Raw genomic sequence first — 60,948 nt, forward strand, 5'->3', positions numbered from 1 at the left:
TGTCTTAAATAGTCTTTATAGAAAAGCCTTTTTATAATTATTTTATTTCACTCTCCTGTTGTTGTTTTTTTGCTATTATTTCTTTTCTGCTGTTTTTGACTGTTATTTGGCTTTCTTCTTCTTCTTATGTTGACTGACTTATTGGCTTTGGTTGAATTCTTTTTTGTTACTTTTTCTATATTTCTATTACATGCTTTTGCCTGGTTTTGTTACCTCTGCTTTACTTCCTTGTCTCTGTAGAGCATTTTTTAACTTTGTTTTGAAAAGTGCTATATAAATAAAGTTATCATTATTATTATTACGAATTGGCTTAAAAAAAGGTTGGAACATGTTTTGCCAAATCAGGTTGCTTTGCTGAAACTTACCATTGTATTTAGAATACTTTAGAACATTGCTTGATTCCTGTGTGTGTGTAACTCCCCCAGGCCATACCTGACACGCTGTCTATCAGTCAGACTAGTTCAAATTAGTAGTGTATCAGTTAGAATGGGTCCAATTTGCAAGCTTGTCAGTTAGCTGGCGCTGGCTACATTGGACTAATTAGATAGTTGCATAACCTCTCCAGTGATAATGTTATTTAAATCAATCCTCTGACAGGATGGATTCAATGCTAAGCTCAGCGTGGGTGATATGTGCAAGTAAATGATATAAGCCTTGCATTGCTAAAGTTGTATGATAGTAGAGCATCCATTCTCCATTTTTTCAGTATTTGAATTAACCCTTAATTGTTCCTGTTTGAATTGAAACCAGTCTGAGGATTGATTTTTTTATTTATTGATTTCAATAATATGACAGAAGACTTTTGTTTGTTTGCTTTTCTGTTTTTCATTGAGGTGAAATGTTTTCATAGGTCTGTTGTTTTTTTTAATCACACCTGCACATTTGTTTTCTCTTTATAGTTTATTCCCATTTATTTATCATTTCCCATTATTTACTCTAAACTCTTCGTAAAAACAGAAAGGTTTGGCACAAGAAAAATTCAGAAAAAGGGCCAGATGTTCAAGGCACTCATAGGCTCTGTGTAATAAGCACTATGGCTGCTGTGGTATCACAGACTTTGTTGAATACTCAATTCTGATTGGTCAATACTCAATTCTGATTGGTCAATGAACATATTCTTAAGTCTGTTATTTCTAAATACCAGACCTGGGTCCCAATTCATGTACGTGGCTTAAACAATCCAGGATAATTGAACACGTGCCGTATCGAATTATCTTATCAATTGAGCTCAGGCTTAATCCGTTTCACGAACGTGGATTCAGATTTGATTAGTCAATCCTGCATTAAATCATCTTGGATAGCTGCGCGCTCCCACTCTGCTACAAAGGGGAGATGAATCACACACCAAAAACAGGATCACACTCCTTATATGGACACGAGGCGAGGATACCTTTGCAGGATGACATAACATATTGAAATTGACCAAAGCGACACCTTTTTTTAATTATCATAATGTAACCTTTTTGTGGTTTCAGTTTACATTTTTGTCACCGGAAGAAAAAACAATATTATCCAGAAAATCCAACATGGCAGAGCGGCTAAAATGAGGGAGGAAGCCTGGCAGAGAACATAAAAAAAACTTTTCACTCTTTAGTGAATAAAAAAACTTTTATTCACTAAATAGTGTGGCTAATTTAATTCTGGTCAATTTTAAAGTGGTCATAAGCCCATAATATTTGGACTCTTGCGCTTTCTAATACAGTAATGTCACCAAATATTAAATAAATATTAAATGAAATGAAATATTAAATAGTAGGCTATATTATTTTTAATTACTTCCCAGGGCGTCTGGCAGTGGCAAGAAAAGGACCTGACAAGTGAAAATCAAATATAAAAATATATTTTAAACAGGTAACCTCTTTATTGTAGTTCTACACTTTCAACCAGGTAATGTGCAAGTAAGTGGAGATTATTCTTTGCATCAGAATTGTTACTATTGCTCTCAATATTGTCTGAACGTTATGAGACACTGTACATTTATGCTGTGGATATAAATTAATTAATTTATTAATTGCTATCTATTCATTTCTGCAGGTAAATAATTCACTCACGACTAAATTGATAGCATTTATGAAGATGATTATTTGCGTGCGCTAAAGGATCAATCTGTACAAACACGTTTCCTTCCAAATGCTCCTTATAATGATCACTCCTTCATCAACAAGAACCTCTCTTATAAACGGTGCATCAATTTCTGCTGTTGGGTGTGTGTGATTTCTGGCTTATATGTGTTCATACTATCCAGCTAACTTAAACTTAAACCCGGGTTTTTGCAGGTTTGGGCTTAAGGCTCTGTTGCCCTGGTAACAAGTCTGGCTAAATTGTTATCTCGCTTCGTAAAACGGAAAATCCTGGGCTTATGCCAAATTGTCAACAAACTTATCTGGTTAACTGAGTTAGCCACGTACGTGAAACGGGACCCTGTTATTGAACTATTTCACATAACAGCTGTTTCACATCTCCTGGCACCACCTTGTGCCAAAAAATGTTACTACAGACAAACACTGGGCTAACGTGATCTCATAAAAATTTGAAATGAGCACAAAGTCTGAAACGCAGATGTACATGCTGCGGACACGAATTATGTGAAAATTACGTTCCTCCACTATGAATTGGATTCTGTGACAATTACACAGATTGGATTCTGTGGCAACAGCACAAATTGGACACAGCATGTTAAAAGGTAACAGGGTTTCTTTACCTTTCGCTTGATCCGGTCTGTGTGTAACCAAGTCTCGCGAGAGTTGAGTTGTTGCAGGAAGTTACACACAGACAGGATCAAGCGAAAGGTAAAGAAAAACGTTTCATTTCTCTGTAGGGTCCTTTCCATAATGTTGTCAGACACTTATAATAACAATCTGAGCCTGTCAGTGGCAAAAACAAGCACTTTTAGTGGACGTACATTGACGGTGCGATTTGCCCCGTCGGATTACATTGCAGCCCGTTTTGCGGCTGCCGGCTGAAGCGATCTCGCTCAATACTGGACCAATTTCAAAAATTGTTGTCCCCTTTAGTCACAGACACAAAAAGATGGGAAAATAGGGTCCAGGTTGAAAAATACCGAAGTTACCCTTTAAGCTAAAGGTTGGCTAATGGTTAAGTTTAGGCAACTAAAACAACTTTGGTTAAGGTTTGGGTTAAGGTTATGGTTAGGCAACTAAAACAATTTGGTTAAGGTTAGGAAAAGTCTTTGGTCATGTTAAATAAGAAAAACTTTTAAAACTTTTGACCGGTTGCCAGGATTGGAAAATGAAGGAAAATGTATACGCCCATCACAGCACCCTTACTTTCCAGCGTGCTACTTCAATGTGAGACTACTTGCTGTTTATAGATGTGCCTCCTTACGTAACTGTTTTGTGCTGGGAACACAGAATTTTAAACATTTTACATGGCACCAACGCGAAATTTGGTGTTAACTACCAACGCTACCAACGTTTCTGTGGTTACAGCTCTGCTACAGTGTAGCTCATGGATGCTAGCTACAGATGTTTCTATAGTTACAGTTCTGTTACAGTGTAGCCATGGATGCTACCTACAGACGTTTCAGTGGTTACAGTTCTAGTACAGTGTAGCTCATGGATATAACTATGTATTTCCCTTCTGCTACAGCGTAGCCTGACATTGACATTACATTTCAATGATTGCAGTCCTACCAAACAATTTTTGTCAGAAGCTTGTAAATTACATATCAATATTTTATATCAAATGATTAATGTCTTTAGTAAGTAGCCATGTAATAAGCAGGATATTGTACAGCAAGCCTGTACTTCGCATGGGGTTCTTGATTCAGCCTTTCAGGAATTATTCTGTGATAATGACTGGCCTGCTGTACATTAAAGGTAAGGGCAGTGTCTATCTCTGTGTTATAGGCACCTTGGCTGCTGCCAGGGGCGCCTAACCTTAATTGAAAGTGTGGGGGCAAAAAATCTGATTTTGAAAACCAAAATAAGCCCATTTCCTGCAATCCTGTGACTTTTAATGGGTGAAAAATGTTTAATTTCTGACCTTTAAAGTTGATTATGATGATGATGATAATGATGATAATACTTTATTGTCAGATCCAGTCTGAAATTTTTCTTGCATCACAGCAGCTCCATTTGCAACATCACAGAAAAGACAAAAATTAAGACAGGACACAAAGATACATACATTCAACATATCATTACAATCACAAAAGACAATATTCAAGGCCCTTCAACGTACATTTGATCTAGGATTAAGCTCTATATTTAATTTTAGGATTGACTGGTGTACAAAAGAGTGCTTCAGTCTAACCCTATTAAATCGTGGAACCCTATATCTCCGATTTGATGGTAACAGTTTGTATTCACTGTTTAGGACGTGGTTGGGGTCAGAGACGATGTTGTTGGCCAGCCTTAATATGTTATTATGGTAGGCTGATTCATAGAGTTTCTCAAGTGATTGACTCACACAACCCTGGGGGGCCCCAACATTGGTCGTGATGGCAGATGAAAGGGTTTTGTTCACCTTTACAATCTGTACTCTGTTAGTGAGAAAAGAGGCATACCAATGAACCAAATAGGGATTCAGTTCCCGCTGGACCATTTTTGACACCAAAATGTCTGCTTGTATTGTATGTAAATCTTGCATAGGTGTTGGGTTTGTCTAAATGTTTAGAAATGATATGAACCAAAGTGGCAACAACTTCTGTACCACAACCCTGCACAGAAACAAATATACCCCAACACTGTCCAAAAGTAAATGGACAATGGCACGTATTTTTGTTTCTGTGCTCCAACACTTTGAAATGATGACTACAAATATGGATGAAAATACCCTCAAATGAAAACTCACACATAGTATTTAAACCTCTCAGTCACAGTGCATCATTTCAAATGCAAAGTGCTAGAGCACAGGCCTGCCCAAATACAGAAAAAGTCACTGTCCATATCTCAAAACTCATATTATTTTTTGTTGCACAAGTACTTTCTTCAAATGCAGCTTACAGTTTCAGTTTACATAAAAAAAAAAAAAAAAGACAAAGTTTGTGGATAACACAATACAACATTTTTATTTTGTATTGTGTTATCCACAAACTAAATACCCCAAAGGTATCCTTCATAGCAGTGGAGTGAACTGTGAAGTCTTGAGCTATTTCACATAGGTTAAGATGGTCAGTTCTCTTTTGCTGTATGTGAAGCAGAGCAGCCTTTTTGACCATTTATTCTTGACTCACTTGACTCACTGAATCTTGAGTCACTGTGCTCCGCAGGTAAATTTTGTCTTCTTAATGCTGAAAAATTCCTCTCAGCTTTTTGTGCTCAGTTTTTTTTTTGATTTCATGATCTCATAATTTCAAATAACTATTGATATTCTCATACACCATTTAGTTTAGCCCAGCTAGATTCAATGCCTCCATCTTCTTCGTTTATCTTGGCGAAAAAACCCAGAACAATGCGTGCAGCACACTCACACATAGCCTATAGACAAAGACAAACACACACATACACTGTGACAGTTTGACTTTCTGTGTTCTCTTTTTTTATTTTTTATTATTTTGTTAGGGGTGCCAGCCAGGTCTCTCTCCTGGCATTTAAGATTGGTCAGTCGGGTTTTGTTTCCTTTGTAGTTTTTCTCTTAGGGTTTTTAAATCAAACCTCACAAAGGATGAACACCAATCAAAATGTACACCCTACACATTGAATGACCATACTCAACCCAACAAGAACAACGCAAACACAAAATCTTAGTGCAGAACCAAAATATTCATATATTTAAAGACTTTCACAGAAAATGCCCAAAATCCCACAGTCCCAAAGTTCACAAACAAAAAATAATCCAACTCAAAATTCCACTACAGGTTTTCTTTCACAGTTTGTTTTAGTCCAGGTAAATCTTGTTGCCCAAAGAAAAAAGAAAATTAAGTTCAGTTCAGTTCGAGACAAAGTTAGATTCAGTTCAGTTTGTAAGTAGCAACCAAACAAGCAACCAAAAAAAACCTTCAAGTAAAAATAAATAGTTTTGTTGACTTACGGAGTCAGTCAGTTCAGTCCAGTCAGTCAAGGGTCCAGTCCGGGTTTTTGCTGCTGGGTTGTGGGTGAATGACCGGCTTCCGTAAACAACTGAGCAGAGTATATGGAGGATATGGAGCGATCCGGGAGAATGCAGATTAGTGTTGATCGGAGGACGTCTGTCAGTGGCGGATGAATGAAACGGTTCACAAGGGTTTAAACAACCTTACTGTAAGTTTAACCGCGCAATCGAACGTGTTGCTCTGGCCGATGCTCTCTTCTGCTCCCCTGCTCTCTTACTCTCCTGCTCTCCTCACGAAAACTGAATGAGATAAACGAAAGGGAATTGAATTGTGGCGCGAACCGGGAACGAATCGGTGAGTAGATTATGAAAATGGATGTTTCCGGGGGGTGTACACAGGTGGTGAAATCTAGTGATGAAATCCAGATTGTCACAACACATAGACACACACCCTCACATTCACCCATGTTAATACACAAACATGCCTGTGCATATAGTTTGTGTTTATTTGTGTTAAATTTTAATACTCTTATTCAATAAATGGTGTGTCTTGTGTCTGTATTACATAATGCATGAATGAACCAACTTCTGCTGTTAAAGACCTCACCATATCCTTCAACCCTTAGTTAAATAATATTATTAATTTAGTGTTAACTAAAGGTATAATGTTGAGATTAATTAATATCGCAATTTCAATAATAATTATTTAATAATTAGTTGAGATCCCAAAATGATAGTTAACATGAGACTGTTAACAGACTGATTTTTAAATATTGTATAAGTATTTATCTTATCACTTGTGCTTCCTTATAAAAAAATATAATTCTTCATTATCAGTGCCACTGTGTGTAAAGACCCCATATTCCTTACATTACAGTAACATTACCCACGTGGGAGAACATCCCCTACATTCATAATGTCCATGAGTAAGAGGAGTCTTAGTGACTTTAGTATCTTTAACAAGCAAATATGGGCTGTTTGCATATCCGCCAGTGCTTCTGATTTGAGAGTACTCACAAATGTGTTTGTTGTGATGTAGCTCCTGAATTTCATGGTTGCCTCTTTGTGTGTTGGACCTTTCATGCGTTTCAAATGTGCTTGTGGCATTTCTCCAATTGTTGAAGCCATCGGAGACAAATGCTTTCTCTGTACGTTTTGAGAAGTTCTTCAGCGGGACTCTTTCTGCCATTCTGCAGGGGTGACAGAAGGCTTTTTCGTGCTCTGCATCCCACTCTAGCCATGGGTATTTTGCAAACTAGGCAAATCTAAATGGCCGTCCACTGGCCCCAAATTTTTGTCTTTCATACATACAGGCAAAATAAGAGAGGTGGGGTGTGGCTTTTCTGTATGCAGACAAATACAATACAGATACAATAAAAAATACAATAAAGCTAGCTGTAGTATCAACCCTGATCACCTCCTTTCACCTAGGTTTACTCGAGGGGATGGAAACTTTTAAAATAACTGACTCCTCTGAGCTTCTTGAAGTTGTGGGGCAGCTTAAATCTGACTTTAGGATGAGCACTGATGCAAGAATGCTATCTGTGCTTGTATTACTGGATTTAAGTGCAGCCTTTGTCAACCACAACATTCCCATGGAAAGAAACTGGGTTGGTTTGGTTTGGACCTGAGTGGAAAAATTATTATATTATAAGTCTGAGAATGTTGATATTTTATATTCAGGCAGGCAAGGTACTCTCGGTGAGGAAGAGTTTGTGGAAGCAGCTTTTAGTGCAGATCTAGGACAAGCCACATCGCACACTAGCGTGATTTGAGCTGCTTTTGGCAATCCACAGATTTAAGTAACACTGGCCACTCTGTGGAGTTTGTTTGATTTGGTTGCTAGGCAACTGTAGCATGTGGAGGGGCGAGTTAACAGTCACAACTCGCAGCTTTGACAGAGTGCTTTGCCTCTCTGGATCTGTCTGATTCTTTGTCGATGTCTATGTCACGCAGTTCCAGTCAGTCAACATGGTACAAATGTGAAGAACATTCTTAAAAGACGAAAGCGGTAGAAGACCACAACAATAGATTGGCCAAACCAGTTATACTGTTGGTCTGAGATTATTTTCTCCTTTTTTCTTTCCCTTCATGCTTGTTTATCTTGTATATTGTTTGATATGGTCTAACCACCCAGTGTAAAAAAAAAAGGGATTCATAAAAATTTGGTCACAAAAAAAACAACTTTTGGTCTGCGAGGGGATGGCGACCAGGGGGCGTTTACCCCTTTTGGGGCTAAGGTTACACCTCTATCATTAGATGATCTCCTTAGTGAATTCGGACATATTTTGAGACTAGTTTCCCTAAAACCGTCATAATTTATACTATCAAATGACACCAAGAATGGTATACTTATGGAGTGGGTCCATTCAGGAATGCTTCACCTTGTGGTATTTAACTAACATTAGTGGAATTATTTAACCGATAACTGTGTTGCAGTCATAGAGATATAACACTAGAGAGGACATTACGTCATAGACTGTGGGAACCGTCCGCCATCTTATATATATATAGTAGTATATATAGAGTAGCGGCACCGCTACTGAAAATGCGGCAATTTTTTAAAAATTAATTGCAGGCTATTTCTTCCAAGACGCACCTTAATGATGGAAGTGACACATAGTGGCGTGTGGTGGCAGACAGAGAGGACATTCATTTGCATATCTGTATAGGCTACTGTGGATTTTAAGTCGATTCAAGTGTAGAGCTGTTTGTTTTTACTGTAATAGCCTACTTGTTTACATGATGGCATCTATATAAATTATTTCTTTATGGATTGTAATCTTAATTGTAGGCTAAGATGTCATGCCAATAAAGTAAAAAAAAAATGTGAGGGCCTATTACCTGCTTAAATTGGCTTAAAGCTGTCACACTAACCACTTAATGGCATTACATTTGCCTTTTATTGTATATTTTATCTGGGTGTATTGTTAGGTGTGTTTCAGTGATGTTGATATTTAATTGCTGCCAACATCTGTCTATTGTTACAACAACAGATCATTTGGGGGTTTTACATTAAAAATAAGCAGATTTTCATATATACTCTTAATACAACTACTTAGTACCAAAGAGTACAAAAGAAATCTGAGAATTATAAAGTCTTCTTGAAAATAGGATTCATAGTTTCTGTAAAGTAAATACACTATTAAAATACTTCTAGAAGATAATCTTTATGATTTAAAACATAATTATTTAACATAGTTTAGCTATTTTTATCTACAGACTACAAAAAATGCTCATGTTTGGTACCATTTTAGAGTCTTGCATACAGTGAGCTAAATAAAAAGTAGTAGTGATGTCTCAATCAAAAAATATTAGCATTATAATGGCAGCATAAGCCACTTTCACCATTGATTCCAATGACAGTCAGCTGAGAAGTGTACCCAGGTAAGATGGCTGCCATATGGTCCCATTCCAGAATAGGAATTCTCTATGACATGTCCCCTCTACTGTTATATCTCTATGGTTGCAGTGCTTCAGTGCATTGTATTGAATTGAACTGAACTGAACACATACGCCGTGGATCTGTACAGGATCTGTGCTTGTTTATTGTGTGGAGGTGGGAGAACGAGAGAGAAGTGAGGGGGTCAGGGTGTTTGAAGCAGGAGAAAGAGGAGCCAAGCCTCTTTATGCTACAGTGTTTATACGTTTTCATCATTGGAGTTTGATCAGTCCGCCTAGTATTTGTTCACTAAATTAAGTAAATTAGGAAAGAGATGTCTTTAGATTATTGTGTGACCCTGCCTGAACTTGAGTGTACCCGATATATGGAAAAATTAAGGTTAATTGGTTAGCCTTCATGCCCCTTCATTCCCCACCCCCAAAGTGGATCAATAACCCAACTCAGTGGCCAGACATTACATATCCCCATATATACACCTACTTGATCGAACCAGGTTAGTAAAAGTAAATGCTTCATTATTTTGGTTTTGATGGCATCATCCTGTTTACCTATGCTGCTAACTTGAATGAGTGACTCCATTGTCCAAGCAGCCCCACTCAATAGCTAGATGGCAAGCTAGCAGTAAATTGCTAATGTTTCTGAGAACCGGAGATTGGGATTTTTACACTTGTTGGAGGTGCGATCCATAACACAGCAACTTTGTTTTTGAATCTGTTTAAACAATGTGGTATGGTCTCAAAGCTCACTAACTCACATACTATACTCTTCAACTCTTCAACTATACTCTTCAATTCGGACGATTGTCTTCTGTCCCCCAAAAGGGCGCGCGGCCTTGTGCAACCATGCATGACATATTGCTTGAACGTACAGCAGCTAGCTAGAATCTGAAACAAATTATGCCTGGCCAGCTGACTCACAGCGTCTCGTAAGGCTTTATTGCTACGCCCACTTGCAAAGCTATATCAAATTTCCGGAAAATTATCATATCTAAACCCATCCTTGAGTTTGACTATAGAGAGGTACCTCAAGCATCCACTGGCTTCTCCCCTTTCCAGCTCCTATGGCCATCCATATGCAGGTCATTGGACATTCTATAGGAGGTCTGGGAGGAACTGAAGCAGCAGCAGTATTGTAGTGTCCTCTCGAATGTCTTGAAAATGCGAGACAAGCTTGACCACTAGCAAGAGCTAGCCAACAGTCACCTAGCCTGTGCCCCAGCAGCATCAGAAGCTATGAGCTTCTCAGGGGAGGTCTCTCCGACACAGCCAGAAAGTTCTCCTACTGCTGCCAACGTCAGAGTCTGGTCTCTTGGCCAAGTCACAGTGCATCATTTCACTAATGAAATGAAACATAATACTTCCATGGTGTGTTCAAGTGGTGTCTGATGGTTTCCAATAGGACGTCAATAACCATCACACATTGGCTGATGGGGTCCTGATGGTCATCTAGTGATCTCTGATGGTTTGTAAGAGAACACAACATGCTGTAATGGATTCCATCAGATATACCAATACAAACCATTCCATACCATCAGAGACCATTACAATTCCCAACAAAACCATTAAAGCTATTAGAAAATGTAATGGTTTCTATTGTGTGTGTTTTTTAGCATGGTATTCACTTTATCTGAGTGCAGTGTTACTGATGTTAGTCTTGTTGAGCAATTTTTTATCAAAGTTTCGTGGTAGCTAAAAAGTGGAGGGGCAAAAAGATAATTTTGCCCCCCGTAATTTCAAAGTGGGATGACAGTTGCCTGAGTTGCCTGATTTTTAGGCACCATGACTGCTGTGGTAAGGCCAATGTTTAACTCTGTGTTATAGGAACCATGTGGTAAGGCCAATGTTTAACTCTGTGTTATAGGCACCATGGTTGCTATGGTAAGGCCAGTGTTCTCGCTGCTGTTGCTGCTGTGTTGTTGGGATTTGACCGGAGCCAAAGAGGGAAAATCCACGAAGAAAGGAAAGAAGGGCAAGCAAGTCGTCTGTCCATCGTAAGTCACATAACTATATTTTCCAAATCTATATAATATATAATAGTTTTTTTGTTAACATCTAATTAGGAATAGTTCATATGTTGTTGGTCATTAACAGTACAATAACTAAAGGGTAAGTTAGTCCAGTTAACAAAAAATTCATTACACAGTAATGTGGCAGCGTTATTTGATCGTAAATGATGTTATTGTCTAACTTATAATTAGGAATAGTTCATAGTTGTTAGGGACCTGTAACATGAAGGGTTACCTTGTATTTCATACAAATGTGCAAGCATATACACAGGGCTCCAACTGGTCATGGAATTTCTGGAATTCGACAGATGTATTCCAGACAGAGGAATACATCAGTCATGGAGTCATGGAATTTGATTAATAGTCTTTTAAAGTCATATGTTTTTTACAAATATACCAGAACGTGTTTGATTTGTTTGTTTTTAACATCTAGTTTCACAGAGATTCATTGGACTAACAATTATTGTTGTCCACAGCAGTAATTTCTCCTCAGCAGTTTATACTGCTATACTGCTATCATTCTGAAGTGTTGGCTAAATGTTATAATTGCTGTTGTTTGTGTTTGTGGCCAATCTCTGTACATTATCACCACACATTGTGACGTTCCTCTGAGCTCAACTCAAGGAAGAACTCATAATGTCGGTGGCTATGGCGAGAAGTTTCATTCCTGTAAATATGACCCTTTCGGGTACACAGAGGTTGGTTCCTATGTTCCAAGGTGGTGATTGATAAGTCGTATAGGCATAGAAGGTCATTCCTATGCTGGAATGCAGTAAATAGATATAGAGGTTCAAACCTATACTGGAGTACAATTAAATAATATTTACATTTTTTATTATTATCCTTACCTGTTTTCTTTCTTTCTTTCTTTCTTTTCATTTTACTTGACAAATTATTTATTTTTTGTGTTTTATGTAAAGCACCTTGAATTTGCCTTGTGTGTATTCGCCTTCTGTGTACTGTGGCTGTGTTGTCCGGCTGAATACTTAACTGTGCTAAAATACAATAAAATGTGTGGTCATCATTAAGGGTGCTCCGATCAGGATTTTTGGGGCCGATCACAGATCACCGATCGCTGGAAGCAGTATCGGCTGATACCGATCACCGATCACGGGGTCTATTTGAAGCCTTCTATTCATCGTGTAGCATTACTTATTTATTTAACTATTCTTAACAACATTGTATATTAAGTATTAAAATTCAGAGATGAGAAAGTATCATGAATTGACAACTTTTTATTGGCAGGCAACATGTGCATGGCCTACTGAGGCAACAAAAATCAATTCCAATAGACGGAAAACACAGGGCCTTTATCGATTTACTCCAACTTTAGAGACTATAAAAACTGCAACATAACAAAATATTTTTCAATATTAATCTGGATTGAGGGAGCAAACATTCAGAGTCAGAGTTAAAAAGTAAATATTAACGTTTTCAGTCCACTCAGTGGATACTGACTAGCACCTACAGTAGCCTATATACAGCTAATCTGCTAGTCTCGGAAACCCAGCTGTATTCCGAATAACGTTAATAACCCTTAGTTCTTCTTTTTGGGAATTCAGCCGGTCATCTTCTTGGCATGGAAAAAAAAATATCCCTCACGCCCGCGTGTGCAATGGGAGGCGAACAGACGGGTCTGGCGAGAGAGAGAGTGAGCGAGCGAGACAGAGCGAGAGAGAGAGAGTGAGCGAGACAGAGAGCGAGAGAGAGCGCAACACACACACACACAGAGAGAGAGAGAGAGCGAGAGACAGACCGCACAAAGAGACTACTTCTGTTTGGATCTCTTCCCAACTCGTCTCTCCCAACATTTTTGCAAATGTATTGTCTTTTTCAGACACCTGGTAGAACTGCCAGACCGGTGAAGCCATTTTAGCGGCGCGTAGAGAAGTTGTCTTGCGTGTTTTGCGTCATCTGATCGGCGCTTCTGATCGGTTTTTATAGAGACCACCGATCAAACTATTTAGAACGAATATCGGCCGATAACGATCGGAGCACCTTTAGTCATCATGTCTTCTAAATTTATATATCAGTTGTTTGTATTGAAAATGTCCACAAGCTAAATAAAGTAGCACAGTTGGACTAAGCCCACCCACTGCATGCCATGTTTAACCAACCCTTCAGGCAGAGATGAGAATCCAGCAAAAGAAAGCCTGTAGTTTCCATTAGTTTGAACTCGCTGCCGGTGAATTTGGAACTTCCCCCAGCCCACCCCTGAGCGAGTAGACAGACATGGTGCCGCCTAATAGCATGTATTAGTAAGGACTGATCTATGGAGATAAGGTTAAAAAATGGCAAAGTGTCCCTTTAAACTCAATACATTCCTACTTTACACAGGCATCGCATCCAGCAATGTCATTCTAAAAATTTTCCAATGTTATTTGAATGTTAATTATTCTCATGTATTTCCATAACTGCGTATCTGAGCGAACAAAAATGGCACATGGAGTTCCCCAGGGGTCGATTCTTGGGCCACTTCTGTTCAAATTATGCAAAACAACACTATTTCCTAGCATAATTATGCAGACGACACTCAGATCTACATAGCTTTATCAACAGATGACTATGGTCCAATAGATTCACTAAATAAGTGCATTGAACAAATCAATGACTGGATGTGCCATAATTTTCAGAATAATTGTTTTTGGTGCCAAAGAGGAGAGACTTAAAGTCACTGCTCACCTTAAATCCCTCTCACTGAAGACTAAAAACCAAGTCAGAAATCTTGGTGTAGTTATAGACTCTGACCTAAACTTTAATAGCCACATCAAGACAATTACAAAATATGCCTACTATCACCTTAAAAATATCGCAAGAATTAAAGAATTTGTGTCCAAACAGGACATTGAAAAACTTATTCATGCATTTATTTTTAGTAGGCTTGACTATTGTAACAGTGTTTCTGGTCTCTCTAAAAAAAAAAAAGCTATTAGAGAACTGCAGGTCATCCAGAATGCTGCTGCCAGGGTTCTAACCAGGACTAAGAATATGGACCACATCAGTCCAGTGCTGAGATCACTGCATTGGCTTCCTGTGTGCCAAAGAATTGAGTTTAAAATTCTGTTATCTTTTTAATCTTCTTGCACTGTCTTTTTTAAATGTGATTTTAATGCTTTCACCTATATCTTTATTTTTCTTTTATTTATGCAAAGCACTTTAAATTGCCGTTGTGTATGAAATGTGCTATATAAATAAACTTGCCTTGCCTTGCCTAATAACATCTTTTAACAGCCAGCTATCCCCAGAAGATTTGGCCCAGGTTCCTGCTAACTCCACCTCCAACATCTTGAACCGTCTGATGGTCAGTTATGACCCAAGAATAAGGCCTAACTTCAAAGGTAAGAATACAAAAAAACTATGAAAAACTAAGAAAACTATGATATAATTTATGACAAAAAGGGTGGTGTCCACATCCAACCTATATTTAGGCCAGGTGCTGGATAAAAGTGTCATGAAAAGTGGTTCAAAAAAGTATTGTTGCAGTAGCTGCATATCAATTTTACTTTTTGACCCTAAGCTCTTTCAAGTCAAGTCAAGTCAAGTTTATTTATTTATATAGCCCTTTATCACAAGCATGTCTCAGAGGGCTTTACAGAGAATGTGTCTAGCTAGGTCTAACTAAACACAATCAGTGGTAAACAAAATTTTGTAGGACAGCATAATGAAAAACACAAGGTAGGTAGGAGCAGATTTAGCGAGACAAACAATCTACCTATTCTATATAGCCTAACCTACCCGGCACCCCAGCCTTAGACCCTAATGCACACAAGGAAAAACTCCCAGGAAAAAACTTGGAAGAAACCTTGGGCGGGCTGAGGCAGATAGGGATCCCCCCCCGGGACGGCTTAGCGTGCAATAGGTGCCGGGCAAAACATTGACAGAGTCATGGGCAACAATGATGACAAGAGAAAACAGAGAGAGACAAAAGAAGGGGAGGAGCATGCGGCGGTGAGGGGGGGCTGAGGCCAGCAGTAAAGGAGCGAGGGCAGCAGTCGTAAATCAGCGTCCAGGAGGGAGCAGCGGAAAGGAAGAGCAAGGCAGCACTGACGACGAAGAGCCAGGGCAGCACCCGTCACTGCCAGGTAGAACACTGACCTGGAGTCAGAAAGGAGGAGAGAGAGGAAGCCGCGTACACACACACAACACACCCAGACACACACACACGTAAAGAAGAAGGGGGGAAACAGCTACAAACAGAACACACAGGGTCAGAGACACAAAAGGGGGCAGCAGCATCAGGGATGTGGGAAGGGACCGAGGCCGGCGCTGACGACCACTGGACTGCACCGGAGTCTGAAAGGGGGAGAGAGTAAGGGGAGAAGCAGCAGCAGCAGAACACAAGACAGACACGTTGGGTGGGAGCAGGACCAGGCCGGCGCCGACGACCGGCCGGAGCAACACCTGTCCACTGGCAGGTGGAGCACTGGACCGGAGTCTGAGGAAGGGGAGAGAAGACAGCTGCACACAGAACACATGGAGTCAGAGCACATCGGGTGGGAGCGGCAGCAGGGATGGGACTAAGGCATGCACTGGTGACCACTGCACTGCACCGGAGTCTGAGAAAGGGGGGAGAGACAGGTACACACAAAGACAACGAACACACGGAGAGAGAGAGATCCAGGTGGGAGCAGCGTCAGGGATGGGACTAAGGCCAGCACCGAAGACCATCAGGGTCAGAGGAATCTGAGAAAGGGAGGAGAAAACCAGCCGTGCACACACACACACACAGAGCTGTGCAGAAGCAGCACAAGACCCAGACGTATTTGGGCACAGACACGCTCATACAGACAACAGATAGGAAGTGATTAGACACAGTGTAGCCAGACAGTGTTGCCTTTCTCAGGCAAAAGAAGAGCTCTAAACCAGTGTGTGGACTATCCTTTTTTTGAACCACGTTTTATAATTTATGACAAAAACAGCTTTTCGGTGAGAAGGTTACGTCACAGGATTTCCACAAAGCACACATGAATAACTTGCCTGTCACCATTAAGTGAGGAGATGAGATGGTTCAGTCTTGCCAGTGCCTGGGGGTTCAGATCAACAGCAAACTGGAGTGGACTGATAAGATGGAGGCACTGTACAAGAGAGGGCAGAGTAGACTGTCTTTCAGTGTATGTAACAGACTACACGTTTTACCAATTCCTGTCCAAATGGCCGGTCTTTCTCAGGCATCCTGAAAAAAATATCCCAAGAGTCATGTGCACCGTCTTTTCCCTTAAAGGTTCATCTCACTAAACCTCTCTGTGATGATGATTGCACAGTAAGGACACTGGAGATGATTCTGCCATTTCAGAGAGTCAAAGAGTTAAACAGGCAAAATCCCAGATATTAGCAAACTGAAATCCTTCGCCCTTGAGCGATTTAAAAAAAAAAAGAAAAAAAAGATGACCTTCACGGCAAAGAGACAGACACAGGCCCTGTGTCTGTGTGGGGGAGCAGGAATTTGTTTGTGTGAACAAGACGGATCCACTACATTTACTGGTTAAAAGTTGACCCAGCAATGTTATGTATCCCATTGGTTAAAGAGCCCATTGAGGCTGATGTCAACTTCCAACTCAAGTAAGAAAATGAAATGGAATCAAAATGCTCCAGCATGTTGCTACTACCACAAAATCATAGCAAAATAATTATTCAGTAGCAAACATTGTCTCAAAAAAAGGCAGAAGATAGAAGGTGAGAGAAAGTGAGGGAGAGAGAAGAAAAGAGGAAGAGAAAGAAAAGATGTGATGCAGAACAGGAGAGAGGAACAATAACAAAAGAGAAACAGGAAGCGAGGCAAAGAGAGAAAAGAGAGAACAGGAGGAGAGAGTGTGGTTGATTTGCTCTGAGGAGCTTCAAGCTACAACCAGATGTCCTTCACCTCTCTCAACACACACACACACACACACACACACACACACACACACACTCACTCACACCAGACCAGCATCTATGCAGCTACTGCAGCAGTAACAACACACACACATACACACCACCACCTCAAGGTGTTTAATTCCAATCCAGATGTCAAAAGGAAAGGGAAAAAAAGAAACTTATTACTGATTCCTTTGAGCACGTTTCCACATTCTCATTAAATTTTTAAAGAAAATAGATGTGTGTTCTTTCAACATGTGATATTTTCTGAAACGTTTTCCACCCGTTTGTACTAAACCAACACATGGCCAGCCCAGGGAGGCAGGGATTGGCATGTGACCTCCAAAAATGGAAACCAAGCGTCAGGGCACAGTACTGTAGTAATGCTGTTCTTAGTAAATTTAAACTTGTTATTACTCATAAGAAACGTAGCTTAAACTTCAGCTCTATTAAGGGTCTTGCGCATGCGTCATCTAAAACTGTTGGTCTAAAACTGCTGGTCTAAAACTGTGGTGGTTCTCTGCGGCTGCAGTTCAATGTTTCTCACGGAGAGAGGAAAAAGATTTGTGTTCGTGCTGTTGTTTTTTTGAGGTAGGGGTTTACCAGGGGTGGTTTGGGGATTGTCATTTTTACCTCAGGACCACAGGAATTTTATCCTGTCCGGCTGTCTGGATGGGATTCATATTGTAGGATAATATGATTTTAATGCAATCTGGATGTATTACTTTATTGTAAATACTGTAAATTACCAAGGGGGATGTATCATTTCTGTCAGATTCCAGAATACGCCTCCTGTGCAAAGTATTTGTAATTTCTAAATCCTATTGATCCAGACGGTACTACAATTGACCAAGGACGTGGGAGTTTGCTGAAAAACAGTAGGTTATTAACATTAATCCACACGGGATTGAAATTACTGATTCACTCCGGTACAATCTACGTTACCAAACCTCTAACAATATTACAGTTTTTCTCAATCACCTAGATGCATTTCCTAAAACGGTAAACTCATTCTCAAAACAGTGTCTCAAAACCTCACATCAATATTGTAAAGTACTTTTAAAAGCAACCTCAACTGTATTTTATACTATAACTATACTTATAACTATATTTTATTCATCACTTATTACAAATATCCTCCATTTTTTTTGGCCACTCGACAAGCCCCTATGTTTTGTTTTTTTTGGGGGTTTTTTCGGCACCTCCTGCACATCTTTTCTGTTTTTAGTTGTTTTCAACTCCCAATCTCTTATGTATTATATTCCATCTCCCTTCACTGTTATGTTATATAATGTTGTTTTTTACTTCTTAATATGTGTAATAAACTAAACTAAACTAAAATATCTGGTCACCTTATCTGTATTCCATCTATAGGCTAAACACTGATTAGCCTACCTGTCATATTATTTTTTAATGAACACAGAATCACAACAAAATGTCTTTGTGTCCAGCTACAACCCATTATTTAATTTCTGTGTTCCGCAAAAAAGGTGAGAGTTTAACTTCAATTAAATGTAGCCTAGTTCTCAATTCTGGGTCCAATTCTCTTTTCTGTATATATGCTACCCTTAGGCCACATAATTAGCAGCCACAATATTTCTTTTCACTTTTATGCAGATGACACACAATTATACCTTCCCCTAAACCCTAAACATGCCAGTAGCTTGGCCACACTGAAAAACTGCCTTGAGGACATTAAGTGCTGGATTTCTTAAACTTTCTCACACTCAACGAGGATGAGACTGAAGTTATTCTGTTTGGTTCTCCAAATATGACTCCAGGGCTTCAGGAGGGTCTTGACACCTTGGTAACTAATAGCCTATCAAGCCCTCTGCCAAAAACCTGGGATTTATTTTTGACTCCAATATGACTTTTAAAGGAATAGTTCACCAAAAAACTAAAATTCAGTCATTATCTACTCACTCCCATGCCAGCTGAAACTTGGGTGAAGTTTGTTAGTCCATACAGCAGGCCCTGCGCTCCACAGCTGAACGGTGTAAAAGCCTTCTCCAAAACAACTGAAGTTGCTGGGGACCTGACTTCACAGTTCAAAAAATAACGGAAAATAACAATAAAATGACTCCATGCAGCATAATCCAAGTCTCCGGGAGCCAACCGATCCTAAATTGACTTGAAAAAACCAACATTTACACCATTATTTAGCTGAAATCGCCACTCTAGCTGTTGATATGAAAAAAATGCTTACGTTTGCGCGCACCCGAGATACAAGAACGAGGGGAGAACTACATGTGTAACGCTTACTCAAATTACTTGAAACAAGACTTCCGGTTTGGCCGTTTAGCCTTCAAAATAAAATCGCAAGATTTTAAATAGGTAGAAATACTGCTTTAAACCAATTACTTTGTATTTAATCGGCAAATTCAATAAGTGAGCACTCATATCAATGTTGCAAAGGAATACGGCCATCCACCACCCTGGCCACAACGCCCTTAATATTTACCGCACTATTTCAATGTCAGACTACTTGCTGTTTATAGTCATGTTTCAGTCACGTAAGCCCCTTCACTTGATTCATGTATCATACGAAATTACGGTGCATTACCTTTCGTAACCATTACTACAAACTTGATATGAGAACAGTCTGGTTCTTTACATACAAAAGTAAACTTACTCTGTTTAGTTTCTATATCTGCTAGCATCACAGTTAGTGTGTGCTTGTGCCTGTGTCTGTGTCTGTGTCTGCGTGTATGTGTATGTGTGTGTATATGTGTGTTTCAGGTATCCCAGTCGAGTCCAGAGTGAACATATTCATTAACAGCTTTGGATCCATCCAGGAGACCACTATGGTGACACACACACACACACAGCCACACATGATTGTACACACTTTTTCTTTTATAATCTTTTATAATTTATTTTGCCATGTTGATTTTTGACTGTAATAGAGTTTTGTTAAAAGCTTCATGTCTATAAATCTACTTTGTAAATAAGCGATTGCTTTGGCCCAATTTTCACAACAGTTTCATTGTGCAAAACCAAACTGACTTGCCAGAATGTTACCTCAGTTAACAAAGTGCACAACTAAAAATCACAAGTTCACCCTCTGCATATAAGTAGAATATTACAATGCTTATACTACTAGTGCAGATCACTAAATCAACACATGTATTTTAAATCATGTCTCCTTACTTCCAATGACTGCCCCAGATAGCAGAACTGCAACATAATTTGATTTTTTTTTTTCTTTTTGGCATTATTATTTTAAAATTCAGCACTCACTAAAATTCAAGAAGGAATATATTCAATGTTGTGATGCTAGGATAAACCTTTTGCATGATGTCTCACCTCATTTGACACAGGTATTGCATTAAATACAGATTTTACATTAAAGTCACAATGAAACCGCATTTTAAGAGCATCTTGCTTCCGTAATGATGTATTTCCAGTTGAAACAGGATATTGGGGCAGGACATATGGTGAGGGAAAGTGTAAATCAATGGGATATAATTTAGGGAGATTGTTCAAGAATCTGTGATGGTTTTATTAGTTGTGTAGGTCTCCTGGTTTTCCAGGACGTTAAAGTAATATAAAAATAATAAATACATTTTTGTCTTTTTTTTCCACATAAATTGTCAAATAGGTGTATGGTATGATAGTTTGAATGAGCTAAAGAGGCACAAATGTCATTTTTTATTTCAGTGCAACTGTTTTGCACATAGAAACTGTTGTGTAAATTGAGTCAAAGTAATCGTAAAAAACTACACAATGTTTGATTTGTTAGTTTCCTCTATCACACCTTGTAATTTTGTTTAGTGTTTTACAAGTGCTTTACAAATAAAATTATTAGTAGCAGTAGTAATAGTAGTACCATTAGCAGCAGTAGCACTAGTAGTAGCAGCAGTAGTAGTAGTAAAAATAGTAGTTATAGCAGTAGCAGTACTAGTAGTATTTTCGCTCTCTCTGCAGGACTACAGGATCAATATATTTCTTCGTCAGAGGTGGAACGACCCTCGTCTTCGTCTTCCTACTGATTTTAAGAGTGACGCACTGACCGTTGATCCCAAGATGTTTCAGTGTTTGTGGAAACCAGACCTTTTCTTTGCCAACGAGAAAAATGCCAACTTCCACGATGTCACGCAAGACAATATCCTGCTGTTCATCTTCAGGAATGGAGACGTCTTGATCAGTATGAGGTAGCCTACACACACACACACACACACACACACACACTCACACATATATTTGTGTTTTATTACAACAGATGAATTTCACACTCGCTGTTGTGATTTCAAAAAGTTGTCTGGCCTTCTTTAACAATGAGAAGGGAAATGCACTGCATTATATTTAGCCTATCTATAAGGCTCCCTGTACTAGACATTTCTACTGTTTTTTAAATCCAGTAATTATGCTACCTGGTGACAGGACTAGTTAGTTTAGTTATTTTGTTGGTTTCTGCTACTATACACTTTAACTGCAAAGCATTTTGACCCCTTGGTGATTTTAAAGCTGCACTAAGTGATTTTCCGACCACTAGAGAGTGACAGAAACCGCAACACATTTGTAAATAAAGCACAGCAAAACTACTGGACTACGGAAGTCCCTATAAGGACAAACCGTGCACAAAGGTTACATGTCCCACAATGACATGTGCAGAGGTAGGTAGCAAGTTTACTAGTTTAACAAGTTTACTCACTCGCTTCATGGATTCCACCATTACAAGATTTTTTTTTTCAGGAATGGGAGGGGAAGAGCGCCGCTTTCAAACAGCGAGGGAGGACACAAGCTAGTTTTTAAAAAATTAAAAGCTACTGATTGGGTCGGGAGAAGCCTCGAGTCGGTCAGGGTTTTGACAATAAGCGTGTGGATTGAGTGGATATTGGTTTATATCATTATGTCTCAAGGAAATCTCCACATAGCACACGTTAGTTTCAGGATTGTAATTTTTATGAATGTTTTTTGTTCTCAGAGCTCCATCTCAATGAGACTACCTGATTAAATAAAGGAGAAATGAACATGGACTTGGCCAAAATGAAAATTCACTCATTAACTACTCACCCCCATGTCAGTTGAAATGCTATTGAAGTTGGTATAAGTTAGTCCCTGTAATTCCACCTCAGCCTTCTGCCAAACCATTGAGGTTAGCGGGGCCATCTTTTTTACAGCTCCAAAAACAGCAGAAAATGTCCATCAAATTTCTCCAAACAGCTCGTGCTGCATAATCCAAGTGTTTCATAGCCAAATTATTGTACTGTGGGTCCACAGTCCAATATTTACCTCATTACCACCTAAATTTTCCCCACTGACAATGATGTGTTCTACAATGTGCCAACAGTCACCCAGCAAATGCTGTCGGAAATATTGTAATTACAAGAATGTTTGAACGACCCAATAAAGTGGTAAATATGACTGGGACAGTCTAATTTTACATGATGCCAAGATGTGACATTGTCACTCATTGTTTAACCTTGGTGTCATTGTTTAACTTAGGTGTCACGCATATAACTTTAAGCCAGTAAACTTTAAGCCAATATTCTCCTCTTCATTCTGCGTTTTAGCACAAAGTAGCTCTGTACTGCTTGGTTTCTAAAATATTCACCAAAAAAAGGTACTGTTTTGTTAACATTTAGCTAAAATAACATGTTATTTCTGAGCAAAAGTACTTGAATATGTTATGAATATCATGTTATGACTTTCTTACTCAGAAGTACAAGTTTACAAAGAGCATTGGAAGGCAGCAAGACTCTTCCGCCAGATCAATGTAGGGCGACCAGGGCTTTGTAGGTGGGGAAAACCTAGGAGATTATTAGGTAAATATTGTGCTTTTGGACCCACAGTGCAATCGTGTGGCTACAAAACACGTGGATTATGCAGCACAAGCTGTTTGGAAAAACTAGATGGACATTTTATGTTTTTTTAGACCTGTAAAAAGATGGCCCCTTTAACTTAAATAGTTTGGGTAAGAAGGCTGAGATGGAACTACAGGGGCTAACTCGCTGTGTTTGGTGGTCCTACCAACTTCAGTGGAGTTTCAACTGACATGAGGGTGAGTAGTTCATGAGTGAATTCTCATTTTGGTGTGAACTATTTCTTTAATGAAGCTATTTTAATCTCTCTTCTGCTGAACTGTGTGTGTGTGTGTTTGTGTGTGTGTAGGCTGTCAGTTACTCTGTCTTGTCCTCTGGACCTCACACTCTTCCCCATGGACACACAGCTCTGTAAGATGCAGCTGGAGAGCTGTGAGTACACACACAAACACACACACACACACACACAGTGTGGGTTAGTTGTTTCACTACATGTACTTCAACTATTATGAATAATTTACCATGTTCACACTGTGAGCAACACAATCAACAAGTCAACGGAAGTACATTTATTTACTAGCATTTACTAGCTGAGCAAACAGGGAAGCCTGGCTGATATGAGCAACTTACTGTGTCACAGTGACCTAAATTTGGAAACAAATCTGCATTATCAGACAATGCACTTTTACTCGTAATGTTACTGAATTGATCAACACCCACACCACAACTTCTTTTTTTCAGGTATCTCTGTTTTTGTAGCCTGCTGGTTGTTATTTATTTAGACATTATTTTCACACAATCAATTCTCCGCTGGACCTCCATGATGGCGTTAGACATGGTCGATAAGACATTTGTGATGTAACTGCGAAGCCTTTATTTGCAGCTCTGTCAATCAATCTGAGAATGAAAATATGTGTTGTCCTGTTTTGGGTTTCTGGTGCTGGGGTTAGCCTTTTGTTATAGAATGTGGCTGGGCCACGTGGGTGGAATATCATCTAGAGAACATTAAACATTAAAAACAAATCACAGCCTTTATACAAATAAAGGGAAGAAGAGTAAACTCTGTCTCTTGTTTAACCAACTGAGAAATAGAACTAAACATTAATATTAATCTAATATGACCAGTAATTGTCATGCCATTGAAAGGACGTCCACATGATGAGATTTGATTGGTTATACCACTAGTGTCTTAGTGTTTATGTGAGTGTATGACCCAAATCATGTGGATAAAAGGTTTTAATGCTGTTAATATTGCAAATATTAATGTACTTTTTTCATTTTTGTGTTCTAGTTGGTTATACCACCAGTGATCTAGTATTCATGTGGCAGTCTGACCCAGTTCAGATGGATGAGATTGCTCTGCCTCAATTTGATATTAAACAAGAAGATATCAAATATGGAAACTGCACCAAGTACTACCAAGGAACAGGTTAGTAATGCTATTATAACTACAGCACTAACACTACTACTACTACTTCAGTATGCAAGTATGCAAGCTGCATGACTGTTACTAGGGAACAAATTAGTAGGCTACTATTACTACTATACTATTTCTATTGATGTTACAGTAAGTACAACAAGACTAGGTAGACCTACAGTAGTGCAAGCCGGGCCTCCTCTTGGCTTTCACACCCTGTTGTTCTGTACTGCCCGTGACCTGTTCTATCATTTTCAGCCACATTGACTCGTGGAGACATTTAGAGTTTAATACAATGTTGGAAAGAGGGGCTTTTATGCCCCTTTCTGTCTTGACTGTTACCAAACTATGTTTTTGAGAAAAAGGGCCTCAAAGTTTGCAGCCTATTTTGAGACATTTATTCAAATATGTTAAGAGATATCATTCAAATATAACATAACATACTAACATTAAATTTCCAGTCTTGAGTGCCCATACACACACAGACATGTACGCACCATACACACGCTCAAGCTGACATGCACATGTGTGCACGCGCGCGCACACACACACACACGCACACACACACACACACACACACACACATTCGCACATTCACCAGCACCGGAGTTAGAAAGTAGACTATAGCCTGAAATGAAGTCAGTCCACTGAGCCTCAGTCGCGGCGAGATGGAGTTTAATATTTGAGATATTTCTGCCGGGAATTAATTTCTATGTAGTTCAATAGTAATAATTTCAGCCTGTAATAGTCTATCACTGATTTCAATTAAATTTCTCTCAATTTGGTTTCTCTCTCTCTCGCTCTCTCAGGTTGCGATGCCTGACAACTACGTTTTCCGCGGAAGAAACATTATCTTTGACTGGACAATAAAGTGAACGATGACACACCTGTTACTATGCAGATGTTCATTCAGGATTTGAAGGGACGCTTATAGTAGCGTGACTCGCCGCCTCTGGAAACTCCCGAAACTTGTGTACAAACTTTTAAACTAGCCGTTGTCGATGTAAAATGAAGACAGATTCAGCAACTGCATGGCTGATTTCTCGCCTCAAATGTTTTCAGAAACACATTTCGGTGAACCATTTTCGTAATATAAGAGAAAGTTTCCAAATGAGCCGCCATGTTTTTCCAGTTTGAAATCCGGGGGCAGAAACACACCATGACAAACAATGCGATATTACGTATACCACCATAACTGTGTAGGTCTTGACACAATGGGTAGTCAGTCAGTCAGTCAGTCAGTCAGTTAGCTACTTTCACTCTTCTAGGCCAGTCCCAGAGGCCTGGCAAAAACACAGCATGGATGTGGAAGTGACTTATGTCAGTGGTGTGTGCAATGTATGGATGAATGGAAAGTAAGATGTCGAGTGTTGTATGGTGCAAATAAGAAAAAAACGTAACCGTTTATTTTACAGGTCCACAACTTCATAGTAATTTACTGGAAAACAACTGTTAATTTCTTAAGAAGTTTCCTGGAAGGAACCGTGCCATTATGTACTAATTGCAAGAAAAATAGAAGAAAAGTTCAATGGTGAAGTTGATAAGTACCTGGTAATTTCTTTTGGGGGTTTCCAAGGAAGAACCATGAAATTATATAGTAGTTATATAGAAAATGGAAGTGGCCAGTTTGGTGGAGTTGAGAAGAAAATAATCTCCTGGAAAGAACTGCAAAACTATAAACTATTTATTGGAAAAATAAGAGGCAGAGGTCGCTATGATAACCCAAATAATTATTAATATAATTACTATATATATATATATATATGTATATATATATATTATATTTGTTATTTGTTGAATTATTTACTTATCTGTAATTTATAACCTTATAGCATAGACATGTTGACCACTGGGCAAAGCCTATACTGTGGAGTCTAACACAAATTTAGCAGCCCTGGCTTAGTGTTGGCATCCTCGTCAGCAATGACCCACTGAAGAGTTGGTAAATTGGCCTACCAAAAGGCTGAACTTTGAGTTGATGGCTACAGAGATGGAGCACAGCTGCATCTAGATGTACTGGGTGGTTGCGAGGGTGTACTAGGTGGTTGCTAGGGCGTACTAAGTAGCTGAAGTAGAAGTAGTAGCAGTACTAATGGTACTAGTAGAAATGGAAGAAGTCATAGTGGTAGGTAGTAGTAACAGTAGTACTAGTAGTTGTAACAGTAGTAGTAATAGTACTCGCATAAGTAGGAGTTGTTGCAGTTATAGTAGTAGTAGTAGCAGCAGTAGTTGTATTAGTTGCAATTATATTAGAAATAGTAGCAGTAGTAGTAGTTGTAGTAGTACAATTAGTAGTTGAAGGTAGAAAGAAGAGTAAAACGGTGAAAGAAAGATTAAAAGAGTGAAGGTAAGTGAAAGAGTAAAAGTAGTAGTAGCACATACTACTACACATGGTACTACACATGTATTAGCAGCAGTTAAAGTAGTAGACTGGTATCTAGTAGACTGGTAGTATCTGAAGTAGTTAAAGCAGTTGTTACGGTCTACTAGGTGGTTGCTTGGGTGTTTCAAGGTGGTTGCTAAGGGGTACTAAGTGATTGCTAGGGTGTTTCTAGGTAGTTGCTAGGGTGTATTAGGTGGTTGCTAGGGTGTTTCTATGTGGTTGCAAGGGTGTACAAGGTGGTTGCTAGGGTGTTTCAAAGTGGTCGCTAGGATGTGGTTACTAGGGTGTTTCCAGGTGGTTGCTAGGGTGTACTAGGTGGATTTTAGGGTATTTCTAGGTGGTTGCAAGGGTGTACTAGGTGGTTACCAGGGTGTTTACTAGGTGGTTGCTAGGGTGTACTAGGTGGTTGCTAGGGCATACTAGGTGGTTGCTAGGGAGTACTATGTGGTTGCTTGGGTGTACTAGGTAGCTGAAGTAATGGTAGTAGCAGTATGGTACAAGTACAAATGGAAAAAGTCATAGGTAGTAGTAACAGTAGTAAGTGAACGAAAGAGTGAAAGAAAGAAAGACAGGAAGAGCAGAAGAGTTAAACAAAGAGTGAATGCAAGTGAATGACTAAAAGTAGTAGTAGTAACACATGTAGTAGCAGCAGTTGAAGTAGTAGACTGGTATCTAGTAGACTGTTAGTATCTGAAGTAATTAAAGCAGTTGAAATAGTACATGAACATGGTTGTTAAGGTGTACAAGGTGGTTGCTGGGGTGTTTCAAGGTGGTTGCTGAGGTGTACTAAGTGGTTTCTAGGGTGTACTAGATGGTTGCTATTGTGTTTCTAGGTGGTTGCAAGAGTGTACTAGATGGTTGCTAGGGTGTTTCAAGGTGGTTGCTCGGGTGTACTAGTTGGTTGCTAGGGTGTACTAGATGGGTTTTTTTAGGCAAAAGAATCCCTTGTGCCATAAATCCAGGGCAAGCATCCATACAGTTTCAACCTCCCACCTTATCTCTCTGAATCTGCTCCTTGGCATTTAAGGTCACATCTTCTTAAGTTTTGACAGGCTTCTCTAAAACTGTTGACATTTTTTCCTCCTTTATGTAGAATCTTTTGTTTGCCAACTTCCCCTTAAAACTTACCCCTCCTAGACTTACTCACCTTAACCTTCATCCTAGCCTAATTTAAGTTATCATTAAATTTGTTCAGCAATCTTCTGGTACTATAGTAGTCACTAGTCATATTGCCCATATATGCCCTGATGGGTGGGAGGTAGTCTGACTTACAGGAAGTTGGCTGTTGGGATATGGCCTCCGGCAGTTTCAGGCAGAATCCTCCTCCCCTTCCGTTTCCTGTGTGCTGCTCTTTTCATCCCTCGCTGTTGTTATAACAAGACCTACACACTTTCCTGCTAGCCCTGTTCAGGTAGATCTGTTTCTACTGAAACGAATCAGCATTAAGACCTTAAATTGATCGGGTGTGCAAGAGTAGAGCTTGAACAAAAACTTGCAGGACAGGAGGTACTTGAGGACTTGATTAGGAAACATTGCTTATGCCCAACGTATAACTGGCAGCAGCTTGCCCCAGTGACATGGATTTAACCAAGGCACTGATCCTCTCCACTTCAATCTTGTTTCTGTGATATTGGGTTAACAACATTCCATATTAGTTACTATTTTTGTGTCCCCTCAAGTAAAGTAGTGCATCATACTCAGTTGTTACTAGTACTACTACCCTGGTTTAAGAGATACAAACAACCCAAAGTGTTTTTTCCATTTATCCCACAAAGATGCCAGACCTTTCTCCTGCACTGGCACAGTACTGTGGAGAAAGGTCTGGCCAAGTGAGGTGCAGCCCTCCTTGCAGCCTTTGCCCTCTTACCACCCTGCATCTGCTATTTGATTTGTGATAGTGCAAACTGTTTATACATCCGGGCCTATAATGTTAAGATTTGGCAAAGATGAAAAGCAAAATGGGAGAGCATTTGTGATCACGCTTGTAACTATACTGCCACCAATGTCCAGATATCCTGGGTTGATGGAAAACGAGAGAAACAGGGGGCAGTTGACTCAACTAAAGGCATGGAGTTTTGTTGGCAGCTACTGGTCTACACATTGAGTAAGCAGTTTCATTTTAATAATTTTTTGAAACTATATTTTAGAGACTGTCTTGTGAGCCAAAGTGACCAAATCAGAAAGCCATGCTATTCACTAACTGTGTGTAATGAGTGTAAAGAATGACTAAGAGCGTTGGTCAAAAAACGAATGCCTCTATATGCTTGTCGTGGTCATGCATATGTAACTTATATAAACATCTCATTATTTCCCCACATAAGTTATTTGTAGGCAAGTCCATGCAAATTGAAATTGTGCCCAATTCACTAACACTTCGCAATACCAACCCCATCATCGCCAGCAAGTCAGTAAGCGTGGGAGAGGGTTTTCCATCCTACAATCTCAGATCAGATCAGAGATCGCTTCAGTTACAAAGGGGCTTTTTGGCGCTAGGGTGCCAGGCTTGGTGGACTGAACTGATTTGTGTTTGCAATTTGGGATGAAGGGGGCTATTTGCTTTGCACAGTGCTCTTTTTGAGTGTTTGTTTATACCTCACATTTGCATAAATTTCTTTGTAAATAAGACTGCTCTTACCTCAAACAATTGCGGTACAAAAAAGTGCATTCTTGTCTGCCTGACCTGTCTGCCTTATTTACATGGAGAAACCTGGAAAGGTAGACAGATTTTACTATGCAGTGGCTATATTTTCCCAATTCCCAACATTTTTGAATAATCAAAAATTGCCCTCTCTCGGTCTGTCTCTGTCTCTAGGATACTATACCTGCGTTGAAGTGATTTTTACATTACGTCGGCAAGTTGGTTTCTATATGATGGGAGTTTATGCTCCAACTCTGTTGATCGTAGTTCTGTCCTGGTTATCATTCTGGATCAACCCTGATGCCTCTGCTGCTAGGGTTCCACTGGGTAAGTAACATAAATACACAAACACACACACACACAAACAAAATAAAAACACAGGGATAACACTATGTATGTGTGACACATCCTGGCCAATCAACATGTACAGAGAGGGATTTTGTGTTTTTTATTATATGGAAATGCAAGATCAGATCAGTAAAATTATGTCTTGCATGTAAATAAGGCATTTAGCACTGCAGAAACTGTTGATGAGATGAGATCTTTAGGTGACAAATTAGTGAATCAAGATGTGTACACCGTCACATTATGATACTGTAGTTGAAGAGTATGTGGTGCATCCACCTGATGTTGAAATGTGGTAGTCCCTTGGGTTATGTAGCTTCCTGGCCATGATATAACCCCAAAACTGGCGATTCTCTATCTATTGGTTTGATTGATTTGGTTTTCTCCTTGTTCCCTTCATCAGGTACCCTATCCTCTCTCCTCTCCATTCATTCATCCATCCACCCTCTCTTCCACTATGGCATCCCTTCATCTAGTTGACAGTGAGTAGCATGTTGATGACATCATCATACCATCGAACCATGTCATCACTACCATGCCTCAAACACCTCATAGGAAAAATATCTATCCTTCTCTCTTTGCCTTCCACTTCCTCTCTCTCCCTTTTTCTCTCTTTCACTTATTTGTTTTTATTTGGATGAATGTCACATTTAAAAAAAGCAACTAAATATTATTATTATTATTATTGTTATTGTTGTTGTTGTTGTTGTTGTTGTTGTTGTTGTTATTAATATTAATGTAATAATAACTGTGTTTCTAGGTATTTTATCAGTGCTCTCCCTGTCCAGTGAGAGTATGTCCTTGGCTTCAGAGCTTCCTAAGGTTTCCTATGTGAAGGCCATTGATATCTGGCTCATAGCCTGTCTACTATTTGGGTTTTCATCCCTGGTGGAGTACGCTGTGGTGCAGGTCAGTTCTCATACACAAACACAAACATTTAAATACTGTACATATGCATATTGATCTCAAAAAATACTTGGACATGAACACAGCGACATCTGGTTTTAACATATGTCTTGTTGTCCCACAGCATTAGGTTTGTATTAGTGTTCAACCGATATGGGTTTTTGATAACAATATGGATATTTAGGTCCAAGCACGTAGTGCTGGAACCCTATTGTTTTTGCTGGAATTCTTTCTTTCTTTCTTTCTTTCTTTCTTTTTCTCCCCTAAAAGTGTCTGCAGCTCAGAAACCGTAAGTCCTGCAGCAACCATATTTGGCAGGTGGGCTTCTACGGCCCCCCACTACTCAGGCAAGGCAGCCCACGCATATTGGCCAGATGGTGGCGCTATAACAGGCAACTTTACGTCTTGGCGAATAACTTCTGAATCGTGTGTCGTAGACTGAAAGTTCTTGTGTCCATAGATTCTTTGGAAGGTGCTGAGTCCAACCTATATATCAATTTCAATGTCGACCATATTGTATTGTCCGCCATTTTGAATTATTTAAGAAACACTTTTTTTGCAACTCCTCCTAGCCCGTTCATCCAATTCACATGAAACTTGGTGTAGAGAATCTTGGGACCGTCCTCTTTCAAAGTTGCATAAAGGTTATTGATAGGTCAAATGGTTTGGCTTTTATCGACCAATAAACACATGTTCACATGTACACATGTTCTAGGATGATGTCCAAGTCGATCCATGAAATTTGGTCATTATTGATGAAAGTGGGCACGGCTTATTGCATAATAATCAAATCTTCATAGGTATTAAAGTCACAACTTCAAAAATTAATTCCTGATGAACGGCCTATAGCATTTGTATCAAGGATCTTTATCAGAGGCTGAAACAAAGTATGCCCAAATGGAAAAGTAGGCCCTCATGATCATATTTGGAGTGAAGAAATTCCATAAATATCTCTAAGGGAGAAATTTTCAGGCTGGAGGACCCTCATCATGACAACCCTGGTATATGTCGAATGAAAGCCCGCAGCAACATATGGTGGCCTGGCTTAGATGGTGAAATCCAGGAAATGGTGCAAGGACATTCAGTATATGAGGCTGTACAGAAAATGCCTAATGTGGCATCGCTTCACCGTTGGAGATGGCCAGAAAATTATTTGAAATTTGAAAATTATTTTGCCAAGAAGAACACTTCTGGTGGTCATTGACAGCCATTCAAAATAGTTGGAAGTATTTCCTGTGACCTCCATCACTTCCCACAGCACGACTGAAATGCTGCGGGGCCTGTTTGCTTCATATGGGCTACTGGAGGAGTTAGTGTAGGATAATGGCCCCCAACTGGTTCACTCAGTTCCTGAAAGGAAATGGCATAAAACACACCACAGTACCTGAATACCATCCTGCTTTGAATGGTGCTGCAGAGCGATCAGTGCAAATCCTGACGCGATCTCTGATGAAGAGCATGCTGGAAAATGATGGGAAGGCTTATGTGTCACTCACCCATCATTTGGCAAACTTTCTGCTCATGTGTCGCAACACGCCTCACACAGTTACAGGTTGGACACCAGCTGAGCTTTTTCTGAAACAGCATATTATTATTATATGATTAACTTTATATGACAAACTCATATAGAACCTATATAATACAAGGTCACAATATGTATTTTGATTTTTTTTTTTGAATGGACACTAAAAAAGACATAGAAAGAAAATAACAGAAAATAACAATAAAAAGATTATTTTATTGGTCTTTAAATCCATCCGGGGAGCAGTCCACTGGCAGACCAGGTAGTGCTGGCAGAAGTTCTTGACCTTGGCCCCCATGGACCGCCATTGGAACTGGTCCTGGATCCACTCCAAGGTGTTCCTGGGCCCGAGGTGTCCACCATTATGGAGGTGGCCCATGCCCATCCACTCGGGATTGGGAGGCTACCAGCAGGTTGGTGTCTTCGCCCCTTTGTCACAAAGTAGAAGAGGCTGCTCTTGATTTTAAAATACTGGAAAACGAGGTGACCCTCTGTCCGATGGTTCCCCTCCACATTCAGGACCTGGTTCCAACAGTGCTTTAGTCGGTTGTCCTCCAGCTGTTCCTTGCTGATGAGTTTTGGCAGGACATCTGATGGACCAAATCCAACAGAGAATTAGATTGAATTTCTGCCTCACCTCCCCTGTCAGCTGCCTCACCCTATTCAGCCAGCAGCACCGGGTGGGTGTCGTTTGTTGCCCCTTGGGGTCACCTCCTGGAGCTTTGTGCCTGGCCGTGCATCTATGGTGGCTGTATACATGGCCTGGAACCTGGGCCAGTCCTGCCCAAGGATGAGAGGTACCAGCATCATATCTGAGACCCCCACAACCAGGGGCCCTTCACCTGGAGATAGGCGCCACCTTGGCCCCCGACACAAGGCGGACATCCCCATGGACGCTCATGACAGGGAGGGAACTTTCTTCCTGGTATTCCGGGATCAGGATATGGGGTTGGGCCAGGGTGACAGTTCTGCTGGAATACATGAGAGCTTGCAGACACCAGCCATGGGCTCTGACTGACAATGTTGTCTTGGGGTGTCAGCTAGGTCAGCAGGTGGTGGGCAGACTGTCGGGGGTCAGCTGCATCTGTACTAGCTCCTCCATCACTCTCCCCAGGTTCTCACCAATTGCTGCATCACCTGCTCCTGCTGGAGGGACAGTAACGTCTGCTGGATCGCCGGATCCATCCACTCAGGAAAGAGTGAGATTGAGAGAGAGAGAGAGAGAGAGAAAGAGAGAGAGAGAGAGAGAGAGAGAGAGAGCAAGAGAGAGAGAGGAAGAACCCGAACACACACCAATCCAAATCCCCACTGTGGGGTAACACGGGGGTGGTCAAGAAGATCGGTAAGAATCGTTTTTTGTTCCCCTCAGGGGAAACAAACTCTGCCTCTCAGTTGATTGCTCACATTCTCCACCAGTGTGGTGGGAATGAGAAGCAGAGGCAAGGTTTGAGTGTAAACAGGGTTCCCGGAGGCAGATTTAGTATACACAACAGGTACATTACATTACATTATGTCATTTAGCAGATGCTTTTGTCCAAAGCAACTCACAATAAGTGCATTTTGTCGACAGTAGTGAAACCAACTGTGTATCACAGTCTTCAGCATTTGTAGAATCAGAGTTTTTTTTTATTTTTTTTTATTTTTTTTAAGAGGGGGAAGAAGATTGTTACATGATAGGTTAGTTCAAGTGGGGTGAAGGAGAGGTAGAGTTGAGTGTCATCAGCATAGCAGTGGTAGGAGAAGCTATGAGAGGAGATCACATGGCCGAGGGATTTTGTATAAGGTAAATGGATATACAAGGTGGGTAAGAATGATGGTGAAGGGGAAGTGTCCGTGGGGATCAGCGCGCATATAGTCGGGACCTGAAATTATGCATATTTTAGTTCTTGAAACAAAGCAATCTGCTGTAATGGAGTAATTGATGTAATTGATTATGTCTGATATCAGTATAATTTATTGTTAGCTTGAATGAAAATCTGTCTGTTATCTGGGCACCAGATTGTGGGTCTCTCAAAGCAAAGTTCGACCCACTCTGGAGGTTCTGATGATTATTCAGAGTTAAATTCAGCAGGATGGCTGGATAGCGGTGTTGTAGCAGACAGGACACACAGACACACGTATTGGCGTGTGTGTGTATTTGTGTCAGGCAGATAGGCAAGGCAGTAAGGCTCTCTTCACCAGCTTCACCAGCTTGGCTTGTAGTGATGATGATGCCAATGAGTCAGTCGAATTGGAACAAAGTTGTCAGACTCCTTTAGCACACGTGTAAACGCGCACGTGACCACATAGTGCATGAAGTCCGCTTTGGACATTGTTGCATGTTGTTTTGTTGTGATCAGGTGAGGGGTGTGTATATGGGCTGGTACGTCTAGTGTTACGGCGGGAAAGAGCTCATTACATATGCATAAAACATTGATTTTGGCTCCCAGATCTGTCCAATATAACTGACCGCCATACCTTTGATTTTATTAAACTCAGCGCAAATTCTTGAACACTTTGATATCAAACATGGTTATCTAAGCCCCATATAAATATGAAGAAATTGAGTAATGCAAATAACTCTGATACACAACCTCACAGTTACGCATAAATCAAGAGATAAACATTAGAGTCCACCCCAATGTGATAACCAAGGTTTCATGAGTCTGTATCAAAGATTTCTCCTGATTTTGGACACATTCCAATGTGTCTCATCCCAGACTTTCTGACTCTTTGGGGATTAATAGAGACAGGCTGTGTATTGGAGTTTTATGGCTGTTTACCAGGTCTGTTCCCTGGTACCATCTTTTAGGTTATCTATTAGGTAATTTACGTTGAGGTCAGTGGCCTCCTTTAGGATCCAACCGTCTTCCCCCCACCTTACTGATCTGTTATCAGGTGGGGGCACACACACAGGATGCAAATGGCCTTTCCAGATGTGGGATGATAGGCTGCATTCACTACAAAAGGAAATGAGACCAGGAATTGTGGCAAGGCATGTTTCTGTAGTGGAGCAACACTAATAGACACATACTGTAAATCTTGTAATATGGATTCCAACAATAATCAATTTTGGCTTTCTCCCTCCCTCCATCTCTCTCTCTCTGTAGGTGATGTTGAACAGCCCAAAGCTGATTGAGGAGGAGAAAGCTAAAATGGCCACAAAGGAGAAAGCTCTGAGAGAGAAAGAAGGAAAGAAGACCCCAAGTAAAACTAACAACACCGTGAATGGGACTGGTGGGACGCCGATACATGTCAGCACTCTGCAGGTAAACACAACTACATCAAATGGACTGCTGGGATGCATATATTGCAGTTGCATTCATTATTATTTATCCTATTCTTCCGTGCAGATTAGCATATTAACAACATATCAACATTTAGTTTGGTAGATCTATTTGAAATGATATTCTAACCAACTTGTGGACTAAGTGGACTAAATACTATGTCATGATTTTACAGTCAGTTTAACTTTTAAAGTAGTAAAGTAGCAAAGTAAAAACATTGATAGGTTGATAACTGCCATTGTTGAACATATCCCTTAGCTTTTCAGACTTACCCAGTTAATGTTCATGGCTAATTTTATGTCATTCTGACCTGTGGTTCATGAGAAGAAGTTTTTTTAAATGTTTTTCCAAAAATCCAAAATGGCAGCTGTTTGCAATTTGATGGCAGACATTATGGGTCCGAGAGGGAAAAATCTTCAACATGTCCAAATACATTTCTTCACCAGGTTTCACATCTCTACGACTAATGGGTGGGGCTGAGCCTTAAATGATGTTGAACTTTGGTAGTACCTTCGCTTGTGTAGCTTCCTGGCCATGACATAACCCAAAAATCAGTGATTCTCTGTTATCTGTTGCTCCGGGGCTCCGGTAGAGATGATTGCCACTGTATGGCAAAACAGCTCTGAAAATCACACTTCTAGCACAAAACGAACGCGAACAAAGCAGATTCTGACAATATATAAAAAAACTAGTCCTTTTTTTTTTTTACATGAATCGCTTTTAGTTTATAAAAACCTTTCAGTTTGAACAAATGTAACACTGAAATTGTTCCGACCGCTTTTCAGTGTTACACGGAAAGGTTTAATAAACATAAAGAAAGTGATTCCGGTAAAAAAAATTCAGCAGAATGACATGTGGCTTGGCAGATATAAAGTTATGTTTTTACATTATGTGTCTGACCAAACTGTAGAATGCCAAGTGGATTGATTACTATGGCATGATTTTATAGAGAGTTGAACTTTTTGTGCATTTTTTAAAAATATTGATAGGTTAAAAACTTGGCCTTTTTTGGGCCGATCCATTAGCTTTTCACAAACTAAATAAAGGCACAACCACGTAATGTACCTGCCAAATTTCATGTCATTCTGACCTGTGGTTCATGAGAAGAGAAGATTTTTAAAGGTTTTTCAAAAAATCCAACATGGCAGCCAAAAATTATAGATGGACATTATGGGTCCTAGAGACAAAAATGTTCAGTATGTCCAAATACTTATGTGTACTAAGTTTCAAATCTCTACGACTAACAATGTGGCAGGGCTGACCCTTAGACTTTGAGGACTTACTATAGCGCCCCCGATGGGCCAATCAGTGCCATTCTTTGTGTCCAAGTACCGAGTGACTAGGATTATCTATGTGCCAAATTAGAAAACAAGTTATGTATGGCCAAGTTATTGGACCAAATAGTGCAGAAAAAAGAATAATAATAAATATAGCTGCATATACTGTATTGCTGCATGGCAGTGATGCGCTGGGGATGGGAATGACCTGCTTGCTATTGAAAAATGTTTGGAGCACATGGAGTTACAGTTATGCAGTTGTGCACAGTAATTTAACTCCAACTCACAGATGAAGTGTTGACATAAGAAGTATTGTCTAATAATCTGTTTTTCATGTAAGACATCTTCTAGGTGAGATTGACAAGTGCAGGTGTTGCATATTTCCACTGATAAGCAGACTGTTATTGTTAGGGCAGAGATCCATAGCGTTTGTACTTATGCAAAAGATGGTGAAATAGAAGTGCAGTTTGTGATGCTAACATGGGTCTTTGATTTCACACAAGAAAATATATATTTGTATAGAGTATGTGGCTAGTTATAGTTGATTGAGAAGCATTTGCCGTTGTTCACAGTGCACCAAGCAAAAGGGAAAATGCAAGGTATTATTAGGATAATAATAATAGGATTTCCAGCAATAACAAGGTCAGGTCCTTGCACCATTGGTGCAGAATTTTGAACACATTGGAGCCATTCTACCTCTTTTTGGTTAAGGCAGGTAAACAGGGCAATAGTCAAGGTGAGATTAAATAAAAGCATACATAATCCTCTCTGTATTGTTGACATTCATGATGGATCTAACTTTTGCATTGTTCCTGAAATGGTAAAAAGCTTGATTGAACAAGCTTTTTAGTATGTTGCTCTCAATTAAGGCTCATAGGACTCCTAAATTCTTGAAGGTAGGCTTAATATATTGATATATTGTTGGGTGCAGGATGATGAGATGATGAGGAAGATGAGGAATTAGGCTGACTGTACAGTGCATCTGTATTCTTGTTCTAAATGTTTGCTACACTGTGATGGGGGTGTGACTGTTTTGAGATCCGAAAATGGTGCTTTGAGGCATTCAGGTCACAGTGTTTTCAAACCTGATATGGAGCATGGATACACCAATGAGATAAGTGGTTTGAAACACATTTCAGAGATTCAAACTTTTTTTCAAGGATTGGAGACACCCCTGATTATAGAGATTTGAAAGACTTGACAGTGTTTCGAAGTCTGTAAAACCTGGAACTCTAAAACCTAGGAAGGTGTTTTGAGAGGTTTTTTCCAAACACCACTACGGTGTTTTGCTACCTTACTTTCATGGATTCCAAACACCACTACGGTGTTTCAATAGCTGACTGTCAGGGAATCCAAATACCACTATGGTGTTTTGATTTCTTACTTTACGGCACTCCAAACACCACTATGGTGTTTATCCTTGGCAGTAGCTCAGTTTTACATTGTTTCATGTGGTTTCATATCGATCGACCTATTATTACCAACCATTTTACCCATTTGTCAAATATTGTTCAATGAGTTAAAATATCTTTACTACAAATCAAGACAGAAAAATATATCTTTTACAGGCATTTTTATTTATGCTTCATTTATGATTCATGCTATCACAAACAAATCTTAGTTTCATCGATAAACAATCAGCAGCATACTAGATATTGTATTGTAGGGCCATCCTTAGCCCAATTTTGAAAATGCCTGCATGAAGCAATGAGATACATCATATGTCCCTAAGTTTTGTAAACATTCATAAGTAAAGTCAAAGATATTGTGTGACAGTTGTATACTGTGTTGACAATTAAACAATAATAAATAACCATTGTAGCACCCCCTTTGGCCCCTTTGGTTCAGTGGCATGCAAAATGTTGTGCATGATGGACGAACAGATGGATGGACAGATGGATGAATGGACAGGGACTGATCCATAGTTCCTCATCTGGAGTGGGGGGGTTTTACAAAAAAGGTAATGAGAGTTGAGGGGGATAGGTAGATCTTACACTCTTGTTCTTGAAGGTTAAACGTTTGTCAGGGATGTTTATGTTATCTGATACTGCTACCAGAAAATGAAGTATGAGAAAGCAAGGCCAGTGAGGGCATCAGAGAAGTTGTGCACAGCCAATACAGTTTTATTTGTGGCTACTATGTAAAATATTGGCGCTGTAAGAACGGGCCAATGGTTGAAATATAGGGAGTTATAGGGCAGACTGAAGCATCTTGTGGGGTTGATGTTTCCTAAAAATGAGAAAGAACAAATATCATTATAGGGGAGAAGAGTAAGTCAGGAACCATATACATTGAAGGCAGATCCTGAGAGAGAGAGAGAGAGAGAGAGAGAGAGAGAGAGAGAGAGAGAGAGAGATGAATTCAGTTATGAAGGGACACTGGTTTACTGTTCATTAAAAAAAGGAAATTGATCAAGAAGAATTAGTTTGATTTGACACAACCAAGAAGCAGCTTATTTCTGTTCTCTCCGTTACTACCTTCTGTCCCTCTGGTGGAGCATCAAGCTGCTCTGACCTCCTCATTCAACAGTATCGAGGTCTGTGGCTGAGGGAGGACAGATGAGGGATACACTCACACTTACTCACACACATGCACACCAGAGTTAGTTATGATTCCACTTATATTCTTCTTGAATCTGCAAAGGCACATACATGATAACTATTACAGTAGCAGCTGAAACACTGAAGTTCTAACAGTAGCCTGTGTATTTAGCATAAGCGGAGCGACCGCGGGGGCAGAGGGGGCGACCGCCCCAGGGCCCACGCTCAGTAGGGGCCCCCCTACTGAGCGGCTCGATTCATACCTCTATGCGATCTCATTCCTAAATGACAACGATTCTGCCGCATGTTCATTAGGGACACCCGTTGCATAAAATCAAGCGCTCCTAACTAGTGGCAACACTGCGTTTCACCACGTGACGAAATGCGCACATGCAGAGCGGGCAGAAACCGGCAGGAAGGAAAACAACTCCAGAGAGAGACATGACGGAGAACAGTAGACACACACAACACTTGTTCAAAGCTTGTGTTCTAAATAAGAGAAGAGAGATGTAAGTTGATTGTTTTTATGATAAGTGTTGGATTCATCAAGCATTTGAAGTAAGCTATTTTGTCTGTTAAAAAACAAGCGCATATCTTTGACAGGCCGACAGCGTGTGTTTTGAACTCAGTTCAATGCATTGTCATACGGTAATCAGTTAAACTACCTAATTCCACTAACGTTACTTAAATACCACAAGGTAATGATGCTACCTACCGTTAACGTTTGTAGGGCAGCAGATTACAAGTTATCTGGTTACTGTTAGTGATGCGCGGGTCAGGTTTTTTTCAACCCGCGACCGCCCGATCTGACACATGTATCCGCCCGACCCATTTTCATACACATAAAACAACGACCCGAAACCGATCCGCAACCCGAAAAAAAGATTCAGGAAGCCAGGTAAATTTCCAAAGACTCATAATTAAGGCTATACTTAATGCTGCACTGTGCAGTCAGTGTGCGCAGAGTGTAATGTATGGATGGCAGGATAAACCAGCTGGAGATTGGAGAAGTTTAATACCGTTAATTCAATTTAAATTTCATTGGAATTTAATCTATACATTGTGTGTGTACTCTGTGTGAAGCCCATTTGACCCGCAAAGTTGATGTGACAGTCCCACTACAGTCAATATCATATTTTTTGTTGTTTCTGTCTGTATCAGGCAAAAAGAGTGCAGTAAAAATATCTAATAAAAATGGTTTTGCTTAAGAATCGTGAGAGACAATCGTGATCTCAATTCTAAGCAAGAAAATCAAGATTGTCATTTTATCCAGAATCATGCAGCCCTAGTATAGTATTGTAGACCGCTGTGTCTATTTTATGTTTATGTTATTCCCGTGTAAGAAACACATGGTACTGAGACAGTGCACCTGGCCTGTCGGCGTTCAGCACCACCGCCGATAGACAGCTGTCTGTGTGGTGGTGTCGCTGTGGTGCTGAACCGCCTCGGTGCTGAAACATTTGAACGCGACTGGCAACCTGTTTTCTTTTTTTTGTTCTTCAGAACAAGCTTGTCTGACAAAGTGGCTCTGGCTTCACTGTATGTTTTCTTAGACATTGGCTTGCTTGGCTCAATAAGTGACAATTTGTGTTTATGGATAGGATAGGATAGGATAGAATATATCAGCTATTTTACAGTTGTGAATTTTAAATTGACTTTATCAGAAGGGCCCCTCGAGAATGCTCCGCCCCCTCTGTGCTGAGAGTCTAGCTCCGCCCCTGGTATTTAGCTACTGACACTAGCCACTGTAGCATTACTGCACAGACTCAGCAGAACTACATTTGGCAAACTACATACTATTTAGCTATTAGCAAAGTACTAATGAGATACAACAAAGCTAAGGTCAAATAGAGAACTGTTTTAAGATGTCAACAACAGTTTACAAGCTTAGCTAGCAAATATCAGCTAGCTAGCTTTAGGCTAGAAAACTTCAAATCCAACATGATCTCACACAAATACATTAAATGAACACAAACTCTAAAACTGCGATTTACGTGCTATCGACACGTATTATGGGAAAATAACGTTTCTCTACCACAAACTGAATTACGTTCTCCCGCAACAAACTTAAATGCGTTCCTCCGCCACAAATTGAATTACGTCCCAAAGGTTGGTTAACGGTTAAGCTTAACTGATGCACTGATGCTGCATTCTGGAGAAATTTAAATTAAGTATTCAATGATTTTTGTGTTGATATAGCCTACATATAGGCTTATTTACCTATATCAATGATGTATTTCAATTTCTGCTTGTGTATTATGAGGCTTTCTTCTTGTTTTCACACTTCTGAATGCGCGGCTAAAACGCAACTAAAACGGAACCAGTGTAGACACAAACGCAGGAATCACACATGCTGCTTACGTGACGCTGACGTGATGCTGACGCGACGCGTCCAGTGTAGATTTGGCGTTACTGGCCACCGTGCTACTTCAATGTCACACTACTTCCTGTTTATAGTCATGTCTCCTTCACGTAACTGTTTTATGCTGGGAAAACGTAAATTTAACACTTTGCGTTCCACCAACACGTACTTTGCTGTTACCATGTTGTGTTCATTTCACGTTTTTCTGTGAGATCAGTCTGAGAAAAACAAACACACCTCAAGCTAGCTCCGCCCACCTGAGATCTTCCATTTTCCAATTCACACAGAAAAGTAAGACAAATGAGAAGTGTCCTGATCAGTGGTCTAAAGCACATGCCATGTAAATGCAATGTCCTGGGTTTGAATCTAGTCCAGTACCTTTGTTGCATGCCTTTCCTGTCTCTCTCTACTTTGATCAGTCCAATAAAAGCAAAAATGACAAAAACATACTCTTGTATGAAGAAAAATGTCAGTGTCAGAGTGGCGATATCCATTGGTGATACTCTGAAATGAAATGAAAAATGAAAAAACAGGAATGGGTGTATACTGTGCTCCCTCTTTAATTGAATGAGTTGTTGACACAAATATTGATAACAGGCAAGTGCAAGTTTTTAATTGCATTTGCTGTATTTTGTGGCTATAACAGTTTTGTTGACATTTGTAATATTTGAAAACAATACAGTAAAACAGGCGATACTGATCTGAAGCTAGAAGATGAGGTTTTATTTAGCTTTATAATAGCTGATGGTTTGGTTAATGTGAAACTTGGTTAACACAAGTGCTATCCAATTCTTATTATTGAGTGTGTGTGGGTATGCATGCGAGCGTCTGCGTGCATGGGGGTGGGGGGTGGTGTAGGCGCTGAGCTTGATGAGATGGATGTAATTACTGGTAGGGTTTCCTCATTCACTGACTTCAAAATGTCACTTCAGATATGCTAAAGAATGCGTCTGTGTGTGTGTGTGTGTGTGTGTGTGTGTGTCTCAACTAGGTTGAGAGCTTCTGATAGGTCAATGTGTCAAATCAAATAGAATGAAGATATTTCTCTCTCCCTCTGTCTCTCTTCTGAATATAAAATGTTTAATTCAGTTGATTCATTTCATTTGAATGAACAGAATTGAAGGTGAATTGAAGCCAGCTCTGGTCTCAGTCTTTTCACAGCATCAGTGCCCTCTAGTGATCCATTTGGACATAGAAACAACCCAGGGTAAAATAGGCAATGAATGAATACAATAACAATTTTCAGCAGCGGCAGTGTGATCATCATCATCATAATCATAATCATAATAATCTTACTAAACACTCCTTTACAAGGAGTTCTCCTTATCTGTTAAGCAGTGCCCCCTCTTTAGCAAGGTTAGCAAGTTTATTATAATTAAAACCAAGGCCCGGATCTTCTACCATGGTTCCAACATAGATCTACCAACATGGATCTACCAACATGGATCTACCAACTTGGATCTACTAACTTGGATCTACTAACATGGATCCACTAACATGGATCTACTAACAGCACAACATGAGGTGGAGTGCAAAAACAAGTATGGGTTTGAGCCACTATAGCCACTATAATCTGCTCGTCCATGGATTTGAGTATATACCTGAGTCTCACTTTCAGAGTCAGTAATTATTTCTATCTACCAGTTGACTTACATCATTTATATCATCCTTTCAAGGTACTCAATGGTAGTTGGTTTTGGTGGTGGTGGTAGTGGTGGTGGTGAGAGATGCCCCTTTTTCCCCATTTGAGCACCTTCCCTTTTAGAAGTCTGTTGTGCCTGGTGGGTTGGCCCCACATGATTTTCATTCACTTTATGTATACACTCAGTAGACTTGTTAAAGTTGTAATGTCTACCAAGTACCGCTAGAGGGCAGTCTAGTTACTCATGAAAGTGGACAACAAAGTGTCTTTCAATCAATGAGAACTGTAGATTAAATCAATGAGAACCGTGCATGTAGATTAGAAGAACCAAGCACCTTCATTTGTTGTTCATTGGTCGTCAACCTATATAACATTACAAAAGTAGGAAATGCTACAAATATCTAAAATAAAACAAATATGCTAGGCCAAATAAAAAGCGAGTATCAATAAAGGGTCCCTAATTGAATGGCGATACCTGTTCAGTGTGCTGAATCGATTCTCTCTTGGTGAAACTTTTATTGACTGGGTTAAGCCCACAATCATCAGGCTTAGCCAATGGGATCAATTCACCTTCTTTTTTATTGAACAGGGGCACTCGCCCAGGATGCCCTTTGTCTCCGTTGTTATTCGCCTTGGCTGCGGAGCCTTTTGCAGAGAGTATACAAACTCATCCAGCTATTAAAGGGGTTATTACAGATACAAGAAAGCATCTTATCTCTCTGTACGCTGACGATGTCATATTATTTTTATGTAATCCCAAATAATCTATCCCCGCATTTCTTACGGTCATGGATAACTTCAGCAGCGTTTCAGGTTATAAAGTCCATACCATTTGGCAAACCTAGAGTTTTTTTGGTTGTGGTCTTAGTTCAGTTTTTAAAATGTCATTTAATGGATTTAAATACCTAGGATTACATATTCATTACCATTTGAATGACATGCTGAAAACCAACTTGTACCCTGTTATACAGCAGGTTAAAACTGACACCAGCACAAAAGTGAAATAGGTGTATCGCTAGTGGTGCTTGTGCCACAGTTTGGAATGATGTTGACCTTTGTCTTCAGGACGTTTTTAGACCTTGTGATGCTATGCCACCCACTTATTAGGATTGGTTCCCAATCAATATTCATTACATTCACCGGTTGAGATTACGTAGTAGGGATATACAGTATATATACCCTGATCTTGTTATATGTTTTTATATGCTCTGATGAAGGCCGTAAGATAAAGAAATACAGATAATAGACCCTGTAAAACAGGAGAAATGGTGAAGAAATAACGAGGCAGAGGAAACTTGCTGCCATTCGTCTGGTCGGTCTTGCCAGAATGGCAAGCTTATGACAGCTACGTCATCAAGACAGTCCCGTTACGGCAAGCGCTCTGCTGTCCTCTGCTGCCCTCTGCTGTCTGTAGTTGTATACATATGTTTTTTTTAACACAAAAGCCTTGGAGGACTTAGTTAAATCACTATTACCTGAATGTAAATTACTCATACAAAATAAAATATTACATTAAATTAAACCGAAAAATGTGACCACATATTTTGTGTGGGTCACATGTACATAGAACAGAAAACCATTAGATTAAAATGAAACCAGGCGTGAAGTAAAGTAAAATAAAATAAAAGGTGTTTATTTCCATATACGACCTAGTTCTGGCAGGACACTCTAAGTCATGCTATGCTGTATGAGCTGACAGCTGCCACACCTATCACATCTCACTGGACTTACCTACATCTTATTTATCATGTGCTAGGTATTACTATGCTGTTATGGTGTATTACTGCAGCAGGGAGCATCCCCGAGTGTAGAACCATACCGCCAAGTCAAACTGTATTGCCATCTCTATTTGTAATAAATGGTTAAGCTATGATGTGAGTGACTCCTGACAGAACTATACAAAAAAAGGATGTAGCCTAAATGACTGGACTGAATTTTCTCTAACATGACTTAAGTTTGTGGAATAAGCAAAATTATTTATCTAGGTGGAGGAATGCAGAGTGTGAATTAGTCAGCTTGCTAGTAGAATTACTCATATCTGACAGCTTATTTGGTTGTAGTCTAAACCTCATGCTGCACAGGTTTTCCCAGAGCCAGACATGCCTCACTCACTCACTCACTCACTCCTTGACTCACTCACTCACTTGCTCACTCCCTGACTCGCTGACTCGCTGGGTCACTCACTCACTCAACAGCCCCATCGTTCATGAGTCAAGTAGAAGAGCCTGTTTGTTTCTGCTGCGTGCCTAGCATCTCACCCAGGGACGTAGCTAGGAATTCTGGGCCCCCTGAAAGAATATTGCTCTGGGCCCCCCTTTTTTGTATAAAATAAATGTAAGAATTTTTTAAATATAGGGCATATTTAATCCAGTGAATTAATACTCAGCTCGAATACTGAGGTCAATCCATTTTCCTCGCTGCTCAATCTGTCTTCTCTTTTCTTTTACACATGCCTCTCTGCAAATGACTAACAGCATAATGCTGACATACTACTAGTACCAAATCAAGACAAGTAAGAGAGATTATTCCATATCAATGCAATTGGCAGGTTGCTAACTAACAACCCAAAAACTCACAAACAAACCCACACAGCCAACGAGTAAAGTCCTCAATTTCATATTCAGTAACATTGGATTATAAATTGAACTATCTCTATATTCATGATTCATGACTCAGATTCATGCTGATAAAGAAATACAGTAGGGGCCACATCAGGCTTTGCAGCAGATCCTAGAGTGCATTAGGGATTTTTCACTTGTACGTTGCTTTTGCATGTGGGCTCAAAACTCAAATGCATCTTTTAAAGAGTAATTGATCTACAACTGGCTATTAATATTGACATTAAACCTTTATTAAACTCGGATAGGCCGCCTGTGGCCTCATTTGCATCATGCTGTTTAGATGGCTCTAAAATCGAAATCATAACAGCTAGCATCATAATTATTTTTGCATCTAAAAGCTAAGACTTCTATCTTCACCCATGCAACCCTGTGGAAACACTGCGGAAAGTTGTAAAGTTGTATGTCAAGTTACGAGAGGTAAAATCTATTGAGTTGCGGATTAGGTATGTTCTAGAGATCTAATGTTGCATCCATTTCCGTATATGTCATTGATGACGTCATCACGTTGTACCACACCCGTGTCTGCTGGTGAAAAGGTCCGGCACACCCGGCTGTTTAGGGCGCTAATGTTCCGGGTGTTTGACCGAGGAGCAAGCCTGACTTGTCGGCAAGCTCCGCTCTCAGCTCCGCTCTTAGGTCCGCTCTCAGCTGCGCTATCCCCGAAACGTCTCCTGCCGCCGACCCTCCCACCCCGACGAAGAGGATAACCGATGTCTGGAGAAACATTAGCAGTTGACTAGCCACTGCTAATATTGGCTAGCCAAATGCTAATGTGTCTCTCTCAGGGAAGAAAACAGAGAGCGGGCAGGTGTCTTCCAGACATCGGTTACCCTCTTCGCCGGGATGGGAGGGCCAAAACTAACAAAAACATCTTTGCACTCTGCTCACAAAAATGAGCATATCTCAAAAACTAAAATATGTACATAGTTCAAATACATTTTGGAGTGTTGAGAAATATTTTATTTATGTTCCTTACATTTACAATTTCTGTGGCTAAATAAGTTTAGTGTCTGTATTTAGCAAATTTCAAAAAACGTGTCCAGTTTTGTCCGATTTTTAATGTATGACACAATTTTTTCCAGTTATTATGATTTATTGATTTACATAGCCTTTTAGCTTGGGTTGTGCAGATTGTAGGGATATAAAACATTTGAAGATACGCAAAAATACCAGTGTAGGCTCTGGCAGACCATTTCTATTGCAGAGTATAAAGTGTTAACAGGAAGTGTCAAGGTAGCCCAAATTGCCTTATCAATGCCATAGCTGGCAGATGGTTGGAAAAGGCTACATTTTTGCAGCAATCAAGCTCTCAAAACAATGAAGACATTTCCCAAAACTGAACAAGTCAACCAAAACAGCAGATTCTGTCACACTGACCAAAGAAAACACGAAGAGCAGCTGTCAATACTGCAGTGAGCCTTTGTGTTATATGGATCTTTGGTTGATAGTATAAAATATGTATACTGCAGATTATTTGCTTATTTTACTTTTGCTTGTAAACCAGCATGGGACCTCTTGTTTTACTATGTACGATACTGGAAGAAAGGGTTATACACAATAGAAATACTGCAAACACTACAGAAAAGGCTTCGGAGTATTTTACTTTTTCACATTCTACAGTGGATCCATTTTTTTTTTGCATAATTACTAAATACATAAAATAAAATGGTTATGGAAACAAAAATTCCAATACTATAATAGGCAATGTTTACAACTTTGTAACAAACGCGGACACACACACTGTCAGAGAGAGAGAGAGAGAGAGAGAGAGAGAGAGAGATGGTGACCGGCTGTTTTCTATCTATCTTTCTACCCATTTTACTCGTTCCATTATTGTTACCGTAAATCCTCTAATAGTGGCCTGTAGTCAATTAAAAGCCGGGTCTCCGATAATGGCCGGGGGCGTGGTCGACACAAACAAATAAAGGCCGGCCTCAAATACAGGCCGGGGAAAAAAACAAAAGAAACAAGACTAGCCCGGCGATATGATATAACTGTATAGATTCTATTCTTAGCTTCAGTTAGCTTCAGTTAGCTTCAGCTTACATGCAAACAACGGTGGATACCGGTAAACTCCTGGTGCCTGTTTGTAACTGTAGTTTGTAGTAACGTACAAGTGCCACAAGATGGCTCGGCCGGCGGAAGTCTCTGGAGCATGCCGTCATCGATTACCATAATTATCATAATGCATTGCAGTAACAAAAAAACGGCTACCTAATGAACCCCAACAGAAGCAGATCAGAAAACAAGGAGGCTTCGTACTAAAATATGAGCAAATATACTTATCAAACAGAGGGAATTAGAAATAAAGGCCTGTCTCTAATATAAGCCTGCTTCCAATAAAGGCCTGGTACCCTCTGCAGTTGAGGTAAATAAAGGCCCGGGCCAATATTAGAGGATTTACGGTATTCTCACTTTCATCCCTTAAAAAGAAATACAGAACAAATCGCCGTCCATTTTGACTCATTAAGGAATGTAACATCTAGCTCTTCATTAGTGACGATTCCATATTATACAGGATGGGTGACAGCCTGCCGGTAGCTGACAACAAGTTAGTTAACTTAGCAAAAGTTAGCCAGCAGCCTAACTAGCCTGTCAGCTTCTGTCTGCTAATGTAGCTTGATAAACTCACCTTTCTTTGAAAAGAATGAGGTGATGAGCTGCGCCCCTGCACTGCTCCTGGCCTCCTTCTCCTTCCTTTCTTTTCTTTTTTGACTTCCCAATTTGCGTTTTCACTTGCATTCTGTCTGACCCGCGGTCCCGACCCCAACTTCACTTCTGCCCTCTTTCAGTTTCTGAACGCGCAGCAGTGGATCGACCGTTTTTTCCGAGGGGGAGGTGGACATGGATAAATGGAAAATGAAAACTACTTTCATCACATATTGCATAATTTGTGGGTTTTTATTTTTTATTCTGAAGTATCACATGCCTTTGCAGGATCTATAGAATACATTAATTCATACATCCTTCTGGAATTGTTGTGGGCCCTCTCCAGCTGTGGGCCCCTAGAATCGTCACCACCTTTTACCCCACTAGCGACGACGCTGCTCTCATCTAAGCTTGCGGCGCATGCTCTGTTTCCTCATGTGCTCACAGCTCCTCTCATACGCAAATTGAGACTCAATTCTTGAATGGCTGCGGGTGGCGCTGCAGAGCTGTGAACGAACGACTCGTTTGGCAGAGTGACTCCTGACTCCCAGTTCCTTATGAACAGTCCTGAGCCATGAATGAATTGTTCACGGATCTTCCATCACTAAGCCTGAATACAGAGGCAGGAGCTTTCACAGGGGCCTGATCTTTTCTCAGAATAGTTGAATTACTCATACCTGACATGGTGTTATTAAATTGTCACCAAATAATACAAAAAGAAGCTTTGCTACCCCAGCTTTAATGTAATTTTACTTCAAAATCCATAATGTGTGAAAAGTGGTACGGTCAACTCCCACTGACTTTACATTGGACTGAAAAGGGGGCCTGCCAAATTAGCATCCAAGCTACATAAGCTGCTCATGTGACCTGACCCAGCTGGTCCTAGATATTCCAGCTCTGGAACCAAGTCAAACTTTTTGCATATTATCATAGTACTTCCCAAGGGGCAGAGAAAGACATACTCTTGAAAATGGACGGCATCCCCTTTTAACATATCCCCACCAGCCAGAACAAGAATGAGACTTCCGATCTGATATTTTCAAAAATGAAAGCGTCATTCAGTGAAACTTAACAGCACTCAATATTGACTGCAAAACGGTATCATTAGTCTGAATAGTACCTCAGTACTCGGTTTTTTCCGAGTAAATAAAAAGAAATTAAACTTCCGTGCTTTATTTTGAAGCCCTAACCACAGCGGAAGTCTTGTTCTTGGTTATTCTTGGTTATTCTGGTTAGTGTACTTGTGTAGTGTCTACAAGTGTTACAAGTTTGCAAGTACAATAGCTTGTGGCATGATTTTCTGCAGGACACTGCCCAAATGGCTGCAAATGTTTTCTGTGATTTACAAAAGGAAAAACTGATTATAGCTCATTAAGTCAAATCTACTTATTGAAAGTCACTTTGGACAAAAGCTTCTGCTAAATGACATAATGTAATAATGTAATGTAATTCATTTGTGAAAGGTATTTTGCGCATTGGCAAATAGCTGTTTACAACTACAAAATACATCACAAATTTGCAAATTGCATTGCACACAAATATTTTCCTTTTCAAGTTCACAGATTTGAGGTTCAAGTTTACAAGTCATGTTACAACCTCACACATCTTGCAATACAAGTGCAACTTATTTTGTCTGTGCCCATAGACTAGACGCTGGATGTTTATAAATCTCTTGTCTTTTAACAGGTGGTAGAAACTCGCTGTAAGAAAGTTTGCACCTCCAAGTCAGACCTTCGTTCCAATGACTTCAGCATCGTGGGATCTCTACCTCGGGACTTTGAACTTTCCAACTTTGACTGTTATGGTAAGCCAGTTGAAGTGACAGGGGCTCTTAAGTCCCAAAGCAAAGCCAACAAGAAACCCCCCCCACCCAAACCTGTCATACCAGCTGCTGCCAAACGCGTTGACCTCTATGCAAGAGCCCTCTTCCCCTTCTCCTTCCTCTTCTTCAATGTAGTTTACTGGTCTGTTTACCTGTGAGAGAAGCAGAGGAGAGCAGAGTTGTGAAGAGAATCAAGTGGTTTGTGTCCTATAGTCCTGTTTGTCGCCATGCCATGGCTCTATTGATGCTGAAGATACTAAAACTAAACTGAACAAACAAAATAAATAGCAAATGTAAATGCTGAACTACATCCTGATAAAATATTAACATCAAGATTTACATCATTCCAAAACCGTGTGCTTCTCTCTGACAGGCCAGGGTTGCAGTCCTCCACTCTAAACTAAGTCTGGCTCGTCTTCAGGCCTAGGCTTGTAGAGGACATTGTACATAATGGAAACTAAACCTGCTAGTTGCTACTGTTGCACCAATATCCCTATACTGTATATTTTAAATCTATGCTTTTTACTGAATGAACAAGCCATTCAATCAGGGTTAGCATAAGCTAACCGTAGCCAGCCCAGCAAACTGAGTGCTATATGCTATGGCCGCATTAGATCTCTCATTAGATCTCTATACAGGCTAACTGCTAGAGCTTTAATGGTCTCTCTAGAATATAACTCTATTTCATTGTTTTAAGGACCAGCTAACCATGGCTAACCAGCTACTATATATGCTATGGCCTCTCTTAAGATACATTTCTATGCTATGAAAAAGCCATTGGCTTGAGGTCGGCTATCTTTTACCCAGCAATGCTAAGTGACTTCAAGCCAACTCTGTACAGAATAGAGAAGTCCTTCAATAAGAGCTCCCTTTCCAAAGGAACAGATGATGATATTTTACTTGTAGATCTAATCTCTAAACAGGAAGAATTCAGATTCCATGTGGGTAAACTGCCATGATAAGATCACAGTTAAACATTAGTTCTTCTGTTTCTGTGTAAATTGAGCCTTCGATCATGCTTTATATCGTATTATCTCCTATCAATGCTTTGTGATGAAACAATATAATTAAATATACAAAATTGCAATAGAGTTTAGAGTTTGTTAACTACTTGACTGTAAAAAAGTTGTGTTGAAACAACAATGATCTGTGTTTTACTAAACACTTTCAGATGTATTCAAATGTGTTAAATTATAAGTAGTAGGCCTAATGGGCCCATTGAAAACACACCAGAGTATGTTAGGACCAGAACCTCCTTTATTATTTCAACACAGCATTTTTAAGAGTGTTGGAAAGCAAAAGACAGACCTCATTTTTCAATAGGCTTCATTTCATAATGACCATACACAATGGGACAACATGTTGCTAGTTTTATTTGTATTGGATGAGATTAGATATACAATATGTCAAAGGGAGATGTTTTGCTTCCACATATTAAAGAGTGGATTTAGTCATTTATTTTCAAATATTTATTTGTTACATCACACAATACCTCTTAATCATTATTATTATCATTACTATTTTGTATATGAGTTACCTCACCATTTTCTGTGTCCTGTAAAATGTTAGTCTTCAGATTTCTGGGCATTATAGAAAACTATTTTTCATTTCATTTATTAGATTTGTAAGATGTTATAGTGTATATTATATTGATTAGATTGATGCAAACTCTTTGTGGCCCAGATCTGGTCTTCTTGTGGATGTCTAAACATGGATAAACCACATGGAAACCACATGGGATCTGTGTGATTCATTTATATTCAGCTGTTTACTGTTTACAACTGTTAATGAGAGGCAATATTTACTCAGTTTGGGTCCTACATAATTAGAGGACTGGCATGTTTTAATGAGCCTGGCTCACAGGGTGGCAGACTAAATTTTCTAGGTTGAGAAATGTCAAAAAACCATTGTCGTACAGCATTCCTGAACCTACTAAGATAACATTGTTAGCATAGCCTTCAGGGCTTGCTTTGATTTACTTTCAAATAAGTAAATTCAGGAAGTGAATGTTCTCCAAACTTTTAGTATGAGAAGGTGGTCAAATTCAAGATATTTAAAAATCATTAATAATATATGCTCTATCATGAGAAAATCTCTGTTTATGTTTTGAATCTTTTGAATTTTAATTAAACTGACCTCTCATTCTCGTGCCAAAAGTTGGAAATTTGAAGAAAATCTACTTCCTGAATTGAAGGGGAATTGAACCCAATCCTGCTTCTACTGATCAGATTATATTTCTCCTTATATCGTTTATGTGTATATTGCTGATATGCTGAGAAACTAAACTGATGCTGGTTTTTGCTGAAACCAGATTCATTAAAGTTGCTTGTTCCAAAAAAAAATGTCTTTAATTTCCTGGCTCATCTATCAATTCAATAGGCTTTATTGGCATGAAAGTCTATCTATCTATCTATCTGTCTATCCATCCATCCATCTATCTATCTCATTTTCTCTCTCTGACTATTGGCCAATAGCTCCTTGTTGTGTAAATCATACACTTTAACTTCCATGTTTCTTCTTTTTCTTGCCTTCTTACGCTACAGCATACGCCATATTTTCATTTTAGCTTTTTGGGTTAAACTGTTGGAGAGTGTTTGTCCTGTGGGTGTGTGTTGGACAGTACCACTCACAGCTAACTGAAGCTACGTCAAGCTCTACAGTGAAGCAAATGATGAAATTTTGAACACAATCATCATGATGACAAAAACTAGGAAAATCCGTCTAGGAAAATATACCCAGGTTGAAAATAAGAGCCACAAGCTACTAGCTATCAGGCTCCACAAAGATATAAGGGGTGTAACAATTAGGGATACAGTACATAAAATTGCCTTATATGCAGACATCTTATTGTTTCTGACATTCCCTGAGATATCTGTTCCCACTATTCTATCTGTCATTAATGAATTTGAGTCCATATCAGGCTACAAAATCAGTTATAGTAAATGTGAAGCTATGCCCTTGGGCAGATTCAATAACTTTAATGTTTCAGAAAACTTTCCGTTAAAATGGTCTGGCTTCACATATCTGGAGATTAAAGTTAAAGGATCTGTGGAAGTTAAATTTTACTCCCATTATAGTAGCAGTTAAAAAAGACCTAAAACATTGGCACAACCTACTTTTATCTCTTATCGTGTGAATTAGTCTTATAAAGATGAACGTCCTCCCCCAGCTCTTGTATCCCTACAAATGCTCCTTTCATTGATTGCCAGAAAAGTAAACAGAGAGCTAGAGAAAGCATTTTCTAAATTAATTTGGCATAGCAAGAGACCAAAACAGAAAATTACATTTTTGCAACTGCTGACAAAGGGGGCCTTGTAGTGCTAAGCAATTGTCATACTTAACATCTGTGGTGTGTTTTCATACTTACCTCAAGCAGGTAACCCTACTGTTTACAATAAACAATACTATGAGAGTGTGGTGGGAGATCACTGAATATATGGAACAGAGGGTCCGTGTACGTTTTAACAGTTGCATTAAATCAAAAGTGGCAAAAACGAGAAAACGACTTGGTTTTTGTTTTCTCGTTTTTTAACAAGATGCAGAAACAAAAACACGACTCAAATTCTACTTGTCTTGTTTATATTAGAAAACCAAAGCACAACTTGATTATTTGATTTTCCCACGCGGGAGGTTTGTTTTCTGCATTAGACTGGAAATAGCAGAAATGAGATTACGGCTCATTTTTTCATTTTTTAACAAGACGCAGAATCGAGAATATGTCTCGACATCTCCTTTTGTAGTTAATAATCACAAAGCCAAAACATACCTTGAATATTTGATTTTCACCTGTGGGTCGGATTAAATACATGTTGCCACTCATTGGCCAATCCTATGACTGGTCATCGCTACATCCAGTTCAATAGCCTCCCCTTACCAAAATAAGAGTTCAGGACAAACATTTTATAGTTTTAAATAAATCCACACTGTAGAGTGATATTGATATTTTGGACAAAATACAACAAATTGCTAAATATATAATTAAATTTTGCAATGCAATGTGTTTGATCTTGAAGTAGGCTATTAATGATTATGTAAATTCATATATAGGCTTACGTACTGTTTGTTCTGTGGATGTCTGGAGTCAGGAGAGGGCGTGTGTATAGGTCACTGCAACAACTTGGGTTGCAACAACAAATATGACAGAAACACTGTGAACACTGTTTTAGGAGTTGACTGTGTGTCTTTGGAAGACTGAAACTTCATTATAAAGTTAACACAGCTACTCTCCAATTCCAGAGAGATGTCTCATGTATTTGTACTCTCATATATCATATTAAACCATGGATTATTGATCAGATAGAGACTTCTGGCTCCAAGTTGAATTCCTTTGCCACACAACCTACATCGAATTCCAAAATAACAATATACTTAAGGCATGAACAGAAACACCAACAATAAATACAGTTTTCACTTAAGGCATGAATGGAAGCACCAGAATAAACAATGGAAGAAATTCCGGCACTCTGCTACTTGCAATGCAACACCTGTTTAATACAAAGTAATGTTTCGGTCCAACAGGACCTTCCTCAGACTAGTAGGTAGATATTGTCATTCAGGTGTCTTAAATGGTGTTGAAGAACATGGGACAGATGGAGCAGGGGTCCGGTCGGGACAGTGTACTGCCTCCATAAGGAGAGGAGCCAGCGAGGGACTTCCGAGGGGACCAAACTGGGAAAGAAACAACGTGAGGAGGCAGAAGAAGAAGCTGGCCATCAGAGCAATGAAAGAGAGGATTGCATGTGTGGAGAAGGAAAGGGAGGAGATCGAGGGTGAGATAATAGAGTTGGTGGAACGACAAGAGAGAGCACGGCAGTATGAATCTCCCCGTCTCTCGCCAACTACTCCCCCTCTTTCGCCATCTTCTGGGGGGTCATCGCCTCCCGTCATTCCCTACTACCCCTCTGACTTCTCCTCTCCTGCATCGCCTGACACCTCTGGAGCTGACCAGGTGTAGGCCTCCAGCCGCAACCAACAGATTCCCAGCTAAATGGCCTCTCTCCATCTTTCCCCTTCCCTCCTTTTCATCTTATGGGACTGCTGCAAGGCCCTGTGCAAAGCCTTCCATGTGACCTAAAGTGTTGCCTGTACAAGCTGCTTCTACCTCTACCTCCCCCTCATCACCACCGACAGAAAGCAAGAACATAAAACCACACGGTTATACTGAACTGGTGATACACATGAACTGAGCGAGCATGTTGTGAAAAAGAAAAAAGAAAAAATGTCACACTCGTCTTGTAACTTGTAACTCACAAGTGTGTGAAGCATATACCCCTGGGCCTTGTTTGTGTGTAAATCCTGTACAAGGTTCAGTAGAAAAGGTGTGTGTGTCCTATACATGGCACGTGATGGGTGGGTGTTTGCTGCATGACATTTGAAACTTGCTTTGTGTGTAACTTGGACAGTATAAAGAGTGTGAGCAATTACTGTCCGGGGCCGCTTTTTGGACAACTGCAGTGGAGCTCTTTGACACTCCGTAGAAGGATAACATTCTCTTTATTTCTTGCTGAAATTAGTATAGCAGAACTTTCAATGTGTATGGTAGATAGCTAAATACAAGGACCATATTTTGATTTTTATGAACATGTCAATTTGAACTGTATTTGAAGACAAACTTTTGCTGGTTTTGTTGGGTGAGTAAAAAAAAACAATTTTCTAAAATATATTTTTCTATTTCTCTTGAGTGTGTGTCTAAAAATAACTTGGAAGTGCAGTTTTGTGGTTAGGGTGAGCCCTGCAGCTCCTGGATTTAAACTGATTGAATTGTGGACATTGGTTGCACGTGAATTGTTTGCTTTGACAGCAACCTATACATTTGTGTTGCTTCAACACATAAATATTAAATTCATGTAATGTAATTTAATAGGGGAATTTTTACTTGTTTTGGTCACTTTACTCCAACATGTCATGCTATATGAACATAATTCAGTCATGTTATTTGAACATAATTCAGTCATGTTATTTGAACATAATTCAGTCATGTTATATGAACATAATTCAGTCACTTTACTCCAACATAATTCAGTCATGTTATTTGAACATAATTCAGTCACTTTACTCCAACGTAATTCAGTCATGTTATTTTAACATTAATATATTATTTCAGCTACATGTTTTTGTACATTTACTCAAATGTCTTACCAAATGGTCCAAAGAACCTCTTTAAGGTGAATAAAAACCAAATAAACCCAAGGTATGATACGCGGTTCATGATTCAATACAACCACGATACAATGTTAGAAATAAAAGTTCAGTGACAACAAAGTCTGACTGGGCACAATTATGTTTATTTCTGAGCCACAAATCTTTCTAGCCATGGCATTGGCTTGCTCAAATAAACAATTCAAAAATATTACAAAGTGAAAATATAACTTGGATGGAGTTTGTGAAATTGTGACGGGAAAGCCATCTGATTTGTGATTACTACAGCAGAATAAAATGGAGCTAATATCACAATTCATTTTTCTGACCCACGATACACAGTCACATTTTTGTATTGCCATATTGAATTTTGATATATTGTCCCATCCCTAATGAACAGTGAACCCAGATCCATCAAATGCTTTGGTCGCAACATTTGCAACATCTCATAAAAATGCAAAAAAGTGCCTTAGAAAATGCCATGGTTAAATGGTCAGGATTATTAAATAAGGAAATGTATGTTTGTCAAAATAAAAAAAACATGTTGAATTTCCATGGCACACAAATGTAGAAAAACACATTCTACAAATCACATGTAAAGAGCAAGAAGGAACAATTATGAACATTGTGCCTTTTAAAACATTAGATGAATAAGGCTTTACTTACTTTACTTTACTTACTACTTACTTACTTACTTTACTTACTGCTTTACTTGAAAATTGAAATTTACGCATAGCTCAATCATTTTAATTTTAAAACCATTTTCAATTGCACATTAGCTAAATTCTTGTTTTGACAGCCTTGTCTTTATGTGAACAGGTAAAAGATTATTTTTTGAAGACAGGCAACAACACTGATCTCCACCTTGACTTCCATCTTAGAGTGTCTTTAGATGGCAAAATTGTCCTTTCCCAAACCATTCTCAAAAGAGAGAGAAACGCATGAAAAACACAAGAACCAAAACCAACGGGCCACCAAAAAAACATTCAAATAATTATTTCTCTCATGTCTGTACTACCCTCCTCCATCCCTCCTCCCATCATCTGTATTTCTGAATTTCTCACTGGTTTAGCTTAGTCTTCAAGCTTTGAGCCTTATTTGACAGTTCACCCCCATCCAACTCCATAATGATCTTTTAAAGCACCTCAAATGTGTAGCGCAGCTTTGTGGGGTACCTCATGTTCAGAGCATAAATGAGCCCAAACAACATCGCAGATGTAAAGGCCACGTTCTCGAGATCCTGAAGCACTGTCACACCCTCGAGGACAATCCCCACATCGTTGGGTTCATTGGTGGCAGCGTCTTTGATGATAAAGATCCCCATGGTGGTCTTCTCTATGGCACGCTGAGTTGAAGCCTCATCCATGTCCTAGTGTTAAGAAAAAGTAATTACCAGACCTACCAACATTGGGAAAAAACAAAACATTGTCACAACAACAAAACACAAGTACAATCCGCCTGACTAAAGTGTGTTATCAAGAAAAGCAATAGAGTAAGCTATGCATTTACCTACAGTATAAAGACATGTTACATCAAACCAGCACATGTTGATATAATCTTAATTAACCTAATGTATCATTGTGTACCAAGTACTTATCCATGCATTTAAAATATCTTTCATATCCATTTCTTATAGTGAGAAGCAGAGGCATAAGGACAGGACGTGAAAACTGCCACGACTTCCTGAATGTTCAGGAATATGATAATGTAATATTAGAACATGATGTAGACTCTGCCAGATCTGTGATTACTAGAACCACTGGGAGTTGACATCTTCCATCTACACATTATTAAATTAAAAACAGCATGTAACATAATCATTATATACATTTTCAAGCAGATATTGCTGTTTTCCATATGATTTGAGTTCACATATCTTAGAGTGCACATAAATAATTTCCTCAACCACTCCGTTTTACATACAGGTCAGATGAACCTAGCAAGAGTGGAGTGCAACATGGAAAATGATCAGACTTGACGCCTGCTGCAGTCAATTTATGATGGTACAATTCTATCAATAAATAAACAAAAGTATAATCCACAAAATGTGTGTACCATGATCTGCAAGTAAAAAAAAAAAAAAACACAAATATGTTTTACAATCCACAAAAAAAAACCTCTCAAGTTGTGTTTTGTGAAGAATTTTTTTTTCATTTTTGTAAAAATACCTCAGTTTGTAGATAAATACAACAAGTTTAACAAATATGTTTCATATAATTTTCGCAGAAGACATTCTCAAATCTAAAATTGGCTTGCAAAGTGTTGAATCTGCATTTGTGAATTACAGGACACGTGTGGATCTGCTTGCATTTCCTGTATCTGTATTGATTGTTGACATACTTTATCGAGTACTATGAAAGGAGATTCAGTTATCACCTAGCAATCTGCTAGATTAAGTCTAACTTTTGCACGTCTGCCTCAGATGTAAAGAAGAAAATAAAATTAAATGTAAAAGTAATTTGATGGCCGTTTTCCTACTGAATCAAACGCAACCAAGTCAACTGGAACAGCACTCTAGGTCGCGCTGCGGTCCTGCATCTACCGAGGCCGAGATTTAACGGTGCTGCCAGTCGCTCCAGCAACCGACTACTGGAAAAAGTGAGTCTTCAACTACAATGGAGGAGCAGAGCCTGGGTGAAGTTGCCCTGAAGCTGTTTATGAACCAAGCTGCATTTGTGTGTCAATCAGAGCAATGTTTCTCTCAAAAATACATAGATAAATGCAAGCCGATCCACACGTCCTGTGATTCACAAATGCAGATTCAACATTTTGCAAGCCAATTTTAGATTTGAGAATGTGCACTGCAAAACAATACACAAAACATATTTGTAAAAGTTGATGTATTCATCTACAAAGTATGAGGTATCTTTGCAAAAGTTAAAACATTTCTTCACCAATGATGACTTATTCATTCAAATGACGATTTACAAAACAAGTTGAGGTGTCTTTTTGTGGATAGTAAAGCATTTGTGGTTTGTTTTTTGACTTATGGATCATGGTACACACATTTGTGTATTATACTTTCATATTTATTTATTAATTAGGCTATTGATAGAATTCTACTCCCATAATAGTTGTTTCCTGCAGAGCCGCAGCACCAGTAGACAGGACAGCAGCAAGAGGACCCGGAGTACTACGCATGTGCAGAAGTTTTAGATTGCTAACCAGTTGACTTGGTTGTGTTTGATTCAATAGGAAAACAGCCATCAAATTACTTTTATTATTTACATGTAATTTTATTTTCAGACATGGCAGACATGTGAAAAAGTTTTTTATCAAGAAAAAGACTTTATCAAGCAGATAGCTAGGAGATAACTGAATCTCCCTTCATAGTAATCAATAAAGTAATTCTAAAAATAACCTGAAATCATATGCTATTATGGATTTTTTTTTCCTGTGGGAAAGTCAGAGCAGGATTATCAGTAACTATTTTATGATTTTCCATCTTAGTATGATCTAGAAAAATCCAATGCTCTGATATAAATACATAAATAGGCTTATTGGTCAGACCCGTAAATGTTTCACACACACAGGAAATATGGGCTGATAGAAAATATGGGTGGGCCATAAGCTTAAATGACAGTACAGTTAATTCTGGGAACATACTGATTGCATGAAGCTTAACTTTTCACATACGTTCCCACAGACATGAAAACATAGGGACCACAATAGCATATGATTTCATTTGTCTTTTGTAGACTTACTTTATTACTATGACTGAGTACTATGATGGGAGATTCAGTTATCACCTAGCTATCTGCTAGATTATGTCCAACTTTTGCACACGTCGACCTCAAATGTAGAGAAGAAAATACAATTAAATGTAAATAATGAAAGTAAGTTGATGGCCATTTTCCTATTGAATCAAATGCAACCAAGTCAACTGGTTAGCAATTTAGAACTCCTGCACACATGTAGTACTCCAGGGCCGAGATCTACTGGCGCTGCCGCTCTGCAGACAACCTAAACTCACAACAGTGCACAGTTCAAACACCACTGGCCAACACAGCGAGAGGAGGGGAGGAGCAGGTACCTGTGAGTATCCCCAGAGGCTGCTAGGGCACAAGACGACTGCCTGCATGTAATAAAGACTAGTCTGTTGCAGTTGACACGAGTTTGACTCAGCGGGAGAAATCAAAGGATCATTTTCGTTTAGTTGGATGTCATATTTCCATAGTTGTGTACTCTAACCCAGAAATGCGTAAATGGTACATGCATGTTGGCAGGTCTAAATTAATCCAAAATACATCGATTAACCATGAGCACTGCCTCACTTTATGCATTTATGTATACAGTGACTTACATTTATATATACAGTGACTTACCATGTACTCCTAAGGTCATTAGGATCCTCGCTGACGTAGATACAGAGTCCTTTGATGATGGATTCCCTTCCTGCA

The 60,948-nt window shown here is 39.5% G+C and overlaps 1 protein-coding gene across 1 annotated transcript; it reads left to right on the forward strand.

The window, feature by feature from the left end:
• The first annotated feature begins 11,262 nt into the window (after positions 1-11,262).
• Positions 11,263-50,568, forward strand: LOC139914641 (glycine receptor subunit beta-like). Its single transcript, XM_078290199.1, has 10 exons — positions 11,263-11,387; positions 14,634-14,740; positions 19,995-20,062; positions 21,183-21,409; positions 23,370-23,452; positions 24,312-24,449; positions 29,633-29,785; positions 30,564-30,712; positions 35,321-35,479; positions 50,275-50,568. Exons 1-10 carry the CDS (start codon positions 11,263-11,265, stop codon positions 50,566-50,568), a joined length of 1,503 nt encoding a protein of 500 aa, XP_078146325.1.
• The last annotated feature ends 10,380 nt before the right edge of the window (positions 50,569-60,948 follow it).

Source organism: Centroberyx gerrardi, chromosome 3 (assembly GCF_048128805.1).
Source record: "Centroberyx gerrardi isolate f3 chromosome 3, fCenGer3.hap1.cur.20231027, whole genome shotgun sequence".
Classification (NCBI taxonomy): Eukaryota; Metazoa; Chordata; class Actinopteri; order Beryciformes; family Berycidae; genus Centroberyx; species Centroberyx gerrardi.

What these genes read in the sequence shown, in the direction of transcription:
- LOC139914641 (XM_078290199.1), top strand. Translation starts at nt 11,263, where the DNA reads ATGGTTGCTATGGTAAGGCCAGTGTTCTCGCTGCTGTTGCTGCTGTGT. An exon ending in AAGCAAGTCGTCTGTCCATC is followed by an intron (nt 11,388 to 14,633) that starts GTAAGTCACATA and finishes ATCTTTTAACAG; the next exon opens with CCAGCTATCCCCAGAAGATT. An exon ending in TAAGATGCAGCTGGAGAGCT is followed by an intron (nt 23,453 to 24,311) that starts GTGAGTACACAC and finishes TTTGTGTTCTAG; the next exon opens with TTGGTTATACCACCAGTGAT.